The sequence below is a fragment of the Triturus cristatus genome, chromosome 9 (genome assembly GCF_964204655.1).
Source record: "Triturus cristatus chromosome 9, aTriCri1.1, whole genome shotgun sequence".
NCBI classification, from domain to species: Eukaryota; Metazoa; Chordata; class Amphibia; order Caudata; family Salamandridae; genus Triturus; species Triturus cristatus.
This window is the reverse complement of record NC_140592.1, coordinates 1,225,460,166-1,225,525,980: the sequence shown is the minus strand read 5'-3', so window position 1 is coordinate 1,225,525,980 and position 65,815 is coordinate 1,225,460,166. Positions and strand designations below refer to the sequence as shown.

Genomic DNA, 65,815 nt, shown 5'->3' with positions numbered 1-65,815 from the left:
TGGGCCTCGCAGCTAGCTGCCATTAACCACGCCACGTATGCGCCCGGCTTGAATCCGGCGTATGAGATGGACAAGTTCCTGCTTCCCGGCGGGAACTACAACAGGGCACTTTATTCCCGTCTGGCTGGCCGGACCCTTACGGGTCCTACTAGGATTGCTGTGCGGACCTGGGGGGCTGCCACTGCGGCCATGGGCTGGAGTGAGCGAATGACATGTGCTACTCCCTTGTTTGCCTCCGACCGCCTGGGCAGCTTGTGGACCACCAAGGGGTTTGACCAGTGGGACACGATTGGTATCAGCAAAGTGGGAGACCTGTGGCACAAGGGCGCGGTCAAGACTTTCACGGTGCTCCAGGCCGAATACGAGCTGACCGACAGGGAGTTCTTCCGCTACGCCCAGGTTCGACACGCCCTGCTCTCGGTCTTCGGGGAGGGGACTAAGATCCCTGTTTCCTCGCCCCTCGAGGACCGCATACTTGACGGACATGTCCCTGATAGTACTATTTCTTTAATTTATAAGAAATTGATTAATCACCGGGCGGATCTCCTGGTGCGCCTTCGGGAGGCTTGGACTGGGGATGGGGTCGAGTTGGACGACGAGGATTGGCAGTCTGCACTGTCGTCCCCCAGGGAGGTTGCCATTCCGGCCCGTCTCCGGTTGGTACAGCTCAAGATTCTCCACCGGGTGTATGTGACGGGTCCGCGCTTGGTCTCGATGGGATTTTCCGACGACGGGCTCTGTAAGCGAGGCTGTGGGCTCAGCGCCACCTTTCTTCATATCCTTTGGGAGTGCCGCGAGGTGGCGGACTACTGGCGCCGGGTCCACACGGTTATGGGACGGGTCACCGGGGTTGTGCTGCTGCCGGAGGTGCGTCGCTGTGTCCTGAATGTGTGGGAGCCCAATGACTACAGCGCGGCTCAGACTCGGTGGGCGGCCCTAGGGAACATGATTGCCAAGAGGGATATAGCGCAACTTTGGGGCGTTCAACGGCCGCCCACCGTGTCAGTATGGAAGGAGAATATGGACTGGTGTATGTTTCGGGAGAAGACAGTGTATGTGGCCCGTGGCAAGCCGGGGGCATGGGGTAGAATTTGGGGTCAATGGAATGCGTATCGCGGAGGCATCTGTACGCCCCCCCTGGTAGACACTGATATCGCCATGTCCCCCTGACCCTTGATGGCTCCTGGCGCTTTCTGTAACAACTACATATGGACGTTCATCTCCCTTGACCCCCCTCCCCCCCCCCCTCCGTCCCCGGCCTCCCGGTACTCCTCTCTTTAGCGGATTGCTCAAATGTTCTGACTGGAGTGTCCCGGGGGGAGCCTGATCCGCACTGGTATCCCTCATAACTCGCCTTTTGTTTTTATTGTTTTTCCTTTTGTTTTTGTTATTGTTGGACTGACGCTTGCTGTTCTTCGAGAACTATCTTGAGCCACTGCGGGGCAGTGCCCTGGGAACTGATTGTAGCCTGGATATGTGTATATTTCCTTATGTACCTAGCGGCCGGCCCGGGTGGTTGTAGGCCCATACTTGTAACCGTATTATTGTTCAATAAAAACTTTTTAAAAAAAAAAAAAAAAAAAAAAAGGAATTGCTCAAGGTGCCGGACCCCCCTTTGGCTCAAGACACCTCTGAGGCCAAATGCAACAAATTGGCAAACTACTTTGACGCTAAAATTCTGAATATCTTAACTACCCTGCCCCAAGTCAATCATGGAAAAGACTTAAGCTGCCATCCAGCAAAACCAGCCATTCAGCTGGATACCTTTGGTCCAGTGTCAGTGGACGAGGTACTCAAAACTTTGGCCATCATCAAAAGTGGCTCTCCTAGCTACCCGGTACCCATACGGATCCTAAAAATGATTGCACCCACCATCGCCACACCAGTCACCGACCTAATTAACGCCTCGCTTCTGCAAGGAGTAGTCCCTCCTGGCTGGAAGAGAGCCATTGTCAAAGCCCTTCTTAAAAAGCCGCTCCTAGATCCAGCGGATCTGGCCAATTATAGGCCAATCTCCCTACTCCCCGGACTTAGCAAAGTCACGGAAAGGATAGTCAGTAAAAAACTCTCCCATTTCCTGGAGTCTAACGGCCTTCTCCGGAAATCGCAAACTGGCTTTCGCCCGGGACAGGGCACGGACACTGCCCTTCTGGCAGTCGTTGAGGAGGCCAGATGCATTTTGGATTCAGGAGGATCAGTGGCAGTGATCCTCCTGGATCTAAGCGCGGCCTTCGATACGGTTAACCACCAGGTCCTCATTCGGCGACTGACAGACATAGGGGTAACAGGGACAGCCTTGTCCTGGATCACGTCATTTTTGAGAAACCGCACCTTTCAGGTTTGGGAAAATAACTCACGATCAGCGGCAATCCCCCTCCAGTGTGGGGTACCACAAGGCTCCTCCTTAAGCCCCACATTATTTAATGTGTACATGGCCCCACTGGAGGAGGTAGTCGCCCTGTTTGGTGTTAAAATCGTGAGCTACGCTGACGACACCCAACTGGTCGTCTCTCTATCCCAACCCGACCACGGACCGGGCTCCCTCCACACCTGCCTATCAAAAATATTTACCTGGATGTGTGAATCCTCCCTGAAACTGAGCGGGTCTAAGACCGAGATTATGCTACTAGGGCATAAAGGATCCACCCTCCCTCCATACTCCACCCTCCCTCCATACATCTGGCCCACCTGTTTGGGGGAGCCCCCCTCCCCAAAAAATTAGATCAAAAGTCTGGGGATCTGGATGGAACAGGACCTCTCATTTAAGACCCAAGCAAAAAAAAATGGCGGGAACCTGCTTCGGCCTCCTTCGATCGGCTCGGAAAGTCCTGCCTCTCCTCCCACAGTCCTCTCGGAAGCTGCTTATCCAAGGACTTATCCTGTCCAGATTGGATTACAGCAATGCCATCTTCCTTGGGGCACCGGAAACCACTTTTAACAAACTCCAACAGATTCAGAACGCTGCAGCACAGCTTCTCATGGGCACCCCAGCCAGAACATCAGCCAAACCAGCACTTAAACTTTTGCATTGGCTCCCAATACGCGAAAGGGTAAAGTTTAAATCCCTATGTTTGGCACACAAACTGTTGCAGGATAAGGGCCCCCCCATCCTAAAGAACATAGTCGTGCCCTACAAAGCCAACAGACCACTCCGCTCAGATCATGAACGCCTAGCCACAGTGCCCAGAATAAAAAAAACACGTACAGGAGGACGGCGATTGTCAGTCAACATAGCCAAGCTATGGAATTCCCTTTCCTTCAAACTCAGGATCGAACCCTGCCATCTGCGATTTCGGAAACTCCTAAAAACCTACCTCTTCCCTTGACCCCTTCCTTTTCCCTGATACCCCTCTGGTCTCTCTGTTTCGGCTTAGCGCTGGGATGCTTTCGGGTAACTATGCGCTCTATAAATCCGCATTCATTCATTCATTCATTCTAAGGGTGAACGTGCGTTTTACAAATACACATGTTGGCTTTTATTTATCTGTTGGCTTTAATAAAGAGTAATTAATACCAATCCACTCATAAATGCCTGTTGACTTTAGCATATACATTTCATATTCCATTCGTCAGGCTTAGTACTTTTATCATAACTTTTCATTGTAAACAACCGGATTTGGTACATGTATCATTGCCTTGGCGTCAAACCTAACTCAGACGTACTGTGTTGGTTTTAAGCCTTCCCACAAGGCACCCATCAGGTATACCATAATACAATTGTTAAAGCTATATAAAATCCATACTAGTATTGCTTAATAAAGATTATCATAGTCCGACCCGTCTGTTCCCATGGTTTGTTCGGGTGGGTCACCGAAACGAAAACCCTTGCCCACTATGGTTATCTGTCACAAAATATCTGCCTACAGGCTTTAGCACAATTCACATTTGAACACCTGTTGTCTTGAACACATGATGCTTTTAACAATAAGTAAACAAGGCCTATTTACCATATGCTTTTCACAATAAATAAGCCAGGCCTGCTGTCGTTCTAATAACTTTTGATAAAAAGCAGAAAAGACCTATGGCACCTGGCATCATTTTCACTGCACAACAATTAAGCCTATTGCTGTTATACCTGGCTTGCCACCATAAGCAACTCAGGGCCACTGCACTTAGCATACGCTTCCCAACGAGGCCACCCTCCGGCTTACAGTCGTCAAATTGGAAATGTATACAAAACTACAATTGGCAAAGCAAAGTACTATCTGTCCTAACAGGGCGTACAAGAGTTCACAGGGTGTAAGTCTTCTATATCCATGGTTAGTCAGAAAGGGTAACTAACACCAAAACGCCTGACTACGAAGGTAATCCTTGAGATATTTCTTTTAATATCTGTAGACTTTACCTCAGTAATAACTATTGACTTTGAGATATGCTTTCACAAGCAATGTGCGAGACCTACAGCCTTTATCATAACTTTTATTAATAATCAATGAAGCCCTTACCCGTTATCATTGGCTGGTCACCGTAACCAACTCAAGCCTACTGCACTGAGCGTAAGCTTTCCACAGGCCAATAGTCCAGCATACAGTCATAAAAGTACAGAAATAAGCAACATACTATCTCTCCTAAAACAGCCTAACTAGGATGATTGTAGCTCATATCTTTTATTCCCACTTTTTCTTCAGGCGGACCACCAACAACAAACCGCTTTCCTACTACAGCCATCTGTGAAATTCCATTAAAAAAATACCAGCCTACAGGCTTTATCACGGTGTAATAACAATCCATCTTTAAAAGTCTACTGTCATTAACGCATGCTTTTCATAATAAGTAAATCACGCCTGCTGGTTTTGTCATAATGTTTGCTAATTAACAGGTCAAACCTATGGAATCCCGATAAAACCGAGCTGATTCTCACGGGTGGCCCAACGAATCCCTGGAATTCCAACTTTTGGCCATACTCACTGGGATGCCCCCCCCCCCCGTCTTCTGTCAGCTCGGTCAAAAGCCTGGGAATTGTGATTAGCAACGATCTAACGATGAAGGCACAGATAAGTGCTGTGGTCGCCGCTTGTTTTTTTCACCTTCTGAGAATACGCAAAATAAGCAGATATTTAACCACTGAGGCTCGGATCCAAGTTAGTCTTGCCTTGGTTATGTCGCGTATTGATTACGCTAACTCCCTGTATACCGGCATCCCAGTCTACCAACTACGTTGGCTACAACTGGTTCAACTTGTTTACAGCCAACCTAAATCTCACCATGTGAAAACCTTGTTAAAAGATTTACATTGGCTTCCCGTGACCCAACGTTGCCTCTTTAAATTAGGCTGCACGATCTACAAAGCCCTCTTGGATCGTGGTCCGGCCTTTATTGCATTCAAATTACAGCGCTATGTCACCTCCCGTGATTAACGTTCTTCGAACATGAATCTGCTGACCCCTTGCCCATTCAAACGTAAGAAACATGGCGGTCTAAGATTTTCGACTTTGGCATCACAATTCTGGAACTCTCTGCCCCCCGAATTGCGGCTGGCCACTTCCTATATCCAATTCAGGAAGTCCCTTAAAACTTGGTTATTTGTCCAGGCGTACAATTGAATTCCCTGGTTACTGTCTCAGCAACTGACCGACCCCGCTTAGCGCCAAGAAACCGTTGGGTGAACGTGCGCTTTATAAATTGTTTTTAACATAACATAACAATCTTGAATGACATATCCCAATGAAGCCTTTACTCTTTGCCATTGGCTTTACCGCTTACCCAACACCGGCCTATTCAAGTGCACATAAACTAGAAACCACCATTCATACCGTTACAAATTTGCAAATATGTAGAAAGAAAAAATAGCTTGCAAATCAGTATACAACCCCTCTCAATACGGCCCAACAAGAATCACCACATTGGAAACTCCCAGGGTTTGTCAAAGTTGGTGGCCAATGCAAAAACCCTTACCTACTATGGGAATCTATGCATCGCACATAATACTTGTCTACAGCCTGTAACACAATATAACAACCCACTGTTAAAGAGAAACTGGCTTTAACAAAAGCTTTTCACAATTAATAAGCTACACCAGCTGCTTTTGTCATAACCATTCACATAAGTAGACCAGGCCTACGGCATAGGAAAGAACATTTCGAAGTTCACCAATGAGGCCTATAACTTGTCACCATAACCAACTCGGGCCTACAGTTTTGAGAGTAAGGTTTTCCACAAAGCAACCATCAAACAGAGACACAAAATTAGAGAGGTATACGAAATTACAGATGGCTTAGCAAAATACAATTTCTCCTAAGAGGCCAAACAACTATTCTCACAGAGTAATCCTTCCATATCCACGGTTTGTCACATGGGGTAACAAACTCCAAACCCATTGTCTACTCTTGTAATCTGTGAGATTTTATGTAACAAAATACCGGTCTGTAAACTTTAATACGAGAAATAGCAATCCACCCTTAAATGCCTATTGACTTTAACAAATATGTTTCACAATAAATAAGTCAGGCATAGTGCCTTGATGGTTACATTTCATAATCAATAGATCAGGCCTTCAGCCATGATCATTGGCAACCCAGTCCAGCTGTATCGCGCATAAAACTTTGCCACAAGTCAAAAAGTGCAAACCAATTAGAAAGCAGTCTTTTTTAACATAAGCACACAAATAAGGCCCAATCACATCCTGTACTCAGGGGAACCAACTGGTGGTCGAGCCATACTGCAGTAGGCTCAGGCAGCTTGATAAATAATACAATAATCACAGCTGTGAGAAGGGGAGCACTTTTTCTGCGGAAGTACCCAACCCCTGCCCAATCAAAACATACTCCTGGCTATCAACATAGGGGCGGAGCCGAAGCCTCTCACCTTGTAGTACTTCTTAAAGCCATTTCAAACGTTTGAACACATCTTGTCTAGCAACAGCTGTGGTGTCAAGCCAGAAGTAAAAAGGACACAGCAGGCTTCAAATGGACACGGCACTGTCAACTTTCAACCAATCTTAATACGTTGTCCCTCACCGTCTACTTTTTTCCTAATATGCTATGCAACAATAACAGTTTCTTGAACGAAGGAAGGAAATTAAAGGTATGTTTGGCTTGCAAAAATTATTAAAGTTGGTCCATGAGGTTCTTGTTGACGTAGGTGTCAAAATTGGGCCTTCATTGCAAGCACATTTGATCCTTATGAACCTGGGCAGAAACCTGTCCTGCACAAGAGGTGACCCAATGTTAAACCTCTGTCTTCACTCAGTATTCATCTTGACTTCACTGTGGGTACTACCAGGCATTGGCAGACATTTGTATGGAAATAAACTTTGAGGTTTCTAACTCAGAGGCCTTCAAAACATAACCATGCACAAGGATAATTGCACAAGGACACTTCCGGATAATTCCACCACGATGCTTTGATGTTATCCGAATGGTACTAGTGTCAGCCATTTCAATGGTGCCGACAGCAGAATTATCTGAGGCGTTCCAACAAGGCAACTGTAGTGAAGCACTGATTTATCGGAAAATTCACCTACTGGGCGCGGTCAAGTGCCTTTCCACCAATCAAGAAGGGGTTGGCTACAAAAGCTTGCAAAGAACCTACTTTCAATTAACAAGGTAGGCAGGGGGTGTAGAGTGGCAGCTATTTTCACTGCATGTTACCTACAAGAAAGGCACCTGGTTTCAAACACGAAGCCTTTAAAAAAACACTTTGCTTACTGTCGCTGTCCATAGGATGACCCTTCCAAGAGTTTCATAGCCACGGTCATGAAGTATCTTACATGCCCCTTGTTTAGCAGGGCACCCTCACCCTGCTTAGCAAAGCACGAGGTGTTATTGTTCCCTTTCCAGCAAAGCACAGAACTCAGCAGCTTGTCTTCTGCGAACAATTGGACAATTTTCCTCTCCCACCCTGTCTCGGAGCTCCCCTTCCGAAGAGCTGCTCACAACAGCGCTTGGAAATTAACACATCTCCTGCTTTCATGTACTGTTGAAGGCAAAGAATTGTAAAATGCAGTTTATTCAAAGTGCCTGCATGGCAGCCTTCCCCGGGCTTCAAATGGAAATTCAACTTCAGTTCAAAGACAAGTGCCTGAAGGACAGATCACTGTCGCCCAGAAGGCGGACAGATTAACTTATGGTAGTCTAATACTTTTTAAGGAAACCTCTCCAAACCGCGTAAACTAGTGAGTCACCCAAAAAAGTCTAGTCAGATTTTCTCAGGGGGTGATTCCCACTAAAGTCAGGGGAAGGGAAACATGTTTGGAGGTTAAAGAAGGCTTGCAGGGCAGTGGCCAGATTGAAGTCTATGTAGGGTGAAAGTGATTACAACGTTGAGTGACGCCCTCCAAATGAGGGCGAGTTGAAAAGTATGCAGTCTCACTGAAAAGATTACACAGTCCTTTTGAGAACAGGGACCCTTATGATATTGCAAACACAAGGAGATGATGAACAGAGCGCTGAAACTTTTCAGACACTCACCCCTATCACAGATCTGGATCTAATCCATCATCGTTCTTTTACTCACCATACCACCCCAGTTAAGACCCAGCCATATGCAAATCAGTCTTGACCCTGTGCCTTATGGGAACAGTCCAGCCCGAACTGCCAAGCCAGGTCAACCCTGGACTGGAAACTAGCATCCCGGGACTGGTTTCGGGGTAACACCCCTCATCAACCAGCATAGCTTGAATCCAGTGGCAAAGTGAGCAAGGGACCCAGGTCTAGGCATACCCTGCCAACTTAGGGCGAACAAAGCTTCATTCATTCAAACTGATTTGCATATGGCTGGGTCTGAACTGGGGTGGCGAAGTGAGCTAAAAATGATGATGGATTCAACCCAGATTTGTGACTGGGGGTGAATGTCCGAAACGTTTCAGCGCTCCGTCCATCATCTCCTTGTGTTTACTTTGCCCTCCCTTTATGATATTGCCACAAATCTGTTGTACATGAGTTAACAGTGTAAACTTGTGTTTCATCGGGTTGTGGCTTCCTTATTTTTTATTGAATTTGTTCTAAATGGTTTTTAATAAACAAAGTACATATTAACATCACAGTTCTTCATTTGTTTAGGTTGCATCCACTCTTTTACTACATACAGGTTCAACTTCTGCATAGAGTTAATTTGCGTGTAATCGTCACATTGTACACATTAAACACTCTATCATTGTATCTCACTGTGTGTAGCCCATTAAGTCCCCATCCGTGCTAACAGTTGGTGTGAGAAGTTGGTCTGGTATATGCTGTGCACTAGTTATAGTGGGCACCTTGTACCAGTCCAAATAACCCTTATTGATGATTAGGTTAAAGACAACCTTTATTGAAAGCTATCCTAGTGGTAGCTATAGAGAGCAGCCTTCAGGCTATGTCTCGAAGGAATGTAAAGCAGCTTGGTTTACCAGATTTTAACCTCCTGAATGACCAAATGAAAGGAGAACCACACAAGGTATATATATATATATATATATAAATTATATGTATTGATTACTAAACACTCTCTACTAACCTCTTCATGAGATTAGAGAGCAAGGCACACAATATTACAGTACTAAAACGACAGTAAATAGCACAATACACAGTGGGCCCCATAGGGAGACCAAACCATATATTAAGAAAGTGGTATAAGAACCATGACTTGACTAGACACAGTGTCTAGAGCACGTAGAATCGCTGGGATCCCAAGGAACCACCCAAGGTAGTGACACAGGGGACCCACGGGGACGCGTGCAGTCTGAGAACACAGCTGCGAGCTCCGTACAATCCTATGGGAAAGTCGCGGTTGGAATTTTAAAGAATAAGGACACTTAGGAGAAGACTTTCAGCAAACCCTTTCAAGCTTAGAAGGTTCTAAGGCCAGCACCCATGTGAGCACCAGAGTACTCGTGTTACCTAACCCATGGAAGCCGGGTGCATAGCTGCCAAATGGAGTCGGGAATCTTCGTTGTTTTCAATGGCGAGATGCTGCAAAGTGCTGCTGCCGGGAAGATCAGAAGTGTCCGGGGTGATCCAAGCCTGGATCGAAGATGAGACAAACCTGAAAGCATAGGGGACAGAGTCTGGGTCACTTGCCAGTGACCAGGGGCACGATAGACGAATGTCCACTGATGTCAGGTGTTTCAGGTGGAATGAGGTGAAGCTTGACTCTTCAGCCACGGGGACCAGGAGACGTTGACGACGACCAGAGTCCGCAGGCGAGCTGGCCCACGAAGGATGTCGAGTGCTGGGGGGTCAGTGTCTGGATTGGAGACCAATAAGCCTTGGCAACTGCAACCCACGCGGGCAGAGTAAAGATGCTTCAGTGTGGACCAGCAAGGTCCTGGGGACTCCCAAAGCGATGGAGAGTCAGGGCACGTCTGGAGCAACCAGGTAAGCCCATTTAAAGTTACAGTTCCCTCCTCAGGGACCCACAGGTCGACGGACCAGGAATCGCGAAGGGACCTCGAGAGGAATAGCCCACGGAACACTTGTGGAGTGTAGGCCAGTAATCTTCGGTAGAATCAATGCTCGGGGTCTGGACTACAAGTAGCCCAAAGCACAGCCTCAGGGATCGCCATAAAGCATATGCTGCTGCAAATGTGCACGGTGTCCAGGGGTTCGGGTTGCACGGTCCCCACGACGGCTGCGGATCTCAGTTTTGCTGGGAGCACTGGTTGGCCTCGGGAAGCTTAGGAAGCCACCTCCTGTGTTGCAAAATCTTCGGAGTCCGTCGGGAGCTGTGTAGATGCAAACCGGTCAGATGCGTTTTAGGTGCCTGCCTTGCAGGGGAGTAACTCCTTTACTCCAAGGGAGATTCTTCGGTCATCCAGCGTAGTGTAGATAGTTGAAGTACTTGGTTTCTGTAGCAGCGTTTCGTCCAGGTAAATCTAAAGTCCTGTAGCCAGGGGTTCCTACTTTATACCCAAGGAAGGGGTGGGACAAACTCTGGGGACCCACCTATGGGAGGGTCAGGACAGAGGGGTGGCTACACCCATTTCCTTTGTCCAGTTTCGCACCAGAGCAGGGGCTGGTAGCCCCTGCAACCGGTTTGAGCTGGACTATGCACAGGGACAGCAAATGTGCCCCCAGTGCAGACATCAAAGCACTCTGAGTGCACCAACACAGCCCCAATACACTAAAGCCTGTCTGGGAGGTGGTCACACCTTCCTCCGACAGGAAACCTATTGTCCAGCCGTCCCCTGCCAGAGTTTCGGCCAGCAGCAGGAGGGCAGACTCATGTCTGTGGCTGGCAGCATCCATTTTGTGATGCCAGGGCTTGCAAAACTGGTACCAGGTGTACTGGTGCTGTCATATTTCTCCCTCTAGTAGGGTGGAATCATACCTCCCACACCAGTTACTAGTGTGGAGGTATGATTCCAAGGTGTTTGACACCAAACACAACATGTTTCCATGCAGCCATTTTAAAATTAGCATTTACCGCGAGGTTATAATGCACTTAAGTATATATGGTATGGCTGCATCACAAACAACCCCGGAATAGAGGTTCCGAAGGCTGCAGAGGGGCTCTGCTCATGCATGGGCACCCTCTCACATAAAACCCAGCACCCTGCTTTCAGGATTGTTAAGGCCTGCCATAGGGGTGACTGATAGGTTTGTAAATACAGTGATATGGAGAGATATAGTGAACCTATATCTAAGTAAGGGGTGCATGAACCACCTTACACAGGCTGCTGTAGCAGACCTGTTGTGTCATTTTGAATGGTCTCCCAGGGGTGGAATAATACATGCTGCAGCCCCTGAGAGGCTTCTGGGGTACCTATGCCCTGGGTACATAGTATACCATATACTAGGGACTTATAAGGGTACCCCACAATCCAATCTGGAGTGTACCTCAAGTACACAAACAACCAATTTAGGGAGAAAGCAGATAGACTGGGGTCCTGATTAGCAGGATCCCAGTCAAACTAAGTCAAAAACCAGCAAAACACCAGGCAAAAAGTGGGGGTAACCATGCAGTCAGATTCCACCTTCCTACAGTTGAGATTCAGCCATTGTGCTGGCTTCCTTATACAACCAAGAGCGAAACATGTGTTGAGTGACAAAAGGATGCAAAAGCAAATTCTCTGTAGAGGTGATGTAATTTGCTACAAATCCTTGAATCTGACGTTTATGAATAAATCACTTTTAAATCAACCAAAATGTATGTATTCTTTTGGAAACAAAGAGAATCGTTTCCTGCCACCACACTGACTGGGAGAGCTGCTTGTCAGGCCATTTGGGGCAAGTAATAAAATGCAAAGCACCCACTAGACGTTGCGACTTCTCCATTGTGTATTTATATTTTTCAATGTACTGCACTTTGAATAGCAGGATCGCTGTTGCTTGGACATTTCCTGTCTCCTGTCTCCAGCCTCCAACCCTGGCAAGAGTTGTGAATACGCACATTTGTCGATTGGCTGCTGCAGGTTAGAATGAATTACTAAAAGCACAGCTGGGATGACATCATTTTGTGAAGCGCAGACGCTATTTTATACGAAGAAGTTTTGTAACCATGAAGGCTGAATTTATTTAGAATCAAACAAAAAAAGATATTTAGCTAAATATTTTCATCTTTGGTGTGTTTCTATTGAAGAGCAGGCACTACCCCATTCAGTGTAACTACATGGGCACATGCACTGGCTGCCACCTTCTACTTGCCACAGCTATTTAGAGATAACACTGAGGGCCCGATTAGGACTTATTGCGCGACGGAGGCGGGCACCAGCTTACAAGTAATTTTGTGGTCTGGCAGGCAGCGTAGCGGTTCCCATGGCGGTGCCTCTTTCAAAGTAACTGGGGCGCATGCACACAGGGGGGGCACATGTTGTGCCCACCGAGCACACATCCCCAGGCTGAGGGGGCATATGAGGCCCTGTAGGGCAGCCTTTATTTCAGCACCACCAGCCTTTTCATGGAGGAAAGACCTCCATGAAAACGCTTGCGTTCCTGAAACTTGTAATATGCAGGGCGGTGCGCAGCAGTACCACCAGCATCTTACAATGGTCCAACTGCTGCGCCACCGCCAAGGAACAGCACTTCCCTGGCGGAGCCAGCGGTCCAATTACGGTCCAACCGCCCAACTCGTATTAGGGTGGTCGGACTGCTGGTGCGGCAGTGACTGGACCGCCACCGCTGCGCCACCAAGAGTCTGTCCGTCCTCGGACCGCAAGACTTGTAATTAGACCCAATGTATTCTAGAATTTGCAGCGCCATGTGTGTAATAAGACAGGAAGCCCTGGGATTCACATAATGCAAAGTATGGGCACTTGCATAGCCACAGTTGGATGGAGAGGTTGTACAGGAATTTGGGCCATTGGACAGCACTAACATTTTTTAAGTTTGGTGTCACTGGTTAAAAAACACCTTTCTAAAGTTCGAGTGAATTTTCCTACCTGGTTCCAACCTGGTCTTCGTGATAAAAAGTTGACACTTTGGCGCATAGGGATGTCATAAATAGAGAAACACTGCCATCTAGAGATCTTTTGCAGTATAAAAAAATCCACTCAAGTGTGTTGATTTAATTTTGGCAAGAAGAAGATGGCTCGCAAGATGGTACTTGCCGGTTTCTGCCATGAGATCACTTCCTTAAACTTTACCCAGAGTAGGAGGTATCCCAAATGCCTCGTTCCAAAAAAAGGCGGGCTTCTAGTGCCTTAAGATATGTAGTAATCACCCTTCTTGTAAATTATATTCACAGTAAATCTCTGGCAGAGATTACATCACAATACCACCCATAGTTTCAAATGTATGTTGCAAATGTATGATGCTAATAGTTAGCTCCACTTAAGTCTGGATAGTCAAGAAGACCAGACCAAACATATCCCAGAACGTACAACTTTTCATGAAGGAGAGCTACCTCCCCCTTAATGAAATCAAGACTTGATATCTTCCGAGTCAGAACTGACCCGCATTACCACTCACATGGCGCAATGAGCTACTAGCCCTTCAAGCCCCTATTTATACAGTAAAAAAAAAAAAGAAAAACCCTCGGGTGTAGAGAGAGAGAAAAAAATAATTTTCATCATCAAGAAAAAAAATGTCACACACGACTCACAAGTGACCAAGGACTCGAGTGACTAGGAGCTACCACAATCTCCCTACCCATGCAGTAAATGACGACAGAGCCTGGGTTGACAGAAACATTTTTCCCTTCCAAGTTACAAGGCGGTAAAAAAAAAATGCAATTTTAACTTCTTGGTTTTGTGACTGCTACTCCGCCTACTTCAGCTATCTCACCGCATAGAAACAACCAGAACCTTCGTATTGTCGAGGGTCGACTACCTTGACATGGTCTCACCCGAAGAACCAACAAAAGAGATCTTGATTCTAGAGAGACATGTAAAACCAAGATGCCAGACCCTGCCTGCCTCAGCCGCAGAAAGTCACCACACCTCACAGCAGCCCCCAAACATTCGAAACCCGTGGCACAGAGAACACAGTTCAAACACCTTTGAGATGCTTTAAGATCCACGACGGGCCACGACGCACAATACCAACAGACCCTTTTCGCAACCTAAACTCCGAATTTCAACTTGAGACCCTTTCGGGAAAGAGGCTCACGGCAGAGTTAACCAAGTCTCTTGAAAGAGGAACTAATGGAGTAAAGTAAATCCAGCCCTGGAATGCTCTGGGCCTAAAGTTTAAACTCATAAGATGACCCTAAAACGAGAAGGGCTATTACCAGATCAAATGCTTGGACGCAACTGGAACATGCAAGCTGTTCTGGAAAGTGGTTAATTCTTCCTTCTTTGGAGAGGCACCGAAACTTTCCTTGCTTCCCACACCTCACCCGAACAGTGGGTTCCTCACTTTCAGCCTACTTTTGATAATGTTGGCTGCTCCACTTTTCTTTTCTCCTTTGACCTTAAACAGTGGCACCTGTTCTAGCTTCATGTGAATGTGCTACTTGCCTTTTCAGAAAGTCCATCTGGTAAAGCTCCAGGGCCTGACTGCGTTCCTTTGGTCTTCTTTAAATCTAACAGAGCTCCGCCCCCCACCCCTTTGACCAACATCTGGAACTCTGCTAGTCATTCAAGATTACTGTTTTTCTGGACCAACTCAATCAATTATCGTTCCTCTATTCAAGAGGGCATTTGTATTGATCCAGAATGCTATAGGTCCATCTTGGTAATTGATTCCATTGTTAAGGCAGCCGGAAGGGTAATCTTGGAAAAAAAACTGTAGCTGATCCTCAGATGAAAATATTCTTGCCAGTGTCCAACATGGCTTTAGGGAGGTTGTGAGGCCATGGAGAAGAACCTCAATTTGCGTTTAATCGTCAGTAAGTATACTGCGTTAAAATGGGCTTCCATCGATTTAGCTTTTATGGATTCACATAAAGCAAAGTATGGGCACTTGCAGAGCCACAGTTGGCTGGAGAGGTTATACAAGAATGTGGGCCATTGGACAGCACTAACATTTTTTAAGTTTGGTGTCACTGGTTTAAAAACACCTTTCTAAAGCTTGAGTGAATTTTCATACCTGGTTCCAACCTGGTCTTCGTGATAAAAAGTTGACACTTTGGCGCATAGGGATGTCAGAAATAGAGAAACACAGCCATCTAGAGATCTTTCGCAGTATAATCAAATCCACTAAACTGGCTGTGATTTAATTTTGGCAAGAAGAAGATGGCAGTCTTTTTGATTGTGTTAATAGATCAAATGTGTGGCATCTTACTCTCAATGGGTCTTGACTAGGCCTGGACGTTAAATTCCGCTACGCTCATGGAGTTTCCAGAGTTTTTCCCACTCTGCGCTCGGCATAGCATGCAGAGTTCTAAAAATCTCTCCTCCGCGTAATGGAGTTTTCTCCTCCCTCTTGCTGACCAACATTAAGTTGGTGAGCACGAGTGAGAAATTTTTACTCCAGACCACCTCCCGGCGAGATTTCTCAACGCGGGCGGGCCAGAGCTCGATTTGAGAAACATTCCGTTCGCATTGAGGAGCCTGCTGCTCGAGTAGAGCACCTACTCAAGTGGCAGAAAGACGCAGCGTCCTCTTGCAATGCGCATGGTACCATTCATGCCGATTTTCCAGCGGTGGATAAATACACAGCATTAAAAATCAGCATGAATGGCACAACGTAACGCGCACTGCGGCTTGCGGAACTCCGCGTAGTGCGACAGAGATTTTTGGTCATGCGGAACTCTGTGAACTCCGCCCAGGCCTCATCTTGACATAACACTTATTAACTTTCTCCACTGCTTACACAATAACTTATCTCCTAATAGTAGGAGATCGTGGTGAATGCTCCAAATCTTTTAGATCAAACAAGGTTTGGTAGAATTGTATTTTGGCCCCAACTGTATTATTTTGTACATTAATAATCTTAATCCTTATCTAATCTCCAATGCCTCGTATTGGTCATATACAGGGCCACTGGAATAATGCAATGTGCCACAGCTGCTTTTTTTCAAATAGAATTATGGATTTGCTGCATTTGCCACATAAGCCATCATCTGCTGCATAAGCTGCAGATTTTAACAAAAAATATCCGTTACTAGCTCAAACGGTTTAAAAGTTGCTAAAAATGCACCAACACGTGTTGCCATGCAGTGGAACTCCTTTTGCAAAGGTTGACTGGTCTCCTTTATGTTGCCTATTGCTATATTTGGGTGTTAAATCAGCACTACCGAGGCGGAACCTATGCCCAGACAGGGTAAAAATGAGAACATAATGATGTAACACGTCCACAAACTGGGTCTCATTACGCAGCATAACTTGCTTTTCTTGCGCCATAAATTAGTCAACCCTGCTGCATTATTTGGTGCTCCCCACTGCACAATTCCAGTGGCCCTGGTCATAAGGCTATCCTGGTGCTTCTTTAAGCAGATGGCAGTGTTTTACCTTTACACACTACTAATTGCTTGAAATAACTTTTAGGCACCTTTGTCGCCTTTATCGGTAACCTAGATTTGGATAACAATCTTTCTTAAAGCTATGTGATTCTCTGTGACCAAAAACAACCAAGACCAGGACACTGCATTTAAGACAAAATCACTGGGGGTTTACGTTTGATTCCACTACCACCTAATCTCCTTGTCAAAACCTTAGATGTATTACCTTTACCCAAAAAATGGATGCACTTTTGAAATGTGCCTCTAAACTGGTATGAAAACCATGATCATATGTAGGCAATTTACAAAATGAAATGGGTCCCTATTGTGTGCTATGGCACTGGTATTTGGGGTTACAATTTGAGTACCAAATTACAAGAGGAAAATCGCTTCTGCAGCAGTTTACTGGGTTTGCCGCATAATATTTCAAGGTTTTTGTCATGAGCAGCTTAGCCTGCCATTTGTACAAAAATACTCCTGACTGCGGCTGACCACAAGTTCAGCACCTCAATCGCAATACCCACTTAATAAAAGTCCTTTGGAGGGGAGGAGCCTAGCGCTCGACCAAGATGGCCGCGTGAGCTCTGAGCTCCCGAGACCCTCGCGCCCTCCGTCGACTATCCTGTCTCTAATCCTGTCTGTATGCATGGCATCGTGTAGTTGACCTGCCAGGGAGGCGATTGATGCTACCCGCGGTCGGATCGCCCACCGGGAACCGGAGCTACGCATGGCGGAAGATTGCGGCCTATCTCCGAGGAATGCCAGGGGCTAGAGTTGGCAGGACGCCCGACTTCTAGTTGAACAACAACGGCCAGGCGAGGTGTGAACTGTCGGATGGAGGTCCCCGTCCTTTCACTTTCGCTTTCTCTTCCTTTGTCTGCCCAGCCCCTGGAGAGCTCTTGGTGGCTTCATTATCCCTTGGACGCTCCACATGCTACTCTGGCGGCCCACTGCAGAACTGATCACTCCTGACTCCTCTCGTTGAGGGAGGGCCGTCTTATCTGAACCGACCTGCTTGGTACCAACCATGTCGGGCAAAGCAGAGGTGGATCGGCTGAAGCCTAAATCTACCAGGCGGGGGGCCTATACTCAGGTCAATAATATGGACCGCTATGCTCTGCAGAAGGGATCACCGAGTGGGTCGAGCCAGTCGCCAGATACCCAGAAGGAGGCCTCGCCCTTGGCCCCGGAGCTCTCGCTGCAGGATGTCATGGGCGCGCTTGAAGGGATGCAGACTTCGATTGGGAGGCAGTTTGATGCCCTGGCGCATAAGGTGGATGCCATCTTGGTGGATGTCAACCTGATCCGTGCGGACTTGGGCAAAGCGAATGAACGGGTTAAAACCCTGGACCTCAAAACCACGGGCCTCGCCGATGATGTCGCGGAACTGCAGACCGAGGTTCGTAAGCTGAGGACCGAGAGTGATCTCGCCGCCCGCAGGCTGGAGGACTTTGAGAGCCGGGCCAGGCGCAACAACGTGCGCGTTATCGGGGTCCCGGAGTCCTCGGATGAGGCTTCGGTTGACCTGCTCGTCGAGGACTTGGTGCTTAACCATCTGCAGCCTAAGGGTCTTGGAAAGTTCTTCGCGGTTGAAAGGGCCCATAGAGTGCCGGGTGGGAGGCCCAAGGTGGGAGCCCCACCGAGGCCGATCGTCGCCCGGCTCTTTCATTTTCGAGATCGGGACGCTATCCTGCAAGCATCGAGGGTGACGGGCCCGGTCCCCTTCCAGAACGCGTCGGTGAATTTCTATCCGGACTTCACCCAGCAGGTGCAGAGGCAGAGACAGGGCTTTCTGGGGGTGAAGAGGCGACTTCGGGAGAGGGATCTGAAGTATGCCATGCTCTTCCCTGCCAGACTACGTGTGGGGTACGAAGATCGGACATTCTTCTTTGAGTCTCCTGTTATGGCCGATGAATGGCTGGACGCTTTGCCTCGGCGGCGGACGGGAGAGGATACTGCCGTGGATGGGGACAGTGGCCGGGATGGGCAAGGCTGATCTCTTGGAGCCGGTCTGACTCGATTTGACTTTATTTGATGACTTGATTAGAGTGCAGTAAATGCGGAGGGTTGCGGGAGGACGAGGGGAGCTCTTTCCTCCCTTAGGGTGCTTTTTGTAGATGTTGGGTTTTGTAGGGCGACAGGCACACTGCAAGTTGGGGGGGCTTTGTAAGCTGCAGCAGGGGTGCAGGGTGGGGGGGATGGTTGGGATTTTGGGGTTGTTGTTGGGGGGTCTGTTTCTGCAAGGCGTAGTGATCATCTTCGGTATTGTCCCATGGTGGCTCTTCGGGGGGGGGGGTGGGCCTCTTTGTGTTTGGGGATGGGGGGGTAGAGGTTTAAGTGTTATTAGCTGGAATGTTAATGGTTTGGGGGATCGCATTAAGCGCGGGATAGTTTTGCAACACTTGAAACGGTCAATGCCAGATGTTGCCCTACTGCAGGAGACACACCTTATAGGTAACACGTGCTATGCTCTTAATAGGAAGGGTTATAAATTCATAGCTCACTCGGGATTCTCCTCCGGGTCTAGGGGTGTGGGCATCCTTGTCAGGGCCTCGCTGCCATTTGAGGTGGACTCCACCGTTGTTGACGATAGGGGGAGGTTTGTGGCGGTGGCGGGGAGGTGGGAAGGTAGAACTTTGGTTTTAGTTTCGGTTTATGTCCCTCCAGCCCTGCAGGCCTCCACGTTTGTGGATCTGGGTAGGGCCTTGCTGGATCTCCCGGGGGGTATGCTAGTGGTAGGGGGGGACTTCAATGCTGTCGGCTCTGGGCTGCTGGATAGGCACCCGCCCAGAGACACAGGGGGGGCTCAGAAGTGGCTTCCAGACTTCCTAGACACACTCGGCCTGATAGACTGCTGGAGGCTCCGACACATCACACAGCGTCAATACACCTTCCACTCCGGGGCGCATGGTAGCCTCTCTAGGATTGATTATCTGCTTACTTTGGCTGTGCACGCCCCTTTGGTTTCTGAGACCAGGCACATGGCACGTGGCAAATCGGACCACTCGCCAGTGTGGGTCAGGTTGGATGTCGGCCGAGAGGGAGGGGGCAGGGTGGCTCCTATTAACCCCTGGTACTTTCGAGATTCCAAGATGCGCAGCGCACTGGTGAAGACAGTTGATAATTTTTTCAAGGATAATCAGGGGTCCGTGGACTCGGCAGTGTCGCTCTGGGAAGCATTTAAGACCGTTCTGCGAGGGGAGGCCCTCTCACTTGTAGTGGCGGCCAAGCGGCGGAGAGATGGCGAGGTTATGCAGGTGGAGGAGGAGATCATGGCTTTGGAGGGAGCGCTAGAGGAGGAGGTGACAGTGGCCTCACTGCATGAGCTGAGCTTGAAGCAAGCCGAGTATAAGGACCTTGTGACAAATGCCGCTAAGACCCTCAGTAGGGAGCAGCAGGGCCGCCTGTATGATGTTGGTGACAAGGCCGGGAAGCTCCTAGCTTGGCTGGATAAAAAAGAACGGGTTAATAGAGTAGTGCCGGAGCTGACGGGAGAGGGGGGAGAGGTGATTGTGGACCCTGAGGGGATTGTCCAATCTTTCTCGGACTATTTCCGTAAGGTTTATGCCTCAGTGTCGGATAGGCCGCCCGGGGACTCGCGTGACCTCTTGCGGGATATCGCTCTGCCCTGTCTTTCTGATGTAGATAGAGATGATCTTGATGGAGACTTAACGGTCGATGAGGTGGCGGGAGCTATTCGCGCGCTGAACTCGGGCAAGGCATCGGGCCCGAATGGCTTGCCGATTGACTTGTATAAATTGTTCCCGGATAGGGTAGCCCCTCACCTGCGCGCCATGTTTGTGGAGGCGCGGGAGAGTGGGACCCTCCCGTTGGACCAGAGGCTGGCGGCAATTGTTGTGATACATAAAGATGGTAAACCCCGAGCTAAGTGTGCCTCATATAGGCCCATATCACTCCTCAACGCCGAGCCGAAGATCCTGGCTAAAATCCTGGCGGGCAGATTGGTCAGGGTACTTGGAGACTTGATTCACCCGGATCAATCCGGTTTTATTCCGCATCGCAACACCGCCTTGAACCTTCGGCGCCTTCATGGGGTGATCGCCAGGGCTGTCACGCTGCGAGAACCGGCGATTGTGGCGTCTCTTGATGCCACGATGGCCTTCGATACGGTGGAATGGGAGTATTTGTGGGCTGTGCTAGCCAAGTTCGGCTTTGGCCCTGGTTTTGTGAGCTGGGTGAGGTTGCTGTATGAGGGACCCCTTGCGAGTGTGGTGGTAAATGGCCGGGCATCGACTCCGTTCCGGCTTGGGAGGGGGACTCGGCAGGGATGCCCCCTGTCGCCTCTGTTGTTCGCCCTTGCCCTTGAGCCTCTGGCGGCGTGGATACGCTGGCACCCGGATATCCGTGGCCTTCGGTGGTCGCCCGAACACGAGGACCGCATTTCGCTATATGCTGATGACATCTTGTTGTATCTTGCCTCGCCCAAGAACTCACTCATAGTGGTCTGTGACGTTCTTACATCCTTCAGTAGGAATTCGGGTCTCGTCATCAACTGGAGTAAATCGTATTTATACGTCCTGAGTGGTGAGGTTCCGCCGGTCCCGCGAACTTGTTCGATCCAGGTTGCTCAGCAAGGCTTCGTGTATCTGGGGATCTTTATCTCCATGGACCCCGCTTTGCGGTATGAGAGAAACCTGCTCCCCCCCCTGGCGCGCCTGCGGCGGGATGTTGAGGGCTGGCGGAGGCTGCCGCTCTCCCTCGTCGGGCGCGCTGCCTTGTTCAAAATGATGTCCCTTCCTCGGTTCCTCTACGCATTGCAAAATACTCTAGATTGGGTGCCGGCCAAGTATTTTCGGGAGGTCGAAAGCCTCCAACGGACGTTGCTGTGGGATGGGCGACCGCGGATAGCGATTGCGAAATTGACGCTTCCATGGTATGACGGGGGTATCGCGCTTCCAGACATCCGACGCTATTACTGGGCCACTCAGTTGTCCGCGATTAACCACGGTTTCTATGGCCCGGCCCTCAGCCCTGGTTATGCCATGGACAGATGGTTGTTGCGCGGTGGGAACTATCTTAGGGCGTTGTACTCGCGGTCCCTCGACTCATCCCTCACGGGGCCCACTGGGGTGGCGGTGCGTGTATGGAAGATGGCGACTGACTCTCTGGGCTGGAAGGATAGGCTCACCCTAGCTGCCCCGTTGTTTGAATCTGAAAGGTTGGGTAGGCTTTGGCATACGAAAGGGTTTGATAAATGGGACTTGATCGGCATCTCCAGGGTCGGAGATATGCTGATTAAGGGTAGGGTGAAGTCCTTTGAAGAGTTGCAGAAGGAGTATGAGTTGGGGGCGTCTGAGTTTTTCCGATATGTTCAGGTGCGTCATGCCCTGCGGTCAGTCCTTGTGGAGGGTGAGAAGGTGCCTGAGTCCTCTCCTTTGGAGGACCGGATCCTTGATGGCCATATGCCGGAGAGCACGATCTCGCTCATCTACAAGAAACTAATAAATGTTCGGGCTGATTTGCTACTGGGGCTGCGGGACCAGTGGACTAGGGACGGACTCGAGTTGGATGATGAGGACTGGCAGTCTGCTGTTTCCTCTCCTAAGGAGGTTGTGATCCCGTCGCGTCTGAGGCTGGTGCAGCTCAAAATCCTGCATCGAGTGTATGTGACGGGGCCGCGACTGGTTCATATGGGATTCTCTGAGGAAGGCCTATGTAGGAGGGGATGCGGTATGGTGGGTACTTTCCTACATATCATCTGGGAGTGTGGTGTCATCACGGAATTTTGGAGGCGAGTTCATGAGGTGATGGGGGAGGTGACGGGCATTGCTATGCAGCCGGAAGCGCGGTGTTGTCTCCTGAATGTCTGGGAGCCCACTGACCATGATGAGGCACAGACCCAGTGGGTGACCCTGGGTAACATGATTGCTAAGAGGGACATCGCGCGCTTGTGGGGTTCCGGGGGGGCCCCCCACGTTAACTGCGTGGAAAGAAAATATGGACTGGAGTATGCTCAGGGAGAAGACAGTATATTGCGCCAGAGGCCGCCCTCGGAAGTGGCATGCCATCTGGGGGCGGTGGAATCAATACAGGGGGGAATATGTCTTGCCCCTGATCTGGATCCCCCCGAGGAACAGCTTTCTTCTTGACCTTCTTTCCAGCTCAGTTGCAGATGTGATGGTTAATTGACTTCTTGGGCCTCTGCTTTTCCGCCCTTTTTCCTCTTATCATAGTACTCTGACAGTTAGACGATTGGGGTCCGGCTCCCCCTGAGGGGCTGTCACCGTGGGCATTCAGTGTTGTTGCCTTGCTGGGGTTTGTTGTGTGTTTGTAATTGTTAAAACTGGAACCTTCTCATTGCTCCTTCAATGTACTGTGGACGATTCTCTATACTCTCCTAATGAAGCTGCCAAACCTCCGGGTTGTCGGCTGAATAGCTGTGTCCAGATTCTTGAAGAAATAAAGGTTTTAAAAAAAAAATAAAAAAAAAAATAAAAGTCCTTTGCAATCAACCTCTAAGACCTGCCGCAATTAGGTCTCACTGGAATCCAGAAACGTAGATTGAAGAAAAATGGAGGGAGCACCAAGAATGAAGTCATACTCTGTTAGATATAGTCTTTTCAGTGTCTTTTGTTCTTCTTTTGTATATCGGATGACAGGACAACAGCCAATGTGTTTCGTTCCTTTTAAAGGAACTTCATCAGGAAAAAATATTGTAAGCGAAAGGATCCAACTGTATAAGAATAGTAGATGGTCCCACAGTAAGGGTAAAGTAACAGTAGATTCCAGCCAAAGTAATCAGAAAATAGTATACGAGAAGATCCAAAAGTAAAAAAGATAGTAGACGATCCCGCAATGTGGATGAAGTAGTAGCAGACTTCGGCCAAATTAATCCCGTAAATCTTCCTTGTAGTAGCGGCGAGTATGCCCGGCAGTCAAATGGCGAGCCTGACATATGTTTAGGATCTTACCCTTTGGCTCCCTTATTATTATGGCTATCAATTTGGTCTAACCCTGAAGCCTCTCTAAAGATGCCCATTGTTATAGCTTGACTAATCTCCTAGAATTCCTTGGCTGACATTTATTAAAACTTCTTTTAATAACCTCAGCAGATTATATCTGTTCTCTAACTCTGAGAACATTGTTAAGCTGGTTAATACAGGGTTAGGCAGCATTTTCATAAAATTGAATGCGATCATGTGAGACTGCTAAGCTTCTTAAATCTTCAGTTCAGGCAAAGGTTTTGTGGTAGAACTCATTTCACCAAAAATTATACTTATGAGCTGTTACTCACCCCTGGGAATTAAGTCTCCTTTGTTGGTTCAGGTTGGGCTCAATTTACTGCATCCTTTCTTTTCCCAAGGGGCAATACAGTTCTGATTCCATCTGGTGTTGTCCATGTTAAGAGGCTTCACTCCATTACTTTAACTTTTTTGTACATTTTAATAATCTTTAAGATTTGTAATCCCATTGCTTAAAGGACATGGTTTTATCAGGTGCAAGCCCACTATAAAACATTTACAGATGCGGTCTGATTTTAAAGTTTGATATGCAATAGGGTCTTTTTTTAAATGTGCGGTTAGGTACCGAAACTTCTTGTTGTTTTAATGTATAGTATTTGGCGCTCCTAATTATTTTAGTATTCTTCAATGAGTGTGTGTTATATTGTAATGCTTATTTATGTGACTGTTGTTTGTTCTTTTATGGCATTGAAGATTTTAGATGGTTTTAAATAGTCATTCTGTTAATGCATAACATCCATTTACTTTACTTTATTTTAAAATGATTTCAGACAACGACGAAAGTACAAGCCAAAGCTGTGTAAGTGGATAAAACTTAAGGTTCCAGACAGAAAGTATATTCCATTTACAGTTTTGTAATTACAGAGATCTTTGAACGTAGCCAGTCAATGGGTTTCCAAGGAGCTTTTTTTTTATGGTTGGAGGATGAATTTCATGCCGGCGGAATGCAAAAGATTCGATCTGAGAGCAGCTAGTCAGTTCCAAGGATAGGTAGGTTTTGAAGAAGACTTTTTGCCGATATGTAAAAGTGCTCATGTCTGATGCATAAAGAGATGTTATCCAAGATCTTCAGAGCAAAAGCCGAAAAGGAGCAGGTTTGCAGCTACATTTATAGGTGAATTGATAAACTGTTGATCTATGCCCTGTGTCATGATTTCCTCCATAAAAGGTAGGCCTGTAATGGGATAGTCATTTTCATGACAGTCGGGTCAGAATTAGGGTTTTTGAGAATAAGGTTGTTAATTTCCTTCTTTAGAGGTTGATTACAACACCCTTGTCAAGAGAGGCATTCATAATGTTCCCCGTTAAGGACAGATGTCAGGAGGGGACTGGCGATTTAGCTATGTTAGGTGGAATTGTTCCAGATGCAGCTGATAACTGGATGGTTTGGTTGAGACAATACTTTTCTCCTGAGCTCCACTGAAAAGAAGAAGAGCAAAGTATGTCCATCTATCAATTCTTACTGAGAGTTACAACAGTTTGGCAGGAGGAGTCCATGCGATCTTCAAAGTAATTTCTTAGGTAACTTATGATCAAAGACGCTTGTTAGTTCATTACAGCAAGTGTCTACTGTTTGGGCATTTGTGGATTAATCAGCAGTTTGAGCTCATATTAAGGTATAAAAAGCAGTGTAGAATTGGGAGAGATTTTTAATATGCATCTAAGATTTTTTTTAAATGGGAGATCTCTTTACTATGCATCTAAGATTTTTTAAAAGGCTGAGAACCCTGCTAGAAATGTCTTTAAGATAGTAAAAAAATCTTTTCATTTCCCCCCGATGTATCCGCTCACATTCCCTCTTTACCGGAACTTTATGACAGTATTTCCTCTTTGAGGAAAACAATTAAATACATTAAAAAACAAAATCAGGAGATCCATAACTCACTGAGTGTAATGGACCCATGGGGGGGCTTATTAATGTGCAGGCAAATAATACAGACGATTCATCTTCTACTTCCTCTTACTTTCAACACCTGTAATGATTACGAAAGCGGTTTGTAAGATTATTATTATGTTATTATTATGTGTGTTCTTATATAGCGCTCAACTTACCCTTGGGCATCTTGGCGCTTGCATTGGGAACCCGTCCTGGTTTTTCCCTGTGAGATAACCCGTACTGGGCATCCCCAAGGTGAAAGCCAGGCATCCCGCCGCGGGGGGCCGTTGTGGAGATTAAGCAAGCTATTGCCCAGAGCTGCATAGTGTGAACTCGTGCTTAGAGTGGGCACCGAAGCGAGAATTATCGAGTCCGTGGACAATTGGGCTCCGGACCCTGCCGCGTCGGGAATTGAACCCTGGTCCCGGGTCTGACCTCTGCTTCAGGGTATGCCTCCTCTAACCAGTGAGCTACACTTCTCCACTAAGATAAATTACTTCCCATCAGATCTCTGCCCGTTAGACATATAGTTAATAAGAAAGCAACATAGCTGTAGGCCCAGCTCCATGCCTCTCTAGAATCACTTCTCAATTTTCCCACTAAAATCATTAAACACATAGTAAACAATCAACTCTCGTCATTTATTCAATCAAACAACATACTAGACCTCACACTAGCCAACTTCTGACTTTTACATGATAAGGAGGCTGCACTTTTACCACTGCCTGATGACATTCATGTTCACATTGATCATGGACGAAGTGCAGCGTTCACTGTTCTAGATTGAAGTGCCCTCTTCGATTCTCTCTCCCATGGCTTGCTAGGCCCAAGTCTACAATCTGTTGTAATACGTGCTCAAGCACTGAAGTGGTTGCTCTCCTTGACTAATCAAGCCCAGATGATTATATTGAAGCCCTACTGCTGTATTAAATTTACATAATGGGCTTTGCGTAATTACACAAAACTTTGACAAAAATATGTGAAATTACACGTAATTATGTGAAATGCAAATCAGTTGTTTCGTGGAAAAAAACAAGAACACTGACCATTCACAGTAAATATTTAATGTGAATGCTGAATAATTACACAAACTGGCATAAAGGAATAATTTCAGAAATTTCACATAAACATTATGCAAAATGTCAGAAATTACACAAATTATGCCACCGTAATTTAAATTTTGTCCAGGCTTACTCAAAGCTCAAGCTGTTAAGGTGCAGCTTCCCACAAGGCTCCTCACGGAGCCCTATACTATTTAATGCATAGATGTCTTCCCGGGCCGACCTCACATTTCAAATCATGGTTGGTAGAGACTGCATCTTAAATGAGAAGTCACTCTTTCAACTTAATGGCGACAAGTCTGGTCTCTTGCTTTTTGGAGGTGCTTCTCTGATCTGGTCCTCCTCTTGGAGGTCATTGAAACTTGGTACAACAGATCCATCACTTAAGTAAAAACCAGAAGGTACTTTTGATGTTCCCCTGTCACCCGGCAAAAGCACATTAATTTGCTTTTTTTGTTTCCTTTACCTGCATAAGCTGCGAAAAATGCTTCCTTCCACCCCAGGGACATGTATTGCATGGTGATCAGAACCGCTCATGTCTCCCATTGATTAATTCAACTCTATCTAGGACTCCTTAAGAGTTCCATTCGCCGGCTGCAAATTATTCAGCATCTTGCCACTAGAACCTTGTTAGGTCTCTCCCCGGAGCATCACATTTCTTCTGATTTAAGAGACCTAAATTGGCTCCTGTCGCAGCAACGCCTTACTTTTAGGTTCCTCGGTATGGTATTTGTCATAAAAGCATACTACAAGCTAGAACAGGTTTTTATACTGCCGAGGATAAACACTAACACTGTCTCAAACTCAACAAGAAGAACAATCCTTCTCCTGCTGGCAACTAAAATCTGGAATTCACGCCCCAGTTGGAAGGTAACCATCTTAAATTTCGTAGAGGTCTTACAACATAGTTGTTTTAACTGCTTCATTCCCAGGACTGCGGAACCCTTTTTGAGCACCTCTTTTGCACTCTACAAGCACCTTTCAGCATCTTTGTATTATTGACCAATGAATTCAGTATTACTACAGAAATTCCATTTTTTAAATTCATCACACAAATGTATTTTGGCTTCAGTTTTTCGAGTGGGGCACAGAGGAGGGTTGAGCGCTAGCACGGATGAATGACTTCCTACCCGAATGTCCTTGGGTTCAGCAATAATGAGATCCAGAGTGGCTCTCTTGAGTGAGTCGGTGTGTTCAATAACTGCACTAGGTGGTTCTCAAGCATAAAGGAGGACAAATTCTGCATGTAGGATGCTGAGGCCACCAAGCATTAAGTGGTCATCATAGAACAGTGAGGCAGTGATAATGGAGTCAATTAGTTCTTCGCTTAAGGCTCTGTTGTTCCACGGGGGTGGTGTGGTCGAAGTGCCTTCACTGTGCAAATGAATGTTCAATTGTCAACATCCAAATGATAAGTTGCGTGGAGGTGCACGGTGAGTACATTTAATGTCTTCTCTTAGTATTATAGCCATCCCGCCTTCTGGTCTATTTTTGCTATCCTTCTGCAACATTCTTGAGGAATGATCGTTCCCGCAAGGGGGCGGGCCGTGTGAGCAAGCGATGCCTTCCTTAGGAAGAGGATGTCGGGCTCAAGTTCAATTATCATGTCTGCGAAGGATGATGTGTTAACTGTTGCATGAAGGAAGTTTAGAAGAACACACACTGGTCTCTTTAGTTGCAAAGCTTTGATGGCCAGTTGTACTTAGCTCTGTTTGATGAGATTGGCCACGAAGGAGAGCTGACTACAGAATCATCAGCAAGCACCAGCCTCTCAGACATGCTAGAGACGCAACCATTAAAAGTGACTGCCAAAGGGTCACAGGGCTCAGGAGAACAGGGGGGCAGGTGCAGCAGCAACTCAAGATGCAAATCATTCCAACAAGGGAGAAAAGAAACAGGAGATCCAACACGCTTCAAGGAAGGAGTATCCAAGATTCACTGCCAAGTGCGGGAATGGAGCAGAGGAAGGCAGACCACAAAGCATGAAGACAGATAAACTCAAAGTTATACAAATGATGAGCAGCACTTCACAGTGGACACCAGCTGGCATAAGGCTGCTTACAAAGCCTATATAATGGCATTATTATTAGTAGTACTATTGCTGGGAGCCTGCTTGCCGCACACTCCATCACTAGTCACAACACCGTGAAACGTACAACAATCTTCCAGGGTTCTTCCCGTGTTCAGCGCTGTGACACAGCATAGGGAAGCATAGATACTGTACAAATAACCTAGAACATACCTTTACTTTCTCTCTGGCTCTTATTTTTGGCTCTACTGTAGCCTGCTGTCAAGGGCTATTCTGTTTGTTAAAGGCCCCGTCCCATAGTAATAATCCAGAACCACAAACCAGGGCATAAACGGAGGGAGTTAGCCTTTAACAGCTGTACCGTCTGAGGTAGAAGGGCTGTGAGGCTATTAGAGAATTCCGCCCTCGGAGGGTAGAATACCCAAATTTAAAACATGGGGTACATTGTTGTAGTTCTTCAAGGACGCTGAATGAAGCCTTACACTACACACCAGGTTATGGTGAGAATACCAGAAAGGGGAAAACTGCAGATGTGTCTAATCACTAACCAAACTTTGAAAAAGATTGGACTTATGCCCAGGGTCCCATCACGTCTCAAGGCTCCTTCAATATACAAGCAATCGACTGAAATAACAAGGATACATCGTGACACGATCCAGCTCCCAACAGCATCCAGAAGACACTTAACTCTACTCCGATGATACCTGTGTATGCCACGCGGGTCGGGCCATAAGACTTTAATGTAAATTGCAACTGCATATGAGGCTTGCTTTCAGATATTTAACCACTTCACTGGCTTATTGAGATAAGTATCCATGTCATAAAAAGGTGTTGCTAGGAAGGCAAAATGGTGTGCGTGTGTGTCTCGCTATATCACCTCTTTATGACAAGACTACTTATCTCAATAAGCCAGTGAAGTGGTTAAATATCTGAAAGCAAGCCTCATATGCAGTTGCAATTTACATTAAATGCCTTCTGGATGCTGTTTGGAGCTAGACTAATTTTTTGTTGATGGGAGAGAGGACGAGAGGAGCATCCCATTTCCTTACCACTCCCCCCCACCTTTCCTCAAACCCGACCACAGAAACAAAAATGCCCCGGGAGGAGGGTACTTTAAGCAGATAGCCTAGGGTTGTTCTAGTCCCTCACTTTCCAATCTCCACCTCCTGATTCAGTTTCAGGCAGCTTCTTCATTTATCAATGCATCTGTGGTCGAGATAAGAATTGGGTGAGGTGGGAGCAAAGTGTCTGCATCTCAGACACTTTGCCAATTTTTTCTTAGGCTAAGAAAAAAATTGGCAAACAGCATTCACCTTCCCGCTGGGCACAACCACCTAGCTGCTTCCTCTTCCAATTCTGGTCTTGTACAAAGAAGCATTAGGAGACAAAGGAGCTGTCTGGAACTAAGCATGTGCCCCAGCAAGGAGCCGGGTGCTGTTTGGATTTTTCCCTAGCCACAGAAATAAAATCCAAACACCGCCCGGCTCCTCAATGGGACAGAGACACAAAAACGTTTGAGCCTCAGCAACAAGCCTAGGGACTGTTTTGAATTCTTCTTAGCCACAGGAAATTTCCACACAGCACTTTGCTGGGGGCCAGACATACACCCGAGCCCTATTGAGGAGCCTAGACAGTGCTTGGATTTTTTCGTACACAGTGAAACATATCCAACTAGGGGTGGCTCCTTGCTACGGAGTACATATGCATATATACACAATATATATATATATATATATATATATATATGAGAGAGAGAGAGTGTGAGAGAAAATTAATTCTATGCTATTTTCAACCACAGCAAGAATTCACGGCACCACAGCAGAGATGGTTTTACGAAGTGTTTATTGGCAAACCAAAGTGCAAAACATGGTTAAAAAAGACTGTCTACGCGTTTCGGCTTCCCAGCCTTCTACTGGACCTATATATAAAATCCAACAGTTCCTGGCTCCTCGCTGGGGAGCAGACACACATATGCATGTCTGCACCACTGCAAAGAGCCTTGATGCTGTTTGGATTTTTCCCTCAAGCACAGAAAAAATCCTGCCAACATCTGGCTACTTGCTGGGCTGCAGAAACACACACCTGCGCCCCAGCAAAAAGCCTGGATGCTGTTTTGAATATTTTTTTTTGTTTTGTTACAGAAAATTCCTTGCAGCAACTGGCACCTCTCTAGGGCACAGAGAGACACACATACGCATGTCTGAGCCCCAGCCAGAAGCCAGGACGCTGCTTGGATTTTTTTGTTTTAGCTAAAGAAAAAAATCCACGCAGCACCTGGCTCTACGCTGGCATGCAGACATACTCTAAGGCCAATGTCCCAGCTAAGAGCCCAGACGCTGGTTTGATTTCTTGTAGAATTAGAAAAAAGCATTTCTTAAAATGTCTGTGGTGGAAGTTCCGGAATGTTCTTGGAACAGCAAAACTTTCACCATACAGTACCTACCACATATGTGCGAGGGAGCCTACTGTTACTGACAGAAACAGGTCAAATATTTGCTGTGTTAAGTTAATATAGTGTCACTGCGTTCTTCACATGGTTTCAGTTTTGGCCTATTCCTGTCTTGTGGAACAGGCCCCACCCACACATGTGCGGTACCATTTTTCTGCAAGAGGTGTGTTAACGCTGGATGATTGGTCTTTTGCCATTTGCCTGAGGTTCTGGAGATTTCTCTTGCAGAAAAAGAACAATTTACGTTGTTTAAACACACACTTTTAAATAGACAGGGGATTCCCAATAATAAAACATGTTGGGATTCATGCAAGCCACAACATTATGGATTTACTTGTTTCTTTAGCTTTCATCACAGCCTTTAGGTGGTAGATTTCCTGTATGGACGCCAAGCCCGCACCGAACTACTGCAGACATCTTCAGTGTTGAATTTGTAAAAAAAATAAGTGCCAGGGCTCTCGCCAGGAGGCCGCTGCAGCTTGCACCACACATTGCCCCTGCCAGTGCTGCCAATGAGAGTACCAGCACAACTACTAACCATCACACTCCGACACGTTTTGCAGTTCGGACTATTGCAGGCCCCCAAAGCCCCAAAGCTATAAGTATGGCTAGGGTGGTAAGCAATAGTTATTTTAATATAGAATGAATAATTAACTGCTGTTGTGGTCATCTTTAAATTAACCAGACAGCGCCACCTTGTGGCAGACTGTCACAAGCCCCGCTGTTGACAATTAAGTGCTGGTGCCAAGCACCTGAAACAACCGGCGCAAATTAAACATCGATCATCTCCCATGGTATCTCTCCAGTCAAAAACATTCCCCAATGTTCAGTGTTTGGATCTGAGCTCAACCCTACGAAAACCCCACCCATATCTTATAACCCCACATTCAGAACACCTAAGGGAAAATACATTTGGATCAATCCTTGGAAGGGATATATATTTCTTTGTGAGGAAAAGTGAAGGAAACTACATGATTTGGGGGAGAAATTCTGAAAAACTGACAAACATGTTGTTCAGTGCAATGTCCCAGTCAATAAAGCCGAACGTTGCCTACCCTAAACCCCCAGCGATAGAAACCTTTTAATGTTAAAATATATAGTTGTGGTATGTTTCCATACAAACTAGAGATGATATCTGTGTCAGTAAAGAGGTTACCTAAACTGGATTTTTGCTTGCAAGGGCCTTCCAAACTTCCAAAATGGCACCCAATTTAGGGCAGCCTGAACCCATAGAAAATCCACAGATATATGCTACAGTCATACATTCAGGCCAACATTTCCTTGGTTAGTGTTCTGGGATTTGTGTCTGTCTGTTGGACTTGGCCCTTTTTGGCTAAAGTTCCCTAAACTTTTTGCCTTCCCCCTAGACCTTTTTTCTGACATTGTGTTGCCAACTTAGATGCTTTGGGCACTTAGCCACTGCTGATCAGTGTCAAAGTGCAAGTGCTCCCTGTATAAAGTGTAACGGTAATTGGTTGTCCATAATTGGTATATTTGTTTTATTAGTAAATTCCCTAGTAAAGTGAACGATGTGTGCCAGGGCTGGTAACATAAATGCTACTAGTGGGCCTGCAGCACTAATTGTGCCACCCACACCAGTAGCCTTAAAGAGGGAACTCAGGCCTGCCACTGCAGTGCCTGCACGCAGTTTGTTAAACTGCCTTGTTGTCTTGACAAGTGCACCCACTTGCCAGGCCTTACCCTTCCCTTTTTATGCACATCAGACACCCCTATGGTAGGCCCAAGGTACCCCCCTGGATAGGGTGCAGTGTATGTGAAAGGTAGGACATATACTGAGGTGTGTGCCATGTCCTGACAGTGAAATACTGTCCATTTCGTTTTTCACTGTTGCAAGGTCATCTTGCCCATAGGACAGAAAGGGGGGGAAACTGCGTAATATGTTTCCAGCCTATCTTCCCATAGGCTTAATATGGAGAGGTGACGTTTAGTGTGCCTGAACACACAATTTATTAACACATCTTTTTGTGAAGGTGGTTTTTGCAATGTGTGTTTGGAAACCCCACTTTTAGAAGTGGCTGTTTTTTTGTGTTCTAACAAATCTGTGTGTCTCTGCCTGGCTGTTGATTGACTGTCTGGATTTGAAAGTGATAGGATCTGGGGAATGTCTTGACCCAGGGGAGGAGGTGAGACAGCAACGGGCTGACCTGCATCTGGAGTGTAGGGGGGAGGAGTAGCCCCTGGAGGTAAAGAGGCCTGGGCTGCCGCCATAAAATAATGGCTCCCATCTCCTGCTGAGTGATTGAGGATCCAGACCCCCACTATCAAAGGAATAAGGAGTCACTGGCAGGGAGACACCCAGAACTGGTTTAGACAGGGGTCAGTGCCTCCCCCTGAACACAAAGACTTCAAAGACATTTAGGAGTATAACTATGAGAGCTGAAACCCCTGAACGTTGGATTGTTAAAGACTGAAAAGGATTGAAACTACTTTGTGGTCAAGAGGAGCCTCTGCCAAGGAAGAAACAGCTGAAGAGACTGAAGGAAAGGACTGACCCTTGCTGTGTGTTCTGGGGCTAGATTGCAGTTTACTGATTTGACCAAGGAGAGGCTAAGGGACTTTGCTGTGTCCCCTTGCTTGAAAGGACTTTGCTGTGTGCTGAGTCCTGAAGTAACTTGTCCCCAAGCGCCCGAGGAGAACTGGCTCCCAGTTGTGGAAACTCAGGAACATAAATGTTTCCAGGAGTGTCTCAGCGACGCTGTGTGCTTTTTGCAGCCTAAGACCTTCGTAATAACTGCCCCGTGATCGTGTGCACCCAGAATCCAAGTGAGTCTCAGCGACGCTGTGTGTGTGTGCTTCGTACAGCCTGAGACCTTCGTGAGGATTGTCCCATGATCGTGTGCACCCGGAGTCCACGTGAATCTCAGCGACGCTGTGTGCGTGTGCTTTGTGCAGCCTGAGACCTTCGTGAGGATTGTCCAGTGATCGTGGGCACCCGGAATCCAAGTGAGTCTCAGCAACACTGTGTGCGTGTGCCTCGTGCAGCCTGAGACCTTCGTGAGGATTGTCCTGTGATCGTGTACACCCGATGCTCAAGCGAGTCTCAGCGACGCTGTGTGCGTGTGCTTCGTGCAGCCGGAGTCTTTTGTGAGGATTGCCCTGTGATCGTGGGCACCCAGAGCTTAAGTGAGTCTCAGCGACGCTGTGTGCGTGTGCCCTGTTGCAGACTGAGACCTTCGTCATTGCCATCGGACCGGCATCCCCAGAGGAGCTGTGCCGCCGGCCCGAGCCTGCCTTTTGCCAAGGAGGGACTTCGAACCTTCCCCGTCGGGGTGTGGGGGGGGGGGTCCGTGTTCCACTGCCCAAGATCAACGAAGTCGCATCGGAGGCCCAAGCCGAGAGGAGAGTGAGATCGTTCCCCCCAGGTAACACTCAGCGAGCATGTGTGTGTCGCACCCGGGGCGGGGTGCGGGCTACGAGAGAAACGCTCTCGGCCTTTCCCCACCTTTCAGCGTGAGCCTCTGCTGAAGTCCTTATTGCAGCCAGGACTTGCTGAGGAAGTGGCGGTAACGGAGCCGGAGTGTGGAGCTACACTTTCTTTTCCCTCCTAAACCGCGTTGGGGGCATATTTTGGCAGTAGCTGACCGCGAGTCAATGAGACCGTCCAGAGCACCGTGATCGGTGCCGGAGTACATTATTTTGGCATTACGAACTGCCTGATTGTTGCATTATTTTTGCATTATGAACTGCCTGATTGTTGCATTCCGCATTGCATTATTTTTGCATTACGAACTGCCTGATTGTTGCATTACGCATTGCATTCGTTTTGCATTACAAAGTGCCTGATTGTTGCATTACGCATTGCATTATTTTTGCATAACGAACTGCCTGATTGTTGCATTACGAATTGCAGTATTTTGGCATTACGAACTGCCCGATTGTTGCTTAACGAACTGCGTTATTTTTACATTATGAAGTGCCTGATTCTTGCATTACGAACTGCATAGCATTGCATTAGGACTGCATTGGATCATCGAGAACTGCTCATTAATACTGCAAGAACCTACAAGGGCTTGCTGGCCTAATAACCAGGCAGGTGATATTATATAAATATTGCAAATACGCATATGTTGGATTTTTATCGTGTGGTCTCATCGTATATATCTTTTTATATAAACATAGAATTGTTTTTTATGAAACTTGTGTGAAGTCCATTTGTGGTGTTATCATTGGGTTACTAAGAGCATGGTTGCAAATACTTTACCCATTAGCCTTGGAGAGAAGCCTGGCTGCTCATGCCAAGCCACCGAGGGGGTGAGCAGGGGCTATCTGAGAAGGTGTCCTTCCTTTCCCTGACTTAGAAGCAAGGGTCCCTATTTGGCCTAAGGTACCTACCTCAGCCAACTGGAGACCCCCAGTTCTAACACTGTCGATTTGAGAAACGCAACTAAATATTGAGCAAATTTGTTAAAGAAATGAAAATACCTACACATTTTTCATTTCAGTGTCAATGAGTTATTGATGTACAGTTAACACCAATACAAAGCCCTTAATATATCATACAGCTTGTCTGGGAGCAAAAAGAGACCAAAGAGGTACATCTGCTTCAATAATCCCAACCATTTGGAAAAAATAGCTCCAGAACAAATATGCACATACAATCTAATAAGCGAAATGGTTAACTATTTTAGACCAGACTTTTATTAAGAGTTGTAACCCACTGTTGTAACCTACATCTGTGATATGTGTTACAGTGAAATGCTAATGTACCTCATGCAAGGGCTTACGTGAAATGTTCCAAGTATAACGAAAAAGAGATTTTAAAAAGTTTAAGAGAGAAACAGAAAAACAATCATTTGAATGTTTGACCAGAACGACCCGGAGACACTCCTTATGCCTGGAAAATATCAGTCAGTGGTCCTGGAGTCCCAAGGATCAGAATTTCGGCGAGGGTAACTCAGTGGGCATAAGCTAATGCTGAGGTACGCATGGCAACACCAAAAAACTCACTACCTAAAGCTATGTACTGTGAAACATTGAAAGCACTGATGGGAGCTGCCGTTGGCAAAAGGAATTTGGGCACATTTTTACTAAATGGGAGTCTGGTGTACTGAAATTTCTTCTATGCTCAACGTGGAGATGAAAATCAGGAGAAATGACCAAAGAGTGAAGAAATGAGAACGTCCATCGTGGTAGTGAGAATGCAAAGAGAACAAGGCAGAAAAGGAACAATGAACCAGTTGGAAATAGCCAACCGCTATTCTTGGATTCTGGATTCATCCCATGAAGGTGAAGCCCAAAGGCTGAAGGAACGGATGGGTAGGATAACAATCTAACTCACCCTGAGCCCAGTCATGGATAATCTAGGAGTAAACTAATCAAAAAGTAGGGGCAAGGGGGATCAGCCCACATGTAAGGTACATAAGTCTATTGGGCTGGGTGTACTCTAAGGCACTGCCTCACGTTATTCACTTGTAAGTAATCTTCAGGTTGGAGGAAAGAGACCAAATTGGGAGCCTAATCAGAGATCTATTTTGGAAATACAACCAATATTGAGATCAACTCACAGGAATCAAAGGATGTGAGCGGGAGATGGACACCACTTGGGTAATAGTAGGCAAGGGTGGCACAATCCAAGTGTTAATGGGGTGGCAGAGAGACTGGCTTTCTCAAATGCATTACTTGGGGAGAATAGGTTAGGAATAAGTAAATGGGGAGGAGACCGTTCACAAATGGCTTCAGATCAGAAGGTGACTGCATAAGACGTGGACACTTCTTAAAGAGGAAGGCTTTGAGGTATAGTCCAAAGGTGTTTTGAGGTAGTACGTCCTATATCTGAGAAAAGTAATTCTAAATCCTGTGCAGACTTGAAATGTGGGCAAGTAAAGTGTGCTTAGGACCGGGGTGAAAAGACCAAGGCGGCATGCAGCAGCAACCATCCAGGCTTCTGTGTTTTACCACAATTAGCGCTGCCATGCTGTTTTTGAAATGCCCTTCAAAAGCGGGTACCATTGCTTTGCCTAAAGTAAAAACAAGGCCTAAGGCAGAGAGCATAAAATTCCAGCTCTGAAATTATGTTAATGTCACTTAAAGTGGATAGTTAAAATTGCACTCCCTTCTTTACGTTACTGGACGTAAAGCTTTAGACACAGGGATGAATTCCAAAGATATAGTATCTGAAACTAGAGCAAGGGACACTCCAGCAGCAGCACAGAGAGCATGCTTCCAGCTCTACTTGGTGAACAATTTCAATCTGACGTGGTTTCACAAGCACTGGTACACAGAGTTGATCTAAATAAACCTCATTTACATAATCAGCTTCAACACTCACGACCTAGCACAGATCAAGCCCTGGGGAGGATCCCAGTAATCAAGCCCACAATATTATACTATACCACAATACAAAGAGAAGTTAAAGTGGGTTGTATTGCAGTGTGAGATATTTAGGAAGCTCTTTGGTGTTTTATATGACTGACCAGAGTGGAGCTTGTGTCCTGTCTTTGGTCACTGCGCCTAAACGTGTAATGGTTACTGTTGTATGTGGTGTATTGCTTTGATAAGATCTCATCCTGGTACGGCAGAGGAGCGGCCTACAGAATGAGCGAGACTGGCAGTGAATGGCTGATGGTCTATATAATCCCCAGACCAACAGGGGAGCAACCTGCAAACATGCCCTGCAGATGGGCCACCATCATCCATGCATTCATGGTAAATGCTCTTTGGACTCTACTCTGATCGATAGAGGAGTGCACTGGTTGCTCAATCGAAGAAGTGTTTCAGGTGATCCACACAAGCGTGGCAAATTGGCACGAGGGCATGCAATGGACACAGACAGCCATGGTAAATGAGTTTGAGAGTCCAGCCAAAAGCAAAGAGATGCAGACCAAAGCCATATGTGGGAGAAAAGCAGCAGCATTCATGAGTTTTACACATTAACAGGGACAACACACAGCAGGCAGAGTAAATGAAATACAGGTCCACTTACGTGCAGAAATAGAGCGACCCATGGGCATGCACAAGCTATAGGCAGCAATCATACAAGGTAAAAAAAAATATATATGCAAGTATATACTTGCTTGGTACACTGATGTGGCATTACAAATAGTATATTTATTCCTATCTATGTATATTTACCATCTCAAAACTTTGGTCACAATATTTTTGCACATGGATATTATCATTGTTGACATTCCAAAAAGCATCCACCAGACAGAAGCTCCAATAATAAATCTTCTTTCACTGGTTTCCCACAAGTGGCGGAGGCAAACCGCAGGCATGGACTGGTTACAGGCAGCCTGGGTCCCAAGATCACAGTAATGTCCTTAATAAACTACCCTGGAGCAGCAGAGAGGACATCCCCCAAAGGAGCAAAGAGTACAGACTCAGTCACACGATCTGGACGAAAACCAGATTATGATGAAACTATGAAAAATAGAGGGCTCAAGAAAGTCACAGAGGCTTTTGGCTATGTGGTCTTTGAGACTCCTAGAGGCTGCAGGCCGAAGGGAGATATAACACAGATGAGCATCTATTGCCCTGCGAGCCTCTATGATGTTTCAACTGGAATCACCCAAGTCAGTTTAAATTGAGCGCAAGCATAGCCTTGTGAGAAAGATTGAAAAGAAGCCTCAAACCTTCCAGCGCCTGCTTCCAGCTGAACTGAAACATGGAAATCTCGAAACTTCTGATTTATCACATTTTGGCCCAATTTGATTTTTAAAAAATATTATTCTTAGGAGGGCACAATACAGAAAATGCTGAATTTCGGACCACTTTTCTTGATTTCCAAATTCCTGCCAAAAGAGCAATTCAGCTTCATAGTTCAAGGCACTTCTGTGTTTTTTTAACTTCCTAACACCCTCTTGTACTATGAGCCACTATAAAAATAAAGGTGGTGATTTATGAACACTGGCACAAAAAAGAAAAATTCACCTAAAAGGTTTTCTCAAGACAGTTTCACATAAGCGTGCACTAAACACCCACCTCCAAAATTGTACAACATTTTCAAAGCAGTAAGTAAGTTGAGGGATCAGTTTATGCCTCGAACAGCAACACTTCTATTAACGCCTGAAAAGATTATATAACCATTGTAGGAGCCCTAGGCGAGATCTCTGTACTTCCTTGAGCACCTGCCAAGTTTTCGAAGCCATCCTGCAATGAGGGATCCATTAACTATTTTTCTTCAAACTGGACAATAAACACAGGTTAAGGTACAATTGTTTTGTAGGCCCCTTCTTCATGTGTAGCTTACAATAGTCAATCTGTTTTGCAGCCCTTCAGGGATGCCTGCTAAAATGTAATTTCCAAATTTGCATCAGAGATCTCTTTTGGATTCATAGGCCCCATATGATGTCAGGTTGAGCCACATCAAGGGATTCCTGTGGTATCCAGTTGCAAACATCCCACTCAGCATTGTCTGCCGGCCCATGGATGGGCTCCAAAAAGGGAACATGCGCTACCTTTTAGGCCCTGTTCCTTGGCAGGATACTCTCTGGCTTACACCGTTATTCGCAGCCATGTAAGGCATTATTTCACAGTGGCCAGCTTGTGCCTAAAAATGTACCTTCCTTCCTTTCTAAATGAACTCTGCAAGTATTCAGAATGCCGAGCCTCTTCTCTGCTCATCATGGTACTGGTGCCCGATTGCTCAAGCCACAAGTGACTGTGCAGTTAAAGTTAGAATTCCTCCCAATGATCCATCCTTCCATAGATCCAGGCAATAACCAAGTCCACACCAGTTAACCCTTTATTTTCTGTGATTTATCAACCTGCAAGCCGCAGCCCTATCAAAGCAGCCACCATCTAACACCTCTATAAGTAATAAATAACATGGATGAGGCATCTAGTGTCTCTTGCTAGTAGTACGGACCCAGCAAATTTATAATTTAGAACTCTCTGAATCACTTCTTCCACCTATTTCTGCCTAGAATGTCACCTTTAAAAATGCCCACTGGAGCTGAAGCAACCAGTAGATACATCTATTCTGCTGCCTAGATGGTCACCTAGGGCCATATGTACAAAACATTTTTGAGGTCTCAAACTGCCCGATTCGCAGAATCGGGACAGCAAAATAGGTTTTTAAAATGTACAAAAGCCAAATTGCAATTCGGTAAAATTAGGTTTACGAATCGGTATTTGGAAGGGGGGTGGTTAGGGTCATCCCTTCCTAATACCAATTCTCTGTGGCATGTATGAATGTTTTGCAACCAAATTACAGTCGCAAAACATTCATTTTTATCAACACCTCCTCAAGGGTGGTGGTAAACATTTGCAATGGGAAGAGGTCCACATGGGACCACTTCTCCTTTGTGAATGTTAAAACTAAGGGTGGGCGGAGTTGACATGAAGGATGGAAACAGGCGGGGTATGCACAGAAAGAGCTTGGGGAAGCAACACGGAGAGAGTGCAGGTAAGAGAGAAGTAAGCAGGAAGCTGCATGCGTGGAAGGGAGTATGAAAACACATCCACTCCCAGACGAAACAGCATTGGCTAGGTCTTGCCTTTGGGACGTACTGGCTTTGCCAGTGGTTTTTAGCCATGCTGTACAGCATCCTGGATCGTGAGCAGCATGACTAAAGGAGAACAAGCATTTGCAATGCAATAGGTCTCGCATTAGGAAAGTTTGAGCTTTTTGTATTGTCAATTGACTAATTTTTTATTTATGTGTTGGTATTGAAAATATTGAAATTACTAGCTTTCTCATGTACAATGTCAATAGTTTTAACTGTTGCAAATGTGACAGCTATAGCATTTGTAATGCAATATGTGTTGTATTTACGCGACTTAGATGTATTGATATTACAAATAACAATGGCTTTTAATTTTTGCAAATAATTAATACTTCAATAAAAGTTGATGTAAATTATAATGGCAATCGTTTAAACTTTTGTTAATAACTCTTGTGAAGATTATGTTTAGTGTATTTAATTGCGCCTAACATCCAAGAACAGAAGTTAAATATTATCATTTTTTTGTGCCATTTGTAATAAAGCCTAAATATTGAGAGAACATATTAGAGCCAGTTGTTGTTGAATGGTTGTACAGATTGATACTGTGGTGGCGGTGAGTGATGTTGTGGTGGTGTCGAGTGATGCTGTGGCGTTAATTGATGCTGTGGTAGCGCATAGTGATGTAGTGGTGCCCTCGAGTGATGCTGTGGTGGTGCTAAGTGATGCTGTGGTGATGCGATAGATAGAGTGAGATAGATAGATAGATAGATAGATAGATAGATAGATAGATAGATAGATAGATAGATAGATAGATAGATAGATAGATAGATAGATAGATAGATAGATAGATAGATAGATAGATAGATAGATAGATAGATAGATAGATAGATAGATAGATAGATAGATAGATAGAGTGTAATTATGTAGAATATAATTATGTGGCACTGAGTGGTTTTGTGTGGAGTGTATGTTGATTTTAGTGACGTGTAATTATGTGGCATTGAGTGTTATTTTGAGTGTATCTTGCATTGTAATTAATTGGCACTGAGTGTTATTTGGAGTGCATGTGGCATTGAGTAGTGTAATTATGTGGTGTGTAATTATGTGGCGCTGAGTGGTATTTGAAGTGTATGTGGCATTGAGCGCTGTGTAATTATGTGGTGTGTAACTATGTGGCACTGAATGGTTTTTAAAGTGTCTGTTGTATTGAGTGCATTGTAGTTATGTGGCATGTAATTATGTGGCTCTGAGTGGCATTCGGAGTGTATGTTGCCTTGACTTGTATTTCTATGGTTCCTTAAACCCTTAGAGGCAATTCTTTTATTTTAACTAAAAGGATGGTAGTTAAATGGTGTTTACGGCAGGATGGTCGTTAAATGGTGGCTACGGAGAAGCTGTGTGCTGAAAGGCAAAGAGAACACGGGCATGAAAGTGAAAGCGAGGATGAAAATGGAATGAGTGTGGCAGGATGTAAGTTAAATGGTGGTTACGGGGAAGCTGAGTGCTGAAAGGCAAAGAGAACACGGGCCAAAGCTGGAAGAAAACACAAGATCCGAGAGGCATGTGCGTGTGGCAAACACTGGTGGGGCTCAGAGCATTCTGTTGCTGCCTTGATGCCTGTGTGTGTGAGCAGTGGGGCTGTGTGTGTGAAGTGCCTAAAGTTGCAAGAAAACATATGGTTATTTAAATCCTTAGACGCAGAATTAATGGAGCTAATGTTATCGACCTTAGAAGGATGAAAAGGGAATGAGCGCGGCATATGTTAACTTTGTAAGCGCAGAAAGCGTGCAGGGCAAACTTATTATTTTGGTTGTTTGAGACTTAGATCTGGGCAAAGCTGCAAGAAAACATGGAGGGGGGAGGGCGGGCTGTGTGCTGAAAGGCAAAGAGAACACGGGCATGAAAGTGAAATCGATGGATGGCAATGCGTCCGTGAGACTAGCCCTGTGGTGGGGGAGGGACAGTTGTGTGAGGCGCCATGAGGAAACAATCTCTCGGCATGCTGAGGCGGGAGCGGGGGAGCGCATTCCAGGCGGGGGAGCGGACCCTTTGAAGTATGATGCCGAGGCTGTGGCTACACATGCACGCGCCAGTGGGCTGAAGCGTTTCCCCAAACGGATTGCATGGCAGCACGATGCACGTGATTGTGCACGTGCTTGCCATGCAATCCACTTTTGGGAGCACTTTGAAATGCCCCTCTTACTAGAGTCTCGCATAGCGATTGCGTAAACGCAATAGCTAGGCGAGACCTAATGAATGCGTCCTTCTGTAATGTAACGGGTGCTCGTGTAAAGCGCTCCAATACCTTTGGGCCGCGTTAGCGCTATCTAGTGCACTCAAAAAATACACACTGTTTTTCTCCATGTGGCAAAGTGCGCTCAGCACAAACATACATTACAGTCCAACTGGATACGAAAACTAGGAAAACGCTTGCTTGTGGGCTGTAATATTTACTAGAATTATCTTTATTCACTGTATACAATATATTACTGGAAAAGTATGAGATGCTGCGCGTGCTCTTCCTGGGCACAGTAAAAATGTTATTATTTTTTAAGTGTGCATTTGTCTTAATGATTAAATAGAAATTCGTGTTTTCATGACTAAAATGATGCAACCAAAAAGAACTGGATAATGGATTTCCTGGACAAGTTTTAGAGCTGTGCATTTAGCTTTATGACCTAAGCCCTGTATTGCCTTAAAAAATAACCTGTTATTCATATAAAATAAATGCAAGATGCTTTCGGTAAAATATTATTTTATATAAATTAATGCAGCACCTATCTAATTATTTTCTATTTAGAATAGTAAAATAATATTCTTCTGGACTGCCAAATTATAAAGCACCGCCATATACCACGTGTCCTCTCAGCGTTTAAATATTCAGTGTTAACACTATTGTTCTTAAATCCTGATCAGTGACCAGCAAGTTGGCAAAAGATCTCTGTACTAATCACTCAACCCCCTGTACTATATAACTAAGAGTCAAGCGTTCGGAGTACAAGTTAGACACCGTGTCTGCCGCAAACACAGCAGCCCACTGAGCTTTCTAGCAGGAATGAAATCTGCGGCCTACTGGTTTCAGGCGGGTCTGGACAACACGTGCATTTACCTCCCCAGCTGTCCTAGCAGCATGGAAATCTGCTGGTTTAAAGCCGCCTTCTGTGCATGCCCGAATGCGAGACGACTGACTGTTGTTACCATCCCACAAACAGCATAAACGCTTTTCAGGGATCCATTTCCGACTTTCCATTACAACTCTCCCCCATTTGGAAGCCCAGAAGCTATAATAGTATAACAGTATTCTATATTACTCATTTCTGCATAAACTTCACTGTTTCGAAAAAAAACACACGCATAAATGTAAATTTAAAAAAATAATCACTCTGGGCAGCGAGAGCCCCAGCATCGTAAAAACATCTAGTCATAAAGCGCTTTGAGACCATACAAATAATGTGAATTAGCTATTCAAAAGCAAATAAAATGGCTGATTATAAAAAAAATGCACACAATGCATGTATTGTGATGGTTCAATAATGCCATTTCGAGTATCTGGTGATAGTTAAACCCACTTGTAGTGGGTTATTATCGTGCCAGCAGAAACACGACATGACGTCATTGGGCCACTATACGCAGCTGCTTGCTGCTTACCAATTACATACTGAATGGCTGGATATTTCGGTCCCACGAGGTACGTAGTTTAAAAACTATAACAATCATAGGGATTCATTAGAGAGAAGAGTAGAATATGCCGTGTACGTGAAATAAGCACTAGACACCGGGTAAGGGTCTTATGGTCTAACAATAGCAGCTCGGGTTGGCCTTCGGCGGCCTCATGTTATAGCGCCATGTCACCAGAACATTCGGTCCCATAATAAAGAGCTGTCTGTTCTGTACCGGCTCTCTCTTTACCCATCACCGCAAGCCCTTTGTGCTACTAGAGGCGCCTATTCTCGACTGAACTCGGGCAGGGACGGCTATGGGTGCCATAATATAGTGCCTACGTGGTCAAGGCACTTGTGCATAAATTGCAAGTTCGCGCCCAAGAACCTTGAAGATGTCTGCTTCATAAAATGAGATAGAAAAATCTCAGATTTATTCTCGGGTTTCCTAAATCTTGCTTTTCGCTGTTTCTGAAATATGTTCACAGCGTGTTATATAGTTGTTTCCTCACAGTAACAGATAAGAACGGCGCATGTGTGTGAACCCCTGGGAAAGCCTTACGTGGGAATACGTGTATGTTTTATGTGCTGGAAAATAGCCATGCGTGTTTTAATTGTGGTATTAGATTAGTATGAAATACCTCCTTCAAATGAAAACCACAAATCAGTCGAATATTGAGCGTTTCTTCGGGTAACCAAAACACTCAACAGAACAACAAATAACATGTTTGAGAAGTGAAATAAGTTCACAAAATGGAAACATAAAAATACAGAAAATGTATACGGAGGGGTGTTTTCACCTTTGGTTTGTGGAAGGCAATGTGTCCATGAGACTAGCCCTGTGGTGGGGGAGGGACAGTTGTGAGAGGCGCCATGAGGAAACAATCTCTCGGCATTCTGTGGCGGGGCGGGGAAGCGCATTCCAGGCGGGGGAGCGGACCCTTTGAAGTATGATGCCGAGGCTGTGGCTACATGTGCACGCGCCAGTGGGCTGAAGCGCTTCTCCAAACGGATTGCATGGCGGCACGATGCACGTGATTGTGCGCGTGTGCTCGCCATGCAATCCACTTTTGGGAGCACTTTGAAATGCCCCTCTTACTAGAGTCTCGCATAGCGATTGCGTAAACGCAATAGCTAGGCGAGACCTAAAAAACAAAGTCTATGACGTGGCTGGCTGAGTCAATTTGTAGAATAATGCACCACACATGTGCACTCCTACAAAATGATGCCAGTTCTTTTTATTTACTGATCCCAGTTTGATTGGTAAATAAAAAGGAAAAAAGCACCTCAAAATAATTGTATTTACTCGCTGGGACAATCCGGGGAAGCAACACAGAGGACAGGTGGAGGGGCATAAACAACACACGAGAGAGCAACACAGAGCGTAAAGGAAGAAAAGCAGATAGGCGAAAGAAAGCAACTTGGAGCTGGTGGGGAGACGCACAGGCGAGAACACAACGTGAAGGCACTGGGGTAATCGCATCACTGAGGAAGCAAGATAGACGCAAACAGCAGAGAGAGCGAGAGTAACATAAAGCCAGCACGCGAAGTCCACGAGGGAGACAGCTGAGAAACACGTGCACTTTCCTGTAGCTCCACTGTCATAGGTCTTTTCACCAACGGGCAGCTTGCGCTGTTTTGCAGGTGAGCCCTAACAAGTAATTCCTTGATGTGGAGCTGTGGAAGGATGCAAGCGATTACATTCAGAAGTATGGTAAAGAAGCTATGCTTCAATTGAGAAACAAGTGAAAAAAGATGAAGGAAAACCACTGAATAAGAGGCAGGCAAATAAGACCGACAAGAATGCCAACCAATGTTAAGTAACAGGGAGACTGAAAGCCCACAACTTTGGCATTGTCCGCAATAGGTAGCAGATATCTAAAAAGCTATACCTATAAAAAGCAATTCTATTTGTGGAACCAAACATATGACACAACCAATTTCAGCGGAGGGACTCCCAATTCTTTTTGTCTTAATATAACATTATTTCACCTTTCAGTCATGAATGTTTAAATCACGCTGGATAAACAATACCTTAAGTGTGATGGGCTATTTAACAAAGACCTGCCAGTCATGTACTTGGGATCCGTCATGTTGTACTATTCTCCCCCATTGTGAAACTGTAAGCCTGAGGGATACGCAGCTCAACGAGGTAAACATTCATCAATTACACACAGTGCTGAATGGCAGCTCAGTTCGAGTCCATGCAGGCCGGCTACGCGGAGTGTCATACATTGGTTAATAGTGACATTCACTAATTAAAGTGCATGAAGCGCTATATAAAAATACGCATTATTGTTAGATGCTAAGTGTGCACAAACGCTACTACCACTTATGCGAGTGTTGAAGAGGCTTGCGGGTTAGCCAGTGTGAGGCCTCCCAAAGGGTGGGAGAGTTGAGAGCTAGGTTACTTGATGGCAGCAATCACACCAGTAAAATGCAGTGATGAAAAATGTTTTTGATATTTACTGTCGAGCACCTCTTACAAGCACTTTACAATAATACCTCACCACAAACCAACTTTCCATGGTACTATGTGGCATTCTCTCCCACTTCCTTGCTAACTCCTTCTTATATCACTCTTCTCCAGCCCCGCTGGAAAAAAATTATTGGCTAACAAGCGCCTTCACGTCATAGTCTATGGTAATATATTTACAACACCGAGGTGGGGCGCTGGTGCCCCAAGGGATATGCCAATACCGTCGACTCGCCGAAAAGCGCTTCGACGCCTCGTCAGGGGCAGTACGCACTATATAAATGCGATTACAATTACCAAATACTGGAATATCACCCCCGCCTCCTCACCCCACACACACGCAGTGTGGGAGCCCAAACGTCACATGCTAAGTGTCCCCATGTTGCCTGGGGCACCCCTTTCTGCATGCTGGCATTTAGTAAGCCATTGCTTATTTATGCATTGGTATCAGTGGTCGAAGTGGGGAAAAAAAAGTAGGGGAACTGTGGGCGGAGACTCAGGGGGCGGGAATAACCCAAGGATTGGATTAGTGGGCGGAGTCGGAGGTGTGGCTAGAAATAGCAAAACATACCAATTTTTGAACGTTTGGCATTTCACTGACCAGTTACAGCTTATAACGTTATTTAATTCAAAGAATCAATAAACATGTTTATTTGAGGTTTAATATATAAGTTGTTTATATTTAATTAATTTACAATGTGTGACATGTTTCCAATCACAGAATATTCCAAATACGCTTATAAGTGGAATCATAAGCCATTTGTCTCCGAGCCATGCAGTTTCTTTCATCTGCACTTCTCCTCCCTTTTTCTAACCATTTCTGAACATAAAATGCAGGTTTAAATTCTATGACAGGTGGCCCCACGATATTTATGAACATTGTAGAAGACAGACGATTGATTGATATTCTGTTCCGCAGTGGTGTGAGCACATCATTCATTACACTAAAGCCCCGTTCACATTCAGCAGTTTAGGTACAAAAGGTGTTTATAATGTGCATTAATGGTTTCAGGCTTTCAGGGATGCAATTTTTATTTTGTTTGTACTCTCTGAAACCAAGGATGTACTGCCTGGTATCAAATACATGCAACCTGCTACAAAGGTTTTGTAATTCTCCCTCACCGTATAAGATGTCTACTGGATCTGGCCAATAAACTGGTTGTAGGAGTTTCATTCTATGTACTAACTCTTTGTATTCTATTTCATCATTGTTTGTGGTTGTGCATCTAGAAACATTTGATGCATAGACATTGTCATCCTTTTTCGCAGGTTATTTGCTAAGCTCCTAAAGAACTGTGCCCTATTGATGCTAACACAGCCTTTGTTCTGTTGCAGTCCTACACCAGCAAACTGCATCCGTTCAGCAGCATCTAATGCAGTTGTAGCAAACAAAGGGCCCAGGTGCATCAGCCATTGATTCAAACACTAAAATCTGCATCTGTATTGAACGCCTCATATATGGTCATATCACGCCGCTGCAGCCTTCTGGATAGGTCACCCAATTCTGTGAGAGCATCATATAAAATGCCCATATTTTCAACAAACACCAGGGAGGTTAATAAACGGTTTAAACCAGCATATTTCCTCTGCTCAATGTCACTTCTCGTTGAGTCTTCGGAAGATTCCATGAAATGTTTAATAAGTCCTTTGTAGTTATTCCAAACAGCTCTCACAGATCTTTCACTTGAGGACACCCAACATACATCTAGCACCTTTCCAATTGCCAGACGTCTTACTTCTACCTCCAGAGCACATTCCCCAAGCTCTCTCTGATTTTTCGGAGAGGCATGGTAGGTGGTATATAGTTTATCAAAAAAAAATTTGAGCTGATTAATGCCTTCGACTTCTTTACAAACATCACCCACAGCAAGCTCCAGCTTGTGGTTAGCACAGTGCCATACACTCAACTGTGGATATTTCAGTTTCAGAAGAGTTGCCACACCGGATTTCCTACCTATCATATTGGAAGAACCATCTGTTACAAGCTGAACCAAATGACCTTTTAAATACTCATCAGTAAAACCGTGTCTCTCTAAGCATGCAAGTAAGGTATCTAAGATTAGATCTGCTGCTGTGCTTGGCAACTAAACAAGGTCCAAGAAAAAGGTCAGTGGCTCATTGTGTTTATCAATACATGCTCTTACACAGATATTTAGTGTGGTCAATTTACTATTTCTGAGCTTAGGGACATATTTATGGGAATGGTGGCGCAGGGCAGCACAGCAAGTTACTTTGCTGCGCTGCCCTGCGTCACAGGGAAAGGGCGGGAATGTGCCGTATTTATCCAATATGGTGCATTCCGGTCTTTTCCCCCTGCACTGGTGCCATTTCGACAGCCTAGCTTCAACGCAGGCACACTTGCCCCATGGTGCAAGGGTGCCTCCTTTGCATGCAGGATTGTTTTTGTGCAGGAAGGGGCACCTTCCTGTACAAAAACAATCTTGAGAGGCTTTTTCATCTTTCTATGTGGGCTGCAGAATAAAGCACAGTTTGAAAGAGGAAAAAGCAAGGAGAAATAAAGATATTTCTCCTAGGTATGCCTCCTCTGGGGCAGCGCAAGATTTTGCCGCATTCCCAGGATTACAAGTCCTTGTAAATCTATGAATGCGTCAAAAACCGTGGGGGTTGTGTGGGAGACTTTTATTATTGCAGGAAAACTACTGCATGACAAAGCCACTGCTGCTCTAGGGTGTGCTGCTTTGTAGACCTGCCCGCAAGACTGGTGGTGAACCTGGGTATGAATTGTGGTGGACAGGGCTTCAAGTTTACCCAACTGGCCACCGGTAGGGTTCACCTGCTGGTGCTAAGAGACCAGGGCTTCTAAGGTCTAGTGGGGCCTTCTAAAGTCTATCATGGGTGCTCCCTCAGGAGTGGTCTGATGGACAAGGCATGAAGGCTGAACCAGGTTCCCCAGTTCCAAATTTAGTAGCTCTGGCCAGAATGCCACATCCTATCCCCACCGTACACCCTTCTGCCCCACTGAGTGAAACTCGCACTGTCTTCACCTACAACCCAATTCTGCCCCATTATAAGCACCTGGATGTGACTCATTTCAAATTATGCAGTGCCTGAAAAAAAATGTAACAACATTCTGGGAAAAGCAAATACTCATAGGGAATGCAGGATTATGTAAAGCATGCAAAATATAAGCAGGAACGACATGTTACCTTAACGCTTTTACTCTCGTTCAGAATCAATGAGTATTTTTTGTCTCAAACATTGAGGACATGAATATAGGGCTCCTCCTGTACACATGTGTTAAGCAGGGCTCAGAGACAAAGGAACTCTGCAAGAGAATCTGATCTGACTCACGGAACGCACTCCCTTACAGGCTTGATTATCCACTACTCCTCTCCAGTGCACCTTATCTCACAGCTGACCTTGGGCCCCAGCCCCATATCAGGCACCATCGGGCTCCACTTTCATTTTTCCCGGTAAAAACATTAGTAAAATCACCTTCAAACTTAAAACATTGAATATAGCAGTAAATATAATTAGCACACACTTTAAAGTATGCTCCACAGTAGCCCTTATGACCCGACTGCTAATTAAATAAACAAAAACAGAAAGGCCATGACAAGGCCGGCTTTAGCGCTGATGCGAAAGTCTTTTTTGGCGCCACACCAATAATCACTGCCATACGCCACAAGTGCTCCTCATCTCCCCATAGCCCCTCCCCCTCATGACCTCCTCCTCGGATTCCCTCACTGCCACCCTCCACCAGTGCCCCTCATTTCGCTGTAGCCCCTCCCCCTCATGACCTTCTCCTCAGAATCCCTCACTACCATCCTCCAGCAGTGCCCCTCATCTCTCCCTAGCTCCCCCCTCCCCCCCATGACCTCTTCCTCGGATTCCCTCACTGCCACCCTCCAACAGTGCCCCTCATCGCTCCATAGCCACTCCCACTACCTCCTCCTCGGATTCCCTCACTGCCACCCTCCAACAGTGCCCCTCATCTTTATGTAGCCCCTCTCTCATATGCATTTAATTTGTTGTGTAGCGCTACTCATATCAATGTAGTGTGTGTCAGTACTTTACACCACGCACACATTATCTCGACTAGTCATGGGCCACGACCTCGAGTGGCTAGTTTATGGGAGAGCACTCCAAGGGATATCATCATTGAGTCCGGTGGAGTCACATGACAGTCTATGCACCCATCTTTGTTCTACTCTAAATAAGGCATTTTTGGAAATGTTGGTGTGGGATTCTAGAATAATCCAATGTATTGTATCGGGGGAATGGTGTGATTCCACAAAATGTCTATAGAGTTTGGTTGTTGTACGTTGGCAACGTATGTTACTCCTTGATTGTCAGTAGTAGTCCCTTTTTTCCCCCCCTTTTTCACCCCTCCCCTGCTCCCTCTTTTTATCGCAGGACCCAATTGGTGTCCTTTAAGCCGCCAGCTCCGTTGCGAGCGCATTTAGTTAAAAAATTAGGTGAGTGGACCCCTTGATTAATTTTATTTGTCACAGCTCTAGCGTGTTAATGAATCGAGCACACCAAACACCCTTCTCACTCACAGTGCACTGTTCTTCCTTATAGTGCACCTTGAAGCAGATTGCTATCACCACGTTCTACACGGTGCGTTGTGCACATCAGTGCTGACACTATGTGTTCTAGATAGAGATGCAATTGTTTGTACCATTGATGTTGTCACTTCATATTCACAGGTCGCAGCATCGGACGTGGTATGTAGAGTACACATCACCATTTTTAAATGTAGACAGCTATTGATCCTGAAGAATTGCCTTAGATCCTCCTGACTAACATGGCGAGAAACATGTCGATCAATTTAGAGTAGAGCTTCACGCCTAGACACCTTATTTCTAGCATTTAGCCTCTCTACACATTTTAATAGGGTAGTCTACCTTACGAATAAAGTACTATTAGGACTGACCAACCCTTTTTACTACACACTTCTGCTACATTTTCCTTATTAGGCCCCTCACACCCATGCAAACATCGGCAGGAACAAAAGATCCCCGACAAAGAGCCCCGGTTTCGGGTGCCCGTCAAGGATTGCAGCGCCGCCTTGACGAGGGGCAATGCTCATATGATGAAGCATGACACCTAGCTTGCTGGGTGTGTGAGAGCATTAGTTCCACCTCAAGGAATTGCCCTGGTTCTTTACCTTCTATCAACTACTTTGGTAAATGAGCATGCCATTTACTGATCGCATCTCTTTCTTCTAACAATTGAGGAACTCTGTACCCTTTTTGATATAGTCTGTTGGGGCACGTGCATTGGACCTCCTTAAATATAGCCCCTCTGTCCCCCCCTTTTGAATTACTGGTATATAGTTCCAACATTCCCCAAAGATGCCAGAGCGCTTTAAAATTGGATATATTTTGTTACCTGGATAGCTACAAACGGTTACAGAACGAGCAAATATAAATAGATAAGCTCTAGAATTACAAAATGGTAAATCATTACAGAAAAGGGAAACGAGCGTACATTAGATGCATACCGCAGTGGAAACTTTGTAAGCGCCTGATAAAGTGGTCCAAATCGTAAAAGTGAAACCACGAGTCCCAGAACGGAATAGGGATCTAGGACAGGCGGACGCTGTGACAGGCACATTGGGCCACCTGACAGAACCAAGTTTGCCAAACTCCATGATAAACAAGCATTGTTTCAGACTCTTGCTGCCCCACACAATAACCCACAATCATCCCCTCAAGGCATCAACTGGTTCCCACCCCCAGTGGCAAGACTCAGGACTGTGCTTACCCTGCCCCTTTCGGAAGGTGGGGGCCCTCCTCTGCCTCCCCTGGGAGGGCCCCCTCTCCATCCCCGGCTCCTCTGCCCCCCTCCTCCTCGGCGGCCCCCGCCTCCTCGGGGCCCATCTCCGTCTGCGTGCTGCGGGGGTGGTCGGTCTCCGCCTCTCCTGCGACTCCCACCGCCACCTCTCCGGCCCCTGCCGCCGCCGCGCTCCATGATACCGGCTTCTGACAGGTGTCCTGCAAGGCACTGACAGCGGTGCACCCCGAAAACGAGTCCCGCCAGCCGGAACTGCAGAACGCTACGGAATAGTCAATGCACTCCGTGAACCGGAAGTGAGGTGGAGACTGTGCTACACCGAAGCCGTCCCCCGTGCCGGAAACACGTGGATGCGCGTCCTTAAAAACATCCCGCCTTCAGTGAAATGCTAGAAACGGTGCTCCGTTGAAGCGTAGAACAGAGTGCATGGTGTTACACTGAAATGTGTCGGTCGTTGGGGAAATAGAACATGCGGCGCATGCCGTGATGATATGGTATCATTTGATCTATAACAAAGAACTATCATTTTGTGTTTGGATAATGATAAGTTTGTCCTAACGCTTAAAAGTGAGGCTTAACGGCTAGAGCACCTGACTTTTGAAGCTGGGGATTAGGTTCGAGTCTGGCGGGAGGCTCAAACATCCAGTGATTCTGTGCAAATCACTTAGCATACCAGTGCCAAGAAATCAATGTGTCCTGTAATGCAACCGGTGCTCATGTAAAAAGCTGTCATACAGTTCGTGCTATATAAAACTGCAAAAAAAAAAATGGAAAAAAAAATTCATAGCATACTAAATTATCTCCTTTTTCATTAAATATGCTTTAGATACTTATTTATTTGCTACTGAGGCATACATGGCACCATTTTGAAAGAGGAAAGTGGGAGATTTAAAAAAAAAAAGAATCTGGAGAATGTATTTCTCCCATTGACTTCTGTTGGGACTTGCAGGATTGGATATCAGAAATTCCAAGTATACGTTTTTTACATACATGGTAGGAATACAGAGAAATCGCAATGGCAGGCAGAATAAGCATGACAAAAATGTTGTACACTTGCTTGTAGGCACAGTGCTACCAAGTACCATGCATCAGGCGTTAGAATAACGCATTTCAGTGTGGTGCTCCGCGTCTCCGCACTGAAATGCATTGTCACGCATAGCGCCTCTGATGTCCCTTAAGATAGGCTGTCTAAAACTAAACTGGAGTGGTGGCAGGTAGCGCGCCATGACATGCGCGCGCTGCTCCAAAAGGTTAGAGACTTGCTGACTGAGCTAGCGTCAGCTGCTGCAGGCAGTGCTACAATGTATTTCATGAGAAAAGGAGATTGATTCCCGCCGTGGCACAGGTGACATAACATCCTGCTGCCGGAGTTGTGGGAGGCTGGCTAGTAGTATTTGTGGCAAATTATGGCGCTCGCAGCAGTGTTGCCTGCTTGTAATGGCCGCCGTGTCCTGACTCAAATGCAATTAAAATCAATCCCCCTGCCCCCCTGTACCCCCCTACACTCCGCCGTTGCAAATTTATTTCACGAGGGAGACCGTCCTTACTTCCGAGATGCGAGCCAGGCCGGTGATCTTCCTTCCTTTCCCAATACGCTGCACAAGTTGGTTACACGCTTTACTACTCCAGATTCATGCCATGTTTATTCCAGTGCCAACGACAATGATCTGTCTCCTGAGGAATTACGTTAGGCTTCATGACAATGAGGTAACGTGTGTCAAATTATTTAAATGTGAATAAAACCATTAGAGTTAGTTGGTTTACGCTTCGCTCACTCGAAAAGAAAAGTGCTAACATGGGCTTTGCGCGTCGTGAATACAGGCAGCTGCAATGTCCTAATACTGCACTGCATCCATAAAATGTTATTAGTAGAGAATCTCAAATAGCGTGATAAGCGGTCCGCTGCAGGACTCAGGTTTGTTCCACTCACTGCAGAATATTTTGTCTTAAGAGGCATGCTTCCCTGAATTAAGTTGGAACAAAATGCTATCCACTGGCTTTTGATACACAAACACACTCATTTCGAACTCCTCACACACATGCAAGGCACTTCACAAGTACTGCTGTCCTGCTGAGAAGTGCTGTTGAAGTATTACAGCGCTATTAAAAGATGTTGGTGAAGTTTTGCAACCCTGTTAAGTGCTAGTGAAGTAATACAGCCTTGTTACAAAATGCTGGGTAAAGCATTACATCCCTGTTGAGAAGTGCTGGTGAAGCATTACAGCCCTGTTGAGAAGTGCTGGTGAAATATTCACCAGAATATTCACCAGAATTGCTCATCAGGGCAGCTATAATTCACAAGTACTTCTCAGCAGGGCAGCAGTACTTCACCAGCACTTCTCAGCAGGGCAGCAGTACTTCACCAGAATTGCTCAGCAGGGCAGCTATAATTCACAAGCAATTCTCAGCAGGGCAGCAGTAATCAATCAATCAATCACAGCATTTATATAGCGCACTACTCACCCGGAGGGTCTCAAGGCGCTGGGGAAGGGAGGGGTGGGTGGGAGGGTGGTCCGCTACTGCTCGAACAGCCAGGTCTTGAGTTGCTTCCTGAAGGCGAGGTGGTCCTGGGTCAGGCGGAGGTGGGTCGGGAGAGAGTTCCAAGTCTTGGCGGCCAGGTAGGAGAAGGACCTTCCTCCTGCGGTGGTTCTATGGATCCGGGGGACGGCGGCGAGGGCGTGGCTGGTCGATCGAAGCTGGCGTGTGGGAGCGTAGAAGTTGAGGCGGCTGTTGAGGTATGCTGGTCCTTGGTTGTGCAGGGCTTTGTGTGCGTGGGTGAGGAGACGGAAGGTGACTCTCTTGTTGACCGGGAGCCAGTGCAGATCTCACAGGTGTCCGGAGATGTGGCTGCGACGGAGGATGTCCAGGATGAGTCGTGCTGAGGCGTTCTGGATCCGCTGGAGTCTCTTCTGAAGTTTGGCGGTGGTTCCGGCGTAGAGGGAGTTGCCGTAGTCCAGACGGCTGGTGACGAGGGCCTGGGTGACCGTCTTCCTGGTCTCGGTGGGGATCCACCGGAAGATCTTACGTAGCATGCGCAGGATGTTGAAGCACGACGAGGAGACGGCGTTGACTTGTCTGGTCATGGTGAGGGAGGAGTCCAGGATGAAGCCTAGGTTGCGTGCGTGGTCTGTTGGTTTGGGTGCACTGCCCAGGGCGGGGGGCCACCAGGAGTCGTCCCAGGCGGAGGGTGAAGATCCCAGGATGAGGACTTCTGTCTTGTCCAAGTTCAGTTTCAGGCGGCTGCTCATCATCCACTTGGCTACGTCTGTCATCCCTTCGTGTAGGTTGGCTCTGGCGGTGGCGGGGTCGTTGGTGAGGGAGAGGATCATCTGGGTGTCGTCGGCGTAGGAGATGATGTTGAGGTTGTGTTGGCGTGCGATGTCTCCGAGGGGGCTCATGTAGACGTTGAAGAGGGTTGGGCTGAGCGAGGAGCCTTGAGGAATGCTGCAGATGACTTCGGTGGCTTCTGATCTGAACGGGGGGAGGCGGACTCTCTGTGTCCTTCCGGCGAGGAACGAGGTGATCCATTCCAGTGCCTTCTCCTGGATTCCGACGTTGCTGAGGCGCTGTACTAGGGTACGGTGGCAGACAGTGTCGAAGGCCGCGGAGAGGTCTAGAAGGATGAGGGCCGCCGTTTCTCCGTTGTCGAGCAGGGCTCGGATGTCATCGGTAGCTGCGATCAGGGCGGTCTCGGTGCTGTGGTTGGCCCGAAAGCCAGACTGCGAGAGGTCGAGGGATCCGTTCGCCTCGAGGAAGGCGGCCAGCTGCTTGTTGACGGTCTTCTCGATGACTTTGGCAGGAAACGGGAGCAGCGAGATGGGGCGGTAGTTCTTGAGGTCGGTGGGGTCGGCTGATGGCTTCTTTAGTAGAGCGCTGAGTTCGGCGTGCTTCCAGCTCTCCGGGAAGGTAGCGGTGTCGAAGGAGGTGTTGATGATGTCCCGCAGGTGGGGTGCGATGACAGCGTCGGCCTTGTTGAAGACGTGGTGAGGGCAGGGGTCGGTCGGAGATCCGGAGTGGATGGAGTTCATCGTGCGGATGGTGTCTTCGGTGCTGATCGGGGTCCAGGCGCGGAGGGTGGTGGTGGGGGGCGGTGGTTCAGTTGTGGCGTGTGTCGGTTGAGAGTTGAAGCTCTTGTGTATGTCCGCGATCTTGTTGTGGAAGTAGGAGGCGAGGGAGTTGCAGAGGTCTTGCGAAGGGGTGATGTCGTTGTTTCCGGCGTTGGGGTTGGAGAGCTCTTTAACGATGTTGAAGAGTTCATTGCTGTTGTGTGCGTTGTTGTCCAGCCGTTCCTTGAATGCAGTTTTCTTGGTGGCGTGGATCAGTTGGTGGTGTTTTCGGGTGCCGAGCTTGAGGGCATTCATGTTGTTCGGTGTTGGGTCTCTGCGCCAGGCTTTCTCGAGGGCTCGGCAGTTCTTCTTGGAGCTCTTGAGTTCGTCGGTGAACCATGGGGCTTTCTTGCTGCCGGGTCTGCTAGGCGGGGTCTTTAGAGGGGCGAGGTCGTCTGCGCAGTTGCTGATCCACTTCGCGAGGTTGGTGGCCACAAGTACTTCTCAGCAGGGCAGCAGTGCTTCACCAACAGTTCTAAGCAGGGCAGCTGTAAGTCACAAGCACTTCTCACCAGGACAGTTGTACTTCACAAACACTTCTCTGCAAGGCAGTTGTACTTCACAAGCACTTCTCATCAGAGTCGTTGCACTTCATAAGCGTCTCTCAGCAGAGCAGCAGTAATTCACAAGCACTTATCAGCAGGGCAGTTGTACTTCACAAGCCCTTCTCAGCAACACAGCTGTACTTCACAAACATTTCTCAGCAGGGCATTTGCATTTCACAAGCACTTCTCAGAAAGGGCAGCAGTACTTCGCAGGCACTTCTCAGCAGGGCAGCAGTACTTTACCAGTAGTTTTTAGCAGCACAAAAACACTTCTGCAACACTTCTCAGCAACATGTTTCTTATTTAAAATTGTATGTGCATGAGTATCTTTTTTTTAAATACGCGTTTAGGCCACGACATTTCAGCTTTGTTGCTCTGTAAACAGCAGCTATCATTATGAACCTCCATATTGATAGAAAAAGAGCCTTTATATTATGCTTAGGGAACATAATACCAGTGCTCACCCAGCATAAAATGCTTCCGTTGAGTGCTTGGGGACATTACAAAAGTCTGTAACAACTGGCATCATTCAATATGTGCTACTCTTTTTTTGACAACCTCCGAAAGAGTAGAGGTTGAGAAGCTTTAAACTTGAGCTCTGCAGGTTAAACACAGGGTTACTACTGGTGCATGAACCAAGGAGCTGGTTCATTACCTACCAGACCCGGGAGGGATACGAGGAGATGTCACCCCTCCTAGAAAATGTGTTCAAAGGAAAGGCAGGGACTTTAATCCCCAAAGATGGGGAATTCTGGCATAACCCGTAGATCATGGGCTATGTGACATGCCAGCACGGATGGGCCTGGCAAACGGTTTCTACCAACAGTTTCTTGAAAGTCGAGACGTTTTAAGGCATGGGCAAAGAGGACAATTGCCCAGGTCACACACCTTCAAAGGTGCCCCCTAAGAAAGTGAACATTCTATTTGAATGCTCTACCAGAAATGGGCACTTCAGGGTTCCGGGGAAAACGTGGCTTCGAGCACGCTTTGACCTTCCATTTGATCTCAAGAAGGGCCATTTCTTCCAACCTTAGACAAGCAGCAACCCCTTACTACCACCTCAATCTTCCTTGTCCCAGTACTAAATTGAGCCCACCTCCCCCAGGCACCACGTGATCTAGCAAGAACCAAAAACTCTCCCTCTTGTCCTCTGACCTCTCTCCAAGAATCCTCTCTGCCAGGGAGGGCCACGACATCACCAAGCCCCCAGAATAGTGGTCAACGATGGAAAGGATGGGTGGTGGGCCATACCTACAGGGACGAAGAGGGGCAATTGGAGTAAGGAGGAATACAAAAAACGAACTTTCACACTTTCTAAAAGGGACTATGAGACGGGAAAAGGAATGCAACCTACAGAAAGAGAAGAGGGATTTCAAAGCCCTTATTACTTGAAAGAGTTGATTTACATTTTGCCAGATTTTTTTTTCTTCGTCAGGGCGTCAGAGTAAAATATTCCATCACCCTGATGGAGTAACCGCCTGCAAAATTTCGAAATGTCCGTCAGTTCAACAAATATTTCAACCATTGACAGGAATCGCTGTCAAGGAGGTTCCTGCCAATGTACTGGAACTATCTTGCATGGCAAAGTTTCAAAAGTTTTTATTATTTTCAAAATCAAAACCCCAAAGTGTTTTTTTGTTTTTCAGAATACAAAAACAACACCCTGCTCACCATGGGAGCTAACTCCCATGTCGAGCGGAGCATTTTTATTTTTTACTGCCCTTTACCACTGTTTGTTTTGGCAGTGACGGGCAATTAAAAACAGCTTTATGTCTGCTCATCTAAATTGGGCATGCAGACATATAGCCATTTCTCTGATGGCCCTTACTCTGTCGCGCCATTGGAGTAGTCTGACTTTTCCAAACTATGGTCCGCTGGCATCTAAATTCGGCAGGTGAACCATTATGTCTGTAGTAAGCATACTCCGTCGCTCATGCAACCGAGTATACTTGCGGCCAACATATAAATCAGACCCTAACTTCCTACCATTCCCTTCATGACCCCAGACACCAGGGGTGGCCCGAGCAAAAGTTAAAACTAGGAGTAGGGCCCCCCAAATGAGTAAGGGAACCCCCAGCTGACACCCATGCAGGTAGGACTCTGTATAAATTGTACACAGACACAAATCACTTTTCTCAAACTCACTTTTTTTGTACACAGCTCCAGAGAATTTAGAGATAATGGGTTATTCGGGTATATCATTATCATTACGTGGAGATTTGGGGATAATATGAATATATTTGCGGAGCACAGACGTGAAGTTCCAATATTGTCGGATACTGTACTGTCCTTTGGTAGAATGCATTCGCCTTTCCACGGCCCAAATGGGTGAATTTTATATGAAATATTTTAGGTTGTTCGCTACTCCAATTTCATTGTTTTATTTGCTTAAAAATGTCAACAAAGTTGTAGAGGAATAGTGAATATTACAATGCAGGTTTATGATAAAGCCCACAGTGCATGGCCCATATGTAATTAACAATTTTTTTTTCTCATGACAGGCAACTTTAAGACGACAGCACAACCCTGTGAAGACCTGAAGACCCTGAATCCCCGTGGTAAGAACATGGAACTAAATCCACGTAGTAATTCCACCACTGAGAACCTGACGTCCTTCATCAAGCAAGAGTTCGAAGGACACAGCCTAGTGGAAGTCATCACCATCGCCATAGTTACAGCCGTTGTCAGCCTGGTCACCATAGTGGGGAACATTCTCGTCATGGTCAGTTTCAAAGTTAACAGCCAGCTCAAGACGGTGAACAACTACTATTTGCTCAGTCTTGCGTGTGCGGATCTCATCATTGGCATCTTCTCCATGAACCTCTACACGTCGTACATTCTCATTGGATACTGGTCTCTAGGGAGCCTGGCCTGTGACCTGTGGCTAGCCCTGGACTATGTGGCCAGCAATGCCTCGGTCATGAACCTGCTCGTCATAAGCTTTGATCGCTACTTTTCTATCACACGACCGTTGACCTACAGGGCGAAACGTACGCCCAAAAGAGCTGGCATCATGATTGGCCTAGCCTGGTTCATATCATTCATCCTATGGGCTCCAGCAATTTTATGCTGGCAATATTTAGTTGGCCAGAGGACCGTGCCCCCTGGAGAGTGCCAGATTCAATTTCTGTATGAACCCATAATCACGTTTGGCACAGCCATTGCTGCCTTCTACATCCCAGTATCGGTCATGACCATCCTCTATTGGCGCATCTACAAAGAGACAGAGAAGCGCACCAAAGACCTGGCCGAGCTACAGGGGTCAGAGTCAGTCACCGACTACGAGACAAACCGACCTCAGAGGGCCCTCCTGAAATCTTGCTTTGGGTGCAAGCAGCAGACTCTTGCCAAGCAGGAGAGGTGCCAAGCCTCATGGTCATCCTCCAGCAGGAGCACCTCGGCCACAGTGAGGACATGTCAGACACCACCCACTAGTGAGTGGTCCAAGGATGACCCGATGACAACCTGCAGCAGCTACGCCTCATCTGACGATGACGATAAGTCCACAGGAGAGCCAGTCTTCCAAGTGGCCTTCAAGAACCAGACCAAAGTTCAGAAAGAGGACAGCCCACTGCAGGAGAACAAGCATATATTTGCCAAGGAACGAGCCACGATGAAGGATTATGACAACGAAAAGTACTTTCTCTCGCCGGCCAAGGGTCACACCCAGAAGAGCCAAAAATGTGTTTCCTATAAATTTAGACTTGTTGTCAGTGCTGATGGCTCTCAAGAAGCCAACAACGGCTGCCGGACGGTGAAGGTGAGTCCCTGCTCGACAATGGTGGCAAAGGGACCATCTATTAAAAGCTTGGACCCGAATATGAGCAATCAGATCTCCAAACGGAAGAGGATGGTTCTCATAAAGGAAAGGAAGGCGGCACAAACCTTAAGCGCAATCCTGCTGGCCTTCATCATCACCTGGACGCCCTACAACATCATGGTGCTGGTCTCTACCTTCTGCTCTGTTTGCATCCCATCCACCTTGTGGCACCTGGGGTACTGGCTGTGCTACGTCAACAGCACCGTCAACCCCATCTGCTACGCACTGTGCAATAAGACATTCAGGAAGACTTTTAAAATGCTATTGCTTTGTAAATGGAAAAAGAAGAATGTGGAGGAAAAAGTGTACTGGTATGGACAGCACCCACCCAGTCAAAGTAAGATGCCTTGAGGGGCATAATACTGGGGCTGGTACATGTGGGGTCAAAGGGACTTGAAAGGAAACCTCTTTGTGTTTGTACTGGTGAGCTTCAGTGTTAAAGGTGCTCGTACTCCTGAACCTTTAATAGACAATCTGTGGGAACTGGAGGACTCATGAATACCACACAGAGTTAATGTAGGTTCAGCTGCTTGCCCCTGTGCTTCTTTCTTACCAGAGTTGAGCTGCTTGCTCAGGTCTCAGCTCTGAAGACTAAATCCCTGCAGGTTCTCATCTGCAGGATCATATGCTGCAAATGTCACTACTCAGCAGTGAATTGGGAGTGTCTTTTACAGTCCTGAGGACTCAATAACCTTGTTATATACCCCTGCACTGGGTGACCGGGTTGGGCTGGCAGAGTAATGAGATACTGTTTAAAACTGTGTTTTCTTATTATAGAGAGGCGTAGCTTCATTAATGGCTCCAGGTGTGGCGTTGTCCTTGGTTTGGTCTCACACGCAATGCTTTGTTGTTGATCAGGCCTAAACATGAGGGTTGGACCATGGACTGGTCTTACATGCATTGCCATGTCCCTGGTCTGGTCTCATATGCAAGACTTTGTCCTTGATGGGGTTTTACATGCAACATTTTTCCTTGGTACGGTCCCACAGGCATGGCCTTTGTCCTTGATCTTGCCTCACGTGTGGGCTTTGTTTGGCCTTACATGCAAGGCTTTGTCCTTGGTCTGGTCTGGCATGAAGGGTTTGTCCTTGGTCCGGCCTCACATGTGGACTTTGTCCTTGGTCCGGCCTCACATGTGGACTTTGTCCTTGGTCCAGCCTCACATGCAAGGTTTTGTCCCTGGTCTGGTCTCACATGCAAGGCTTTGTCCCTGGTCCTGTCTCACATGCAAGGCTTTGCCCCTGGTCCGGCCTCACATGCAAGGCTTTGTCCCTGGTCTGGCCTCACATGCAAGGCTTTGTCCCTGGTCCGGCCTCACATACAAGGCTTTGTCCCTGGTCCGGCCTCACATGCAAGGTTTTGTCCCTGCTCTGGTCTCACATGCAAGGCTTTGTCCCTGGTCCGGTCTCACATGCAAGGCTTTGTCCCTGGTCTGGCCTCACATGCAAGGCTTTGCCCCTGGTCCGGCCTCACATGCAAGGCTTTGTCCCTGGTCTGGCCTCACATGCAAGGCTTTGTCCCTGGTCCGGCCTCACATGCAATGCTTTATGCTTGGTCTGTTCTCACATGAAGGTTTTGCTCTTGGTCTGGCCTCACATGCAAGGCTTTGTCCCTTGTCTGGTCTCACATGCAAGGCTTTGTCCCTGGTCTGGTCTCACATGCAAGGCTTTGTCCCTGGTCTGGCCTCACATGCAAGGCTTTGTCCCTGGCCTGGCCTCACATGCAAGACTTTGTCCCTGGTCCGGCCTCACATGCAAGGCTTTGTCCCTGGTCTGGCCTCATATGCAAGGCTTTGTCCCTGGCCTGTCCTCACATGCAAGGCTTTGTCCCTGGTCGGGCCTCACATGCAAGGCTTTGTCCTTGGTCTGGTCTGGCATGAAGGGTTTGTCCTTGGTCCGGCCTCACATGTGGACTTTCCCCTTAGTCTGGCCTCACATGCAAGGCTTTATGCTTGGTCTGGCTTCACATGAGGCCTTGGTCCTTGGTCTGGCCTCACATATAAACCTTTGTCCCAGGTCTGGTTTCCCACACATTGCTTTGTCTTCGGTCTGGTATCACATGAGGGTTTTGTCCTTGGTATGGTCTCATTTTAGGGCACCGGGTTCAATAAACAGAACAAGGATTTGGTGCTGAGATATGGTCCTTTCCCCTGTAGATACACAGTTTGGAATCCTGATCTCAACCTGTGGCCCCTCTGTGTGTTTTATCAAAATAATCCGGCTATTGCTGCTCACTCCTGGTGGGGCTGCAGTTCCAGTTGGGCATCAGTGCGGTCTCCACCCTTGCACCACCATCACTCCCAAAAAAACATTATCACTGACTCGACACTAGGTGGAGGCGTGATGGAGAACTCGGAACTTTGGAGCTGGGGAGGGCTAGTGTCATACAGGAAACAGAAAGCTATGTGCCGGGCTTTAGTGCATCTTTCCTGGCTTTGGGCGAGTGCAGGACTCCTTCATGGTCTGCAGCCTCTGTTTTTGTCCTGTAAAGACTCGAGCATCTGTTAGGGATGGAGAGCTGAATTTGGCATGAGACCTTTATGGGGCAGCTCATAGAACAAGACAAAAGGCGTCAGCCAAATAATCACAGCAGAGAACAAGTGCCAAGAGGGGGAACAGACTGTTAAGAAGAGGCTATGGCTATTTGGAATCTATAGCCTTGACTCCAGCATAGGGCATCAGGGGGGGAGGGGTGGGGGGGGGGGGGGAAGACACTCAAGGAGGAAGCTGGTGCTAGGACCACTGTTTCCCACTAGCGAAGTAGAGGCTTCTAGCAGGACTTCTGAACAGGGGCGCCATGAAATGTAGGGTGTAACAGATGCCACGGGCTCATAAAGAAATGTACATTGTGTCTCAGTGGGGCTTCTCAGGCATCTCTCACAGGGTTTCTGGCACAGGAGTCATGTGTCAGTATTCTTTACTGCTGCCTGGCAACAGATTGTAAAGGGTGCTGGAAGTACACTCTGTCGCGCTTGTTGGGAGTGATGGCCTCAAGCATGAGTGTTGGGGGCACACAATAGACATAAGGCTACAGATGCTGAAAAGGGAAAGAAGGGATTACTAATGTCAATTACCATGTGCCAAGGTTTCCAGGAAAAACATATATGTTTTATTCTGCATACCAGAATGTGAATGTGCTTTCCTGGCTGCATCTTTGACACGCCCTCTGCAGATATCACCCACACAGCAGTGTCCCCGGCCTAGAGCTTGCACAAAGAGGTGTGAGGAGTCTGCATTTTCCTGTGATCAAGAAACACAAAAGGCTTGGCCTCACCTAAATGGTTCCCTTCATCTTGTACAAAGAGATTCTGCAGTCCCAACCTGCCTGCTTGCATTCACCGAAGGGCAGTGTTTTAGGAAGTTTAATCATCAGCCAATTGCTAACAAAGTCTTTATTTAAATTCTGAAGGGAGCCCAGTCACCATCCTTCTCACCTTGGTGTCTGGATCTCTGCTCTCCAGCCTCAAGAATGAAGGCAAATACACTCCAGCTGTCTGGGGAAGCTGCCCTCGTCCTCCATCTTGTACCAGCCATGTCCAACTAGAGGCATCAAAAGCGCATCCCTCTTTGCTTTGATAATTAATACCCTGAGCCAAACGTGAGAATGAACATCACAAGGCATCCGCTCCAGCATTTACAAAATCGCCTTCTCAATTCTTGCATCAAGTACCCATATATTTTCTCACATTGTTATGATCTTGAGGTTACTGCTTCCTTTGAGCATAACTTAAAACTCCTGATATTTCTTTGTGCATGTGTCCTGACTTTATGCTTCCAAACCCTGAGCTGATCAGCTGACCTTGCTGGAGTGGTGACGTAGCGGTAACCTAGCAGAGGATAGGCTGGTCACCTGGTAGTGCCTGACAAAAGGACCCATCACTATCTTTGCATACAAATGATGCTGTTTCTTTCTACAGTCTTGCAGCCTCAAATTCCATGCTATCTTGGAAAGCAACCTCTGTATTTCTAAATCCTGCATGAAAAACTGACCTTCAAATCTGATTGTTGTCTCTTCATTTTCATTTTGAATTACTTTCTCCTTCCCTTCCAATCGCCTTTCCCATTTCAGCACAAATTTATCAGTCACATGCATTTTTGCCTTAATCTCTATGATTGTATTTCTGAAAGTTCCCACAACTCATACCAAAGATCACGACTTCTCCTTCTTTGAAAGTCATGCCCCTGCAACCTAACATCACCTTGTCTCCTCAAACTCATCTAGTAACCCCATCAACGATCTGCATGAACGCACATATCCCTACCCCACTAATAATCCCACTTAACTCTTATTAAGTTAATCTACCACAAAGAAACTGGAGTGAATGCATGGAAGGTTTTGCTTGAGTTCACAAGACTAGTCCTAATAACGAACAATAACCAATAACACTGAATTAACCACTAACCTTCGCTTATGGAGCAGCATAAAGCCCTTCAACACCTTGCCAGGGATAGTAGGTGCTATGTAAATGAAATGACAATGCAATATCCATCTAAACGGATTTACTACCAGCTGTTTAAGATGATTCGGGCATTAGGACATGAGTGTAGAGCCAGAGTGTGGGGTGCTACCCTATTGGTGGACCCTGCACAATAGATTACATGGTGTGTGGGAATCAATGCTTCCTGTCCGATTTAGCAACATTGTGCCGTTGCCAAGTGCAGCTCTACCCGGGTAATACCTCTGTGTGTCTTGCATTGACCACTGCCGCTCTCCTGTGATTCTGGATCCAGATCTATTTGTGATCTCCGTGCAAGAGCAGATATACTGGAGCCTCCCTTGATGCTGACTTCTCCAGGTCCTTTGAATGTACAATCAGCCCCCACTTCTTGATAACCCTTTGTAGACTGAGAGTAGCGACAGCAACTTTAGTTGGAGCGCAGACAGCTTTCGGCCCTAGGAATATT

The 65,815-nt window shown here is 46.6% G+C and overlaps 1 protein-coding gene across 1 annotated transcript; it reads left to right on the top strand.

Annotated features, from left to right (window-relative positions):
* Positions 1 to 52,855: 52,855 nt before the first annotated feature.
* On the top strand, positions 52,856 to 61,806 carry CHRM5 (cholinergic receptor muscarinic 5). The gene is made up of 2 exons (XM_085628098.1): positions 52,856 to 52,934; positions 59,593 to 61,806. The coding sequence occupies exon 2, from the start codon at positions 59,658 to 59,660 to the stop codon at positions 61,260 to 61,262; it is 1,605 nt and encodes a 534-aa protein (XP_085484224.1). The 5' UTR covers positions 52,856 to 52,934; positions 59,593 to 59,657; the 3' UTR covers positions 61,263 to 61,806.
* Positions 61,807 to 65,815: the final 4,009 nt, after the last annotated feature.

Bases quoted from the DNA above. Each gene is read 5' to 3' on its own strand.
- CHRM5 (XM_085628098.1), top strand. From the start codon at position 59,658: ATGGAACTAAATCCACGTAGTAATTCCACCACTGAGAACCTGACGTCC.